The following is a 72,089-nucleotide window of genomic DNA, read 5'->3' as shown; positions in this document are numbered from 1 at the left end:
CTGGACCCATCCTTGTGGAGTCTGGCTCCTCGATACACAATAGCTGTGATAACAAAACAGTGTCAGGCAGACTGCAGTAGAAACTTTATTTAGAAATCGCAGCATTTAAAATCTACAGACAATATAAAAGAAATAGAAAAGCAATAAAAACACCAGCCGTCAGTGTGAGTTGTTAGCTCATGACGCCAAAACTTCTAAACATAGCTATATAACACAATCACAGACTGTAGAAGAATGACCATTTTGCTCATACTTAAAAATAACTATTTGTGCTCCTGAATAGACTACATGCACAACTTCTTTACTTCCTGAAATTAGTACAGCTTCTTTATTTCCTGTCCTACACTATTGGATGAACTGATTAATCAGGTGTGCCTGATCATTGTTGTGACTGCAGCACACCTGACATTAATCAGTTCATCCAATAGTGATGACAGGAAATAAAGAAGCTGTACTAATTTCAGGAAGTAGTGGAGTTGTGCATGTAGCCCATAGCTGTTGAATAAATTTAGCAGAATCAACACGCATGGCATGGCATGGCAAAACAGCTCAAGGGGCACAGAAGACCAAAAAGTTTAGGCCTACACAATATACAGCTCGCATCAGTTATTTAAGAAATTAATTTCTGGCCCTGGGTGGCGCGATAAGGGTCATCATCGCTTCTCGGATGCTTTGCGTGGCACCTGCCCGGGGGAGTGGTTGGAAGACATCTGCGTTGAGCTCTTGTTGGCGGTCTGGACCCTCGATGTCTGCCATGTTCCATTCGGCTAGAAAATTGTCTTTGCTAACCTCACATATATTGTGCAGAATGCAACAAGCCCCAACAATGTTTGGCATCGACGAAAGCAGCACATCATTGCGCTTGGCAAGGCACCTCCAACGGCCCTTTAAGCGTCCAAAGGCATTTTCAACCACCATTCGAGCAGAGCTTAAATGGAAGTTGAAGTTGTCCTGTTCAGGAGTCAGCCGATGGTGATGGGTGAAGCCTTTCATGAGCCACTTCTTCAGAGGGTACGCTGCGTCTCCAATTAGATGTACGGGCACCTCCACACCGTCCACATCTACGGATTTCTGTGCAGAAAAAATAGATAACAGATTAGGATTGTGGGTGGGACCCTTACATCATGTCACAGAAAGAAAAAGAAAAAATAATAATTGGGGAAAAAATGAAACGGAATTTAGAAATAAATCTACTTACTTCACGGGGGAACAAATAACCGTCGTTTCCTTCAGCCATCTGGAAGATAGGAGAGTTGAGAAGCACTCTTGCGTCGTGTGTTCGCCCAGGCCAGCCCACGTATATATCTGTGAAGCTGAAACAAACAACACACATCAGTTAGTAAAATGTTGCACATTCCACCTGTTCACAGAAATTGATGGGTTCTCCTCTCGCTCTCTCCCCTCTACACACACACACACACACACACACACACACACACACACACACACACACACACACACACAATTACACATATATATATATATATATATATATATATATATATATATATATATATATGTATATATATATATATATATGTATATATATATATATATATATATATATATATATATATATATATATATATATATATATATATGTGTGTGTGTGTGTGTGTGTGTGTGTGTGTGTGTGTGTGTGTGAGTGTGTGTGTATATATATATACCGGTATATATATATATATAGATATATAGAGAGAGAATCTAGCTGGCTGAATGATGATACATGTAATTGTGAACTTTAATGTCTAACTCCTGCAACAGAGTAGTACAGTAACCAATCAATACTTCAATCAATACTTATGAATAGAAGATCTTACCAGAAAGTGTGGTCAACAACCCCTTGCAGCACAATGGAATGCCAGCCTTTTCTGTTGAAGTAGGATGCTGGATCGTCCCTAGGTGCGATGATGGGAATGTGGCTTCCATCTATGGCACCTGCACACATGGGATAACCGCGTTCTGCGAATCCATCCAGGGTCTTCTGCAGCTTTTCCCCCTTCGGCAGGGAAATGAAGCGCTTGTAGAGGTTCTTCATTAGAGCGGATGTGACTTCGCGAACCAGGTTGCACACAGTAGACAGTCCAACACCAAATACACAGCTGATTGTTCGATATTCCCCTGGTGTTGCGTACCACCAAAGGACTATTGCCAGTCGCAAACGCGCTTCCAGTGGTTTTCGCCACCGGGTGATCTTGCGTGTTAGTGCGGGTCGGACCAGACTCAGCACGTAGTCGAACGTGCACCGGGACATGCGAAAATGACGCTTCCATTCCACGTCGTCAAAATTGTTCAGAGCATCTTCCCAAAATAAATTCCCTCCTGGTCTCTCTCGCTTCCAGACGGCTCTAGTCTCACGCAGCAGCACATTGGTACCTAACACTTTCATGATCTGTCCCCGGTTTAGTCTATCTTCGTATTCTGCACGATGTTGAGCAGAGAAGACTGCGAACATGAATCTGTTTCTGTTCGCACGTATATCCCTTTCCATTTTCGCCTTAATTTGTCTGCGTCCATGGCTGCGTCCATGGGTGGACTGGATACAGAGAGGCATGGTGTGAGATGGGTGGACTGGATACAGAGAGGCGTGGTGTGAGATGTAATACAGAGAGGCGTGGTGTGAGATGGGTGGACTGGATACAGAGAGGCGTGGTGTGAGATGGGTGGACTGGATACAGAGAGGCATGGTGTGAGATGGGTGGACTGGATACAGAGAGGCGTGGTGTGAGATGTAATACAGAGAGGCGTGGTGTGAGATGGGTGGACTGGATACAGAGAGGCGTGGTGTGAGATGTAATACAGAGAGGCGTGGTGTGAGATGTAATACAGAGAGGCGTGGTGTGAGATGTAATACAGAGAGGCGTGGTGTGAGATGTAATACAGAGAGGCGTGGTGTGAGATGTAATACAGAGAGGCGTGGTGTGAGATGGGTGGACTGGAGTTGTCTTACGTCTCTCCCGATTAGATCGTTCCTGTTCTCAATCACTCCCCAGGGAGCGATCCCGATAGTGCAGATCTTCTTGGATGATCTGGAGCAGTGCTCTTTCAGAGCGTCGCCCACGTGCTTCGCCACACCTTCAGGAAGGATGCAAGAGTCAATCACTAAACTGTGCTGCCCAACCAAATAAAATGCTGTCGTCAGAAAAAAACAGTGTGAGCTCTTATCACTCTTTAAAGTCCCTGGAAACCAAAAAACACAAAAACCTTCTAACTAGGGATGTCGAAAATCATAATTTTTCTTGACCGACAACCGACACTCATTAGCCGACAACTGTCGGTTAACCGAGAAGATTAAAATGCGCTATTTTACTGTCTGTGCCCCATTAAACCTTAGGCCTACCAAATGCTTGATTTTTTTTCAGTAGAAAGCGTTTATTTTTACATCTACAAGCAGAAAAAAACACATTAACAAAACAAGAAGACAAGTTAAATCCTCCAGCCATCTAAACAAAAACATTCCTCGGATAGGCTATGATAGGAGCTGCACGCTCCTAGGGAAAAAACCCATACTCACGCTCACAATTCTTAAATGAATTATCTTACTGCATGTGTCGTAAATAGTCTAATAAAACCAGCAGAAACTAATTTTAAAAGCTCAGAACGAAACGTGTCGCTAATTGAACGAATTTCCACTTTGAATAGCACATCAAGACACCGCCCCAAGCCTTCACGCTGCAGGGCGCACTGACGAAGCGCTTATTGCTCTCTCCTTCTGACATTCTCACTAATTCAACAGTGGTTTACCTGCTTTTGAGATCTGCAAAAAAATAGTTTGCTTCTCTCTCCACGCTTCTCCCTCTCTCTCTTTATCTGCGACGAGGGCTGTAGGTGGCTATTATGCTCTCTGTGTGTCCGGCTGCACGACATGACGACGAGTGCAGTAAGTCCGCACGCTGACAGCTGTCAGCATTGCGGGACTCGGGAGGATGAACAAATGAGGCAGGCTGTCCAAACTTTTTACCGATCTAATATGAGATGCAGAGAAATAATTATATATTAATAGCCGATGTGTTTAGAAGAGCATTCTCACTCTTGCTGTAATCGTTGTGGGATTATTACACCTGAGAGACAGACAGACCCGGAGAGAACTCAATTTACGGTAAAAGTGTGGATTCCTCAGTGAATCGATGTGGAAGACGCAGCTTGTTTTGAAACGCGTCATTGAAAGTAACCTCATGGTCTCATGACAGTGGCTGGAACACAGAAGGAGCATGACTGACTGGCTCGCTGTAGTCTGCACAGGGCAGGGCGTCTTCTCCCGTCTGGTCAAAGCAGAGGGGAGGCGGGGGTGTGGCGCATGTGTGGAGCTGAGTTTATCACAGAGCACATCTCGCACGCGGGGGGAGAGGCGGACAGTGCACACTGCTTTTCCATTTGGAAAAGCCTTTCTCTAAATGAATGTTGTTCTGGCAGTGGCAGGAGCTTTTAATTCCTATATAATGCTGCTACAGTAACTACTTAGGCTAGTTAACATTGTTGCTTACCGCGAAGGAGGGAAAAAAAACACCATATTGGCAACACGTTGTATGCCAATTTAATATGCAAATTAACCGTTTGACCGACATGCTTAACCGACCAATGACGTTGTCGGCGGTTAACCGGTTAACGGTTAACCGTCGACATCCCTACTTCTAACTATTAAATTTAGGGTCTTATGTGAGTAATTGTGTGCCTCAGAAATGAATTGACATTACTTTCAACCCTAACCCCAAAAATCGACACTTTTCTACAAGGTCTGGATTTCCATTTCCTCATTGAAGAGAGCGGTGCGCGCGGTGCTAAAATGCATGATCTTATCACGTCATAAGATTTAATCGGATCACACACACGGATGCACGCGCGCGCGCGCGCACACCAGGGATTCCGTTAGCCGGTAATAGCTGGCTTTTAGCCGGTATTTGTTGCCGTGGGCCAGCAAATTAAAAGGTCGCCGGCTCAAGTGGCCGGCTGAAAATACGCCAGATAAATAAATTCCTTATATAAAATAGCCTAATATTGTGTGGCCTATAACCTAAGTGATGTTGCCAATAAGCTACGACTTAAATAGAGATTTATTACATCATATGTTTTCCGCCCCCTGTATGTCAAGTGTTGGTGAAAAAGAAAAATATAGCAGACGCTTTCTTTACTGTAGAGCGCCGTTTAAAAGCCGCACAAGCAGCATCAGTCCCGCCGGCCAGCGCTGGACCCACTGTGAGGAAACACACAGGAGGAAACCGAAATGTCAAAACAGACACCCCTTGCTAGGCCAGTCCTTTTTTTTATCGAGATCATGCAACGACAAGTAGCCTACTTCAGCCTTGCTTACCACAAAGAAAGCCACATGGGAGCCGAGGACGAGTGCAGGAGAGCTGACGCAGGTGCCGCCAGGTGTGGAGTGGGAGAGATTAAGGTGCGTAGCCTATTGCTGGAGATTCAAGTTGTGCGCTGTCTGCACTCTGCACTGACACTGTTGCACTTATTACTTTTAGCTAACGCTACGTTGTTTTTTCATCAAGGCAATGTCCAGAAGATATGGGTTCATGAGTGTCTGCAAATGCAGATAGATAGGCTATATGAGCATGCATGCATCTTGTCTGTTTCAATAAACGAAAGCGTCCTTACCGAGAACGACATGCCGACCAATTCAATATACTTGCTGCGAAATTGGCCTCTTAATGACAACACTGGAATAAATATGATCGACTATAGAGGCTATAAAGAATAGACTATCCACCTTATTTTTGGCGGCCATTTTGCCTTACGTTAACGATGGGTTCTATTTCCGGTGTAACCAATTTAGATAACCCCCCAGCCCCCGACAAACAGCAGAGCCATTCTGCTCTACAGCCGTGTCGTTCGGGTGCTGAGATAACGTAATGCATTGTGGGTAGTCGGCTACTAACTGTGGTGGCTAATGTTAGCGGCTAGCTAGCTATGTTACATGGCAGTAAAACGCCACCAAATTGATTTAACTTTTAACCATTTCGAGTAACACACATTTCGAGTTTCCATACGGACCTCCAGCGTTGGTTAGTTGTTTATAACGTGACTATATTTATAACTTTTATAACGGACTCCAGCTTCCGGTTTATAATTCGGGTCTGCAGCCAGAGTATAACAAAGGAAATGGCAAGCGGCAACAATGAGTCACGTTAAACCGGACCTTGTACCCACGATTCTTTTTTTACAGTGGGGCATTAAAAATAAGGTGGATAGAGAAATAAATTGATTCATTTATTTAAGAAACAATTATTTTATAACATCCTTTTTTTAATAGTGGCCGGTAAATATTTGATACGGCCGGAAATTGGGAACGTTACCGGCTGCACTGGCCGTCTGGGAAAATGTCTAGCGGAATCCCTGGCGCACACACACTGACACACACACACACAGTAGCGCAGCGGCAGAGATCTCTTCCTCTCTGTAAACCCTCTCTGTCTGTGCTATGCGCCAAGCAACGCGCGAACACACACACACACACACAATCTCTCTTTCCTTCTCTCTCTCTCTCTCTGTTAACTCATTGAGTGCCATGGACGAGTATGTTCGTCATTTCGTTTAGTAACGTAGGACGAGTATGTTCGTCAATTGCGTTTTTTGACGGTGGGACGTGGATCAAAGGCTCAGGCATCTCCTGTACAAATATGGGAGCTATTGAAGGTGTATAACCTATTTTACGGACTCATTAGGTGGCGACAGTGCTCTCCAGATTACAGAAAGGTCCGGAAAACAGGAGGAAAAAGCCCCGTGATGAAAGTGAAACCGATGCATGCTGCAGCCAGAGCCATATAGATTGCTCTGTCTGCAGCTGACGTTGTCTGCGAACCGCAGTCAATCCACGCACACAACTGAGCTCCTCTGCCTCTGTCTGTCTGTCTGCATATAGTTTCTCCACACTATTACCCGCCAGAAAGGCAGCACCCGATGCCGAAGGGCCAAACCTTTCCCTGCAGTCCGGTTTGGCATTTCCTTGTCGCGCTGGGAGCCGCCCGGCGCACAAAAACGAAGCGCTCCGAAAATAGACTGGGTGCGTGTAGGCTGTGTGTTAGTGTGGGGAGGAGTTTGCAGCTGAGGGGGGGAGAGGGGGGTGGGGCACGCAGGCACCACACAACTACACCACGTCACTACATCAGAAAATATTAGCTAGAGTCAGTGAATGTGCTTGAAATGCTTCATTTCACAAAAGGCTGAATATCTCAGCTTATAATTTGAAACCTGTCTTTTTGCTCAAAACAGCCTATATTCTCCGGCTCATAACTAAAGAACGGAAAATGGTATCAATAAACTTTTTTTGCAGATGATAGAAGAGAGTCTCATCGTTCTTTGTGCGTGTTCGGTGTTTACATAGTAATATCACACAATATTCTGTGGGCCTCGAGAAATCACTGAAAACGCTCTGAAACTCTGGCACTGGGAGCGTCCGTTCTCCAAAAGTGGCTGGCACTCAATGAGTTAACAGAGAGAGAGGTGTCCTCCGAGCAGGTCTCCTCCAGCAGGTCTCCTCTGCTGCAGACGGGACACGCCCACACAGTCCGCGGGAGAAAATACACTCTAAAATCGAATTGATTCTCATGACTTTTGCCATGACTGTCAAACCTAAATGTATATACTTTGCGATGTTCATCATCGTTCAAATTTGGCTGGTGGCTTATGAACATAGGTTCCTGTGATGTGATTAACTCAAAATGCTAAATAATAAAAAAAATATTTCTGGTTTCCAGGGACTTTAACCCTCTGCCACTCCAATTGCCAATTGTGCCAATTGATCGCACAATGGTTAAATACATTTTCAGGCACATTTACCACTTATAAAGGCACAATTAATTAACTCTAGTTGCTATAAATCACATAAAACACACTTGTGAAAAACAAGCCCTCTCCTCATACATGAATGACAAAGACCAAAATGTGCCCGTTTGAAATGCTGCGCGTGGGAAAGGTCGGACTCAACTACATGGAGTCGTGCACCACAATCCCCAGCTAATGAATACCATGGATACCAAAGTCATCAGGGTGCCACGTGTCCATCCCAACTGGCCAGGGCCAAGAGAGGTATTAGGTGTAATCACTCCTCTGGGTAATTGACCCTGTGAGTAATGATTTAAACACTATGATCAAACCGCACAATCTTGACACGGCGCTGTGGAGGCAGACACACCTCAGCAGTGACACAGAGCCAAATGACATGCTTAGAGCCTGGCATTACAACTACTGCTACATCAGCACACAGAGCAGAGAAAGCTTAGTGGGAGGCAACCGCCCCGGTAGCTGTATGTGGTTTTGTAGGGGTGTGTGTTGTGTTCTCATTTCCGCCAAATCTACAATCAATATATGGAATGGATGGAACTTCAGGCCTCTTTGGCTGCAATATTATCGATACCATTATGTAAGTTCCTTTTGACTCAATTTAAATGCTTCTGGCTTGTGGAGACAATTTTACACTAACCGGTCCTGATGTAAAACCTCATGACATACATTACCACACAAGATCAATGACCTTCAGGCAGAGCTTCGGGGCAGCTGAGAGGAAATGGAGAAAATCACATCACCCTGAAGGATCTCTCTTCCTACCACCTTATCCACTCCAACTTCACCTCTGCCGTCTCAAAAGCAAAAACCTCCTTGTTCATCTCTGAAATCCAGTCCTCTGCATCCAACCCCAGTAAACTGTTCTCCACCTTCTCCACGCTCCTCAATCCTCCCTCCCCTCCCCCTCCCTCTCTCATCAAAATGGCTGATGATTTTGTAACCTTCTTTACTAAAAAGGTGGATGACATCAGCTCCTCCTTCCATCCTCCAGGTACCCTCAATAACACTCTCGACTCCAATCCTGCTTCTCTGCCCCCCGTCCCCGGTTTTACTTCTTTCTCTCCCGGTGAAGTGCTTAAACTCATCAGCTCTAACCGAGCAACTTGCTGTCCCCTTGATCGTATCCCTTCCTCTCTCCTTCAAACCATCTCACCTGACATATCTCCCTTCCTCACTACTCTCATCAACTCCTCTCTGTCCTCAGGTCTTGTTCAGGCTGCTCTAAAGACTGCTAGTCAAGCCTCTGCTTAACACATTGAGTGCCAAGGACGTCTCTGGACGTCCTAAAAAAATGTAACGAGGAGTGCCAAGGACGTCTGTGGACGTCCTAAAATCATAATTCATATTATTCCATAATTCTGCTGTTTAAGGTCGTACCTAGCCAGTGAGCATGAATCCCTTCAAGGGATCACACGGCGCCACCTTAAACATCGACACGGAAGCTGCGCCACCCACCTCAGATCCTTTACTTTGTGCATGAGACAGCAGGGAAAGACGTGATCAAAGAGGAAACCGATGCATGCTTCAGCCAGAGCCGTATATATTGCTCTGTCTGCAGCGGAGAGTGGGCTCGGCTGCATCCGCTCTCACAACTGAGCTCTTATGCTTCTATCTATCTCCACACGATTCCCTGCCAGAAAGCCAGCATCCGAAGCCGAACGGCCAAGCCTTTTCGTTCAGTCGCGTTTGGCATTTCCTTGATGCGCGCTGGGATCCGTCCGGGGCAAAAACGGAGTCGAGAAAACAAACTCTGTGCGTGTGGGGAGGAGCCCGCAGCTCAGAGGTGGAGAGGGGGGGGGGGGGGGGGGGAGGGGGTGTGGCACGCAGGCTGCACAGAAACCACACCACGCCACCACATCAGAAAACACCAGCCAGAGTCAGTGAATGTGCTCGAAATTAGAGTGCAAAAGGTATTCATAAAAGTGACTATATCTTGGAAAGTAAAAAAAAACGACAGAAAACCCTTGAAAGTGCACTTTTTTCAGAGGCTGTCATTTCATAATGGAACTGTCTAGAAACAAAATTTCTTCTTTGGAAGAAGCAGGAGTGTTCAATGTTTCATTAAAGTCCAGCCCCGTCAATATAGCCCTAATAGAAAAAATTCTATAGCTGTTTTCAACTGAATGGAAGTGAATCTGGCACAGGCTGCAGACAATTTTACTGAAGCGCTGTGGCACTCAATGTGTTAAAGGGGCCATATTATGCATTTCTTAATTTTGTATCATATATATGTTGTTACAATCTTGGATGGTCATATTAAACATGGGCTAAGCTTCAAATAAATATGTGAAAGTGTTTTAATGTTACCCCCATGAACCACCCCTCGCGCCTATGAACTCTCGTAGACGAGATGACATGGATTTATGGCGATTTTGTGCGAGAACCATAATTTTTGTGACGTCAGTAAGGACTTGTTACCCTGGCAACAAAGCGCTGCCGCCGGCCGGCGCGCAGCGCGCGCACGCTAGCTCCCACCCTTCCCCTCTCTTCCCTGTTCTGTGTTTCAGTAACCCGCGGCGGCGTCACCACTCACCAGGCTCTCTCTAGCCTGGCTGTCTGGGACTAACACAACAGTAGTAGTCTCATGGAATAACGGATTCCAGACCGCAAAAACAAGGAGACGACATGGAAGTGAGCCAGGATGTAGGACTGAAGTGGTAAGTTCTGAAAATATGTGTCTCATTCCAGCATCGGTCCAATGTGCTGCTAGGAAGCGCTAACGTTACTTACCGGCTGGTTAACGTTAGCACTTGATATTTAGCCTAGCAGCACAGCTGCCTTATAGACATGAACAACCGATGAATGACGAAAGGCACATATTTTCAGAACTTGTAACGTTAGTCCAACTTGCTAACTTCTCCAAGTCCTCATTTTGGTTTGGTCCGTGTAGCCTTTGCTAGGAGAGGCACACTAGTCACAAGCATTTGGGAAGTTAGCTAACTAGCTACATTAGCTAGTGTGAAGCTCCCGGTGTAACGTTATGGCAGGCCGTGGTAATAGAATCCCTGCTTGGCCAGCCACTGAAGGAAATGTCCGGGTGCAGCCCGGCCTAGCGGAGCTGTAGATAGCTAGGGGGATGTTGATAAATCAATTGATAGCTTGCTTTATGTCCAAGTCACGTTTTTCATCGATGGTCAAATTCGTTTTGACAATCAGTTGCTCGTTGATATAATTGTTTTACAACTACCAAATTTAGTAGCCATAGCAGAGATCGCCTGTCTGTTTCTGTTATGCATGACTATCTATCTATCTATCTATCTATCTATCTATCTATCTATCTATCTATCTATCTATCTTATCTAGATAGATAGATAGATAGATAGATAGATAGATAGATAGATAGATAGATAGATAGTCAGACAGACAGACAGACAGACAGACAGACAGTCTCGCTTCTACAGCGATAGCTCTCTGGGCAGAAGTTTGCAAACGCAAAAACTCCTCGCGCTGCCCACCTGGAGTATTTTCCGGAGGGTGGGGGTTCAGGGACAGGACCTAAAAACAGAGCGTTTCAGACAGAGGGTGAACTGAAGGGGGCAGTGAGAGCCAGTACAAGATAAACAATGAGTTTTTTAAACTATGACTGATGCAATAAGTTACTCTACTGGAGGCCAACAATAAAATAATAATACATTATATTAGCAAAATATGGGCCCTTTAAGAAACCCTCCCTTGACCCTACTGCTATTCACAACTACAGACCTGTCTCTCTTCTCTCATTCCTTTCCAAAACCCTCGAACGAGCAGCGTCCGAACAACTTTCTCTCCATCTCTCCCAGAATGACCTCCTGCACCCCCTGCAGTCCGGTTTCAAGGCTTCTCACTCCACTGAGACAACTCTTCTTGCTGTCACTGAGGCCCTTCACACTGCTAAGGCCTCATCCCTCTCTTCTGTTCTTGTCCACCTTGACCTGTCTGCTGCTTTCGATGCAGTCAACCACCAAATCCTTCTCTCCATCCTGTCTGACCTAGGCATCTCAGGATCTGCACACTCCTGGTTTGCTTCCTATCCCTCCAAACGCTCATACCGGGTCTTATGGAGAGGATCCCTCTCCAGATGCCCAGATCCTGCCCTCTTATCACCGGTGTCCCCCAGGGCTCAGTCCTGGGCCCCTTGCTTTTCCTTCTCTATATCAGATCTCTTGTCCATGTGATCTCATGGCTTTTCTTATCACTGCTATGCCAATGACACTCAGCTTTTCCTTTCCCCCCCCCCCCCTCAGACACCCAAATCGAGGCTCGCATCTCTGCATGCCTCAAAGACATGAAATTGATTGATTGAATATGAAATTGATTGATATTTGCTGACTTTCCCTAAACAATTTTTCGAATTCCATGACTTTCCCTCTCTGGAAAATGCATCGGTATTCCTATATGGCCAGTGGGAAGCCTGCACTAGCCAGGCTGCTGAGCTATGATAATCTGCTGACTGAGCGTACCTGTGTTGACCCCTCCAGTGAGGATCCAGGCCCCGGTGGTGACAGCAGCTTTGATCAGGCCCTTGCCCACCACCTGCTTGAGGTGTGGGTGCAGGTCGAAGTTTTGAATTCCTCCGTGGACCGAGATGACGATCTTGGGAAGCTCCATCTGCCATTCCTTCAGCATGAGCCGCAGGATGCTCTCCGGCCGCGAGTCGTGGGACAAACGCACATACTACACACACACACACACACACACACACACACACACACACACACACACACACACACACACACACACACACACACACACACACACACACACACACACACACACACACACAGGGGGTTAGAAGCTGGTCAACAAACCCCCTCAGGTAACCTTGCTAAGCAGCTGGATTTGCAGGAGATCACAATCACAAGACAAATCCATCTTGCCAAGCTACAATCTATTGGTTTTAGACAGATGGTTCATCCAATCACCTGCCAGGTATTTTTGAAAGTGCCCACCCCTTTTAAGCGGTTTCTCGAGTGAGTTCCCACATGGGTCTGTGAAATAAACCATCTGGTAGCGTCAGGTTACCCCTTACGAGTCAGTGTTGTAAATCTCATGACCTGAGCTAGCATCACATTTAAGCATGTTATTTCCTTTTATTATTCTATTGCTTAAACAGTTGTCTCTGTTGTGCAACACTGGGCATCAGTTTGAGGCTACACCATATGTAGGTTGCTTTCAGACTGGTGAAGTTTCTCCACACAGTATGACTTAATTACCCAGGTAACAAGAAATGAATTAAACATAATTCTATTCTTTTTTAATACTTTGTCAAATTAAACCTGAATGTTAAGGATGTCTTGCAGCCATACCAATTGAGCTTAACAGTTATTTATGAGTACCTCTCAAGTATTGTATGCCAAATGAATTACCCCAAGGAGCTCATTAAGTCAACAAAGTTTCATCATGGGACCAAAGCTAAAATACACAGTGTACAAAACACATTTGGCGCATTGTGTTACACCCATTTCCACAATCAAGGTTGCAGTTATCTCAAGACTTACAAGTCTGGTTTTTCACTTGGAAAAATGTGTCCCAGCAGAGAGAGCTTGCCCTACCTACCTTGGCTCTGTAGGAGTGGGAGCCTCCCTGGAAGTTGACGACACCATATGCGTCAGTGGGGCTCTCCTCTGTGTGTTTTTCCACCGACCACTCCTCCTGCTCCGGCAGGGACAGGTTGGGGTTTTCACCCAGCTTCACGTCCGAGTACTTCATCGCCAGGCTGGCTGTGAAGCCAACATGCTGCCGCACCAGTCGGCCGCAGCAGCACCTGCATGGGAACCACAATGAGTTTATTTGGCAAGAACAATTAATGTGCAGTTTGTTGAATCATCTGGCAAGACAGTCTACATTCTATGAAATAAAATGTTGAAGCTTCAGAGTTTTATTTGGTTTGCAACCATAAGGGAACCCAAGAAGGTTCCTAGAAGAACCCCTTAAAAAAAACCTTCATGACTCATGAAGGTACTTTCACAAACCTGCAGGACTAAACCCCAAAACAATATACCGGTATATGGCTTTTGGGGTGGTGTGTGAAGAATTCTGGTCAACATTTCCGCATTTGAGAACAAATGTATAATATTCTACAATCTTTATCATTTTCAACAGCATTAGTGCCCTCTATGGGTTCAAACCTGCTTTTTTTTGCCCTCCAAAACGGTACAACCTGATGTCATGGCGCACTCCCCCCTTCCCCAGTCCCCACTCATGTGAAAAATGTTTTTTTCATGTGATTATTACTGTAGTTCACGCCAGGAGAGTTGCAACATCTCCATTCACTCCAATGGACCCGTTTTTAGCGCGAGCCTTAAGAACGCAATGCATCATGGGTAATGGCCTACTGTGGCTAATGTTAGCAGCTAGTCACTTTTAACCATTGCTGTCTGAGGCACGCGCCAGTTACGTTATTTAGAGCAGTGCAGTAAATACAATATTCCTGGAATGCGAGTTTAACGAAACAGTTAAATGTCCTCTGCATTCTACATCAAATAAAGACATTACTCTTTGTTTTATTTTGTATGTTACATACTTATTGGCCAAGTTATGTTAGTTTATGGGCTAGGAATTCTGTCAGGGTACAAGGTAGTATAGGCGGCCATCTTGCCTGCAGAGTTTTCAAATCAAGTAGAATACCGTTTTGCCAGAAATCTGGGGGGTTCGGTCCTGCTTTAAGGAACCTTTATTCCTCCCCTTCTAGTGAGGGACCGTAAGGTTCTGGGCGGCTCTTTTTGGATCTCAGAAGATATCTTTTCAGAGTATACTGTAAGTCAGACCTGGGCCACATGCGGCCTGCGAGCGCCACCTGTGTGGCCCGTGCTGGAATTGCAAAAAAAAAAAAAAAAAAAAAAAAATTGTACAGTGCACCTGAACGCAACATGCAAGATACCCGCTGAATAAGTGTCCAAATGTTCATGTCATTCTGGCCAATACTCCACTTCTGTTCTCCACTCCAATTCTAATTGGCTGGTAACTTTAAAATCTAGCAGCCATATTTGAGTTATTCCTCTAAACCTGACTTCAAATGCCCCAAAAAAATTCACGCCGGCGCCGTTCGCCCCCCAACCCTCAGCAAAATCTGGCCCTTTGGTAGCGAGGACATTTTTTTGTGGTCCTCTCTACCATCAAAGTTCCTGGGTTACGGCAGGACAATATTTGCTCGGCCCCCGGCAACAATCTTGGTTTCTCATGTGGCCCCCCATGAAAAATAATTGCCCACCCCTGCTATAAGTGTAGATACATTTGTACCACACAGGCTCAGTATTTCACCATCAACATCGCAAACAAACAACATCCAAAGCCCAAACTTAAGCAATTAAAGTATAAGACTTTATTCTTGACAAACAATCGTGATGACATTGACAAGGTTCGACATATTTGTTACAGTGTAGGTTGACCATACTTTTTGAAGAGCATAATGTTTTTTTAAATTGCCATATAGTTATTATTCAAGTTATGACTACCGGTACATGGCAAATTTGGTCCAAAACCGGTTTCTCTCTGCTCTCTCAGCTCCCTTCAATGACTTTAGGTGAGAATGTGTCTCCTGACACACAAAGGCTGGAAGTTAATTGTTTCCTGGGGAGGGCCGCTGCTATACAGTGGCGTTACACTGTCAAGGAATTTCCCTGCAAGGTTTTGCTGATATAACCGGCTGGGAGGGACATTCTCAATCCTGCCAGGCAATAGAGAGTGAAATAGGATGACAACCAAACAAATACTTACCGCACCAGCTGTTGGCAGATCTGGCATCCTGGAAGGCATCTGCAAGAAAATCAACACCAGCATCATTCAACTGATAATCACTAATCAAACATACATAAAAACAACACAAAACAAAATTAAAAATAAAATACAGACCCACTATCCAATTAAGATAGCTATAATATATGACAAAATACATGCGCAACGTGAGGACTGATCTTTTCCAAAGCTAGAAACGGCAAGTTGTCAGAGGACATTTTGGAAGGTTATCTGTCAACTGGGCAGCCGGCCTGGTCAGATTGGCTTTTGACCAAGAAAGAGTTATGAAACCTGCCAAGTGGACTCTGGCTTTGATCACAGTCAGATGATCCAGGCCTGGTATTGCATGGGACTGAGTGGGTTCACTAACATTTCTGGATCATCTATCCACAGAAGCCCATAGTTAGCGGGGAAACGCCAGTGGCAAATAATTGATGCAAAAGAAAACACAGAGAAAAGAGTAACCAAGTATCAAGCCAGTTTACGAGAAGAAAGTAGAAGAATGCATCTTTTTGAAAATATAACTAAAAACAGAAATGGCAAACGCACACTGCTGAACATTCAATGACTGTGGGAAACTGTTTATATATATGAGTTGGACGCCGCCTGGGAATTTGACCCACCCAGTCTGCCCCACCCCCCCATATATATATTAGGGATGGGCATTTCTAGCAAAAACACTATTCGAAATTCGCTGGCCAAAGTCGACTTTTAATCGAAATTCGAAAATAAATAAAAAAATGTAAAAAAAAGAAAAATGTAAAAAAAATAAAAAAAAATAAAAAAAATATATATATATATATATTTTTTTTTGTGAGTTAAATGTTGCATTGTCTCCCCTGATTCTAAGTATAGTCGAATCGCTTGGTTTGAGCAAGTAAAACAATTTCTATAAGCATTTTAAGCAAAGTTTATGGAAAAATGAATGGCGGATGAAATCCCATGAAGAGGGAGAGGTTGCTTATAAAAATTGTTTTACTTGCTCAAACCAAGCGATTCGACTATACTTAGAATCAGGGGAGACAATGCAACATTTCACTCACACACACACACACAAAAAAAAAAAAAAAAAAAAAAAATTTTTTTCAATAAACGAATTTCGACTTTCAATAATAAAAGTCGACCTTGATAATAACAACGATTATTCGAAAATTCGAAATTCGATGCCCATCCCTAATATATATATATATATATATGTATATGTATGTGTGTGTGTATATATATATATATATATATATATACATACATACACACACACATAGATAGATAGATAGATAGATAGATAGATAGATAGATAGATATGTATAGATAGATGTAATTTGTGTGTACCTTTGAGGTTGATGTGGTACATTGTGAATGACTGGGCTGCTCGCCAAGTCAATAACAGCCATCCATACAATTCTAGCACTAATATGCCAAATTCCATTAAGTCTGCATAGAAATCCTGCTATACTTGAGAGGAGAACATTCACGTCAATTCTTTACATATTACACACAAAATGTTATTTTCATAGGACAGGGTTTAGTTAGGGTTTCAAGCTTTATTTAGCCAGAATTTGCAGTAGTTGTTTACAGTACCGTTTACAGTAAAATGCACCTGTGGGGTCAACTTTGGATCAAACAAAAATCTGTCATTTTTTGTGTAGGACAGTGTTACGATGCAGATGCTGAAGTTTGGTGTCTTTTGAAGAAAATATTTGGGAGGAGTACCGTAGTAGGGTTTAATTAGTTTTACAGTTTTTGCAGTCTTTGAACTTCATAATTGGCCATAGGTTGCATTGTACAAAAGTTTCTCCTCACTTGGGCACACATTTTCGTGAAAGTTGCAAAGCCTTAGCACGTATGCCTGATTTTTTATGAATTTTCAATGTTTGAAACTTTAGACGGTCACTGTAGCGCCACCATCAGGACTATTGGCGCCAAATTCGCATCAACGAAGTTTGGCATGGGACTGGAGGACCTTTGTGCAAAGTGTGGTTCATTTTCATGCATGCGAAGTCCAACTTCCTCGGAGGAAGAATAATAATAATGGCAAATACAAACAGTGGCCCTGCCACTTCGCTGGCCCCGGCCACTAAGTGGCCCTGCCACTTCGCTGGCCCCGGCCACTAATAAGATATAAGAAATCTCATCCCTAGTACTGGAAGAAAAAGTATGATGCAACTGCTCATCACTGGCCTTGAAACTGTAATTACAGTGAGAAACATAAACAGTAAGCTCATGTGGGAACAGCCCATTTACCCTTTGGAGAGTAGTGGTTAGGATCTGGCCTTACCTTGACACACACCATACAATTACACTGTTACCATGGCCATCATCAGCACAATGCAGAGCACGTGTAAGCTGGGGTCAGAGCACAAACACATACCTGTGGGGGTCTTTTGACACAGGAAGTATGTACACACATTCCCTCTTGGTGAAAGTGCTTTCTATCCAGGGTTTCTGGGACTGTGAAGAAAGAACAAAAAGGAGAACATTGATTGGAAACATTGATTGGTCGGCTGACAGCGTTGACGCTCTTCACCTTTGCATTTATTGCTGTATTATTATTGCTTTTGATGACTCCAAATTTGCCCCTGGAGGATATTCAAGAAATAATAATAATAATAATAATTCATTTATTTGATATAGCGCTTTTCAATGACACAAAGGATGCTGACAGTATGAGTACAACAGAAAACAGAAAATAGCCTGCTCTCAATAGTAATTGAGTGATATGTTCATGCAAACGGTGTTGACAATCATACCCATTACTGTGTCAGTCGCGAAACAAGTTCGTCAAGTTAAATGAATGTTGGGAAATATCAAAGAACCACAGAGCAGCACATTGCCTACCTTGGCTCTACAGAAGGTCAACGCTACTATGTTTGAACTCCAAACATCCTACAATTGCAAAAGGGAGCTAGTGATCTCTTAATCCATGATTTAGTCTATGAAAATCAAAGGGATTAGGAGGCATCTTAATAAAATAAAATATAAAATATAAAATAACTACAGTTTAGGAGCCATGTTAGATAGAGCCGCTTGCCAAAAATCTAAAGCTGCAATGAATAATAATCTCATAGTGTATCGTGGGTTTGTCAAAACAAGGATTTATGTCACAAGAATTTTCAATTAACGTCTCATGCCTTATTATTCTTTCAATAAAGCTCCGAGGGACCTACGACCGATTAGAGCCCTTAATCCTTCCCGGCACAAAGAGGGAAACCTGAAAAGCGCTCCACACTACCCCACCAGTACCCAAGAAGATTACCCAATACAGTAGCCTACTTTACACCAAAGCCTTCCAACTATTCATGTAGTTCAATAACAATGGTATTACAACAACCAGGGATTGAAATGTTAGGGACCAGCTAGACTGTAGTTAGCCGTTTTCTGCTCGGGCTAGAGGGAAAATAACCAGAGCCAAGGTTTGCATGGAAATGAATGGAATATAGTGTGGATGGAGACACAAGTGAAGAAGGGCAGTTTATAGTACAGCGATTTATGATGGTTGCGACCTACCATATTCATATTCCATCGTCGATGTTGATGTCCATTGGACATATTATAGCATTGATGTCCATTGGACAATAATAATTGACGGTCAGCGATGTTCGTCGGGCGATCATAAATCACTGTACTATAAACTGCTCTTTAATTAGGCTGGAGGAATAGTGGCCAATATTATTTCTCCATCACCCAAAGTTCCATCCGCACAGTGTCCAGAATTATATCTCTAGCATCCAGAATCCTATGTCCAGAATCCTATCTCTAGCATCCAGAATCCTAGCACCCAAAGTTCCATCACCAACCACAACAAGTGTGGGTTTGTACCTCGATGTCCTCCTCTTCATCTCCATGTTTAAGGGCTTTGTACAGGAACATGCCAAGGCGACTTCATGCATCTCCTGGACAAATCACTGTCACCGCAGCCTCTCTTGACCAGTGGATCATCAGCCACAAGTCTCTCTCTCTCTGACACACACAATACCAGTACTTCTCTTTCTCTCTCTCTCTCTGTAGATCTTCTTGCGATTTCCACACAGGTCTCAAAGTCTACAGCAGCGCTGGTACATTCAGAGACAGCCCCAGGTTAAAAGCTGAGTGATCAGTAGGAGGTTGCAGCCTCCAAACTCCATCCACTGTTAATCTGTAAGAAGCCACTCAGGGGGCTGATGAATGTGTCTGAGACAACCAAGAAATGATACTTAGGCCGGGGAGAGAGAAGAGGGAGGTGTGGGAGAGGATTAGCGGATGGGGAGAGGCCTCAATGATATATAACTAGTTATTGTCTACTGAAGACACACCACCAACTGTGATTCATACACACAAAAGCTCTCCCACCATGCACCCCCCTCCCTCTTCCCAGTAGGCCCCACATTTACGCTTCCAAAGGGCTCTATTATTTTGGAACCCTTTTTTTAAACAGGTAAGACAGAGCAAAGGCAGGACAAGAAACTAACCTTTGTCTCCACTGGGCACAGTCATGACACCACACACACACACACACACACACACACACACACACACACACACACACACACACACACACACACACACACACACACACACACACACACACACACACACACACACACACTAGGGGTGTCAAAAATAATCGATTATAGGATGCATCGCGATGCGGACGTGCACGATTCTGCATCGATTCACAAATGTCAAAAACCGATTATTAAAAAAAAAAAAATAATAATAATAATAATAATAATAATAATCAAATAAAATATAATGGAAGTACATGCAGTTGTTTATTTTAATTATCATCATAATACAATGCAATTCCAATTGCACTTTTATTTTAAAAGTAGTCACACAGTGAGAAAAAAGAAAGTGAGAAAAAATAAATCATGTATTGTGGAAAAAAGTGATGCATCGATTTAACACATTCACTGCCAGCCGTTTTTTTTTTACTGTAAGTAGCTTCTGCCAGAGGGTTTTTTTGAGGATTCTGGCTCATTTTACAAGAGCCGAGGATTATTTTCTGCTTGGACTTTGTGAACACAAAGTTCACAAAAGTACTAATAGAATGTGTGCTTTCTCTGTCTAAAAGAGTTAGTTTGTAGAGTTAGTAGTTATGTAGATATTAGCCGTTGAGTACAGCATGGTTTCAGCGTCTGAGACTGAAAGCTGAGATAATCGCAGTTTTGTGAAATTCAATCAAACAGGCAGAACAGTCACTTTAACCATTTATTTTTGGCATCAGTGAGAGATCAGACATCTAAACAATATAGTTCTGAACGCCCTCTCCTTCAAACTCCTCCCTCCGTGGGCGTGTCTGGTGGCTTTCAGCAGCGTTTGTCACAAGCGAGTTTCTACTGCATGTCTGAGCAGTGAGCAGCCTCCCTTCCTGGCGGCCCCCTCGTCGGCGAGTGTGGATGGGGCTCACTCGTTTCTTGGGTTTGAGAGCTTTGATGAAGCTTTGTGCGATTCTAGGCTTTATGCTGCGTGTTTCAAAGTGTGTTTTCCACCCAGTCTATTTTTGGAACCCCCCACCGTTGTGCGCCCGTGTGCACCAGCGTGAAAGCGTTTTCGCCTACAGTATGAGAATGAGGCTCGTTCATTTCTGGGTTTTCGGTTGAGCTCAGCTGGAATGAAGCTGCGTGCGATTCTGCGCTTTCTGCTGGTGTTTCAAAGTGTGTTTCACCCATAAGCTATTATGCAAATTTGCAATCCCCCACCGCCAGCTCCCAGCACGATAATGCGCGAAAGCGAAAGCGTTTTCGCCAATCCATTTTACAGTATGAGAGAATGGTTTCCTCGCGTGTTCCCCTGCAGTTTTGGCTCAGCTTTTTCTAGTCTGGAGAGCACTGTCGCCACTTAGTGGGTCGGTGGAATGGGTTGTACACGTTCGGTGGCTCCAATATTTCTATAGGAGACGTGGGGGGCGTTGATCCACGTCCCACCGTCAATTTTTTTTTTTTTTTTTTTGACGACTCAACTCGTCATTGGCAGTCAACCGTTGGATTTTTTTTGACGACTCAACTCGTCATTGGCAGTGAACGTGTTAATGCATCGAGATGCATCGATAATCGTACTCGAATCGAATCGTAGCCCTCTGAATCGTAATCGAATCGAATCGTGAGGCCAGTGAAGATTCACAGCCCTAACACACACACACACACTCTCTGTCACGACACAACCAGCCAAATAGCTTTTTAGAATATAAAGGGACTGATTGATTGATTGATTTTATTTGATGTAACAATTTAAACACGTGGAACAGAGGACATGCATCTCGGAAACACCATTTATAAAAACACAGTAAAGTCAGAGACTGGTTTCCATGGTAATAAAAACATCATTATCATCAGTATATAAATGGGAGCTAGGGTTCTGTCTGTACCGCTGATGACATCATCATTAATGTCATAAATCCCACTGATGATGACCCCCCCGCTCTCCCCAAAATGTCAATAAACCTTTATGGCATATTATTACAATACAACAATACTAGTGTTGACAGTGTTGACAGTAATAGAAGATGCCAAATGATTCAAAACAATACGCATTTTGCTTTCAGGAGCATCGTGCCAGCGTCTGGCACTGTTCCAAAACGTGTCATCATCCCATAATACAACTGTTCGCATCGCATCCCATAATAGTATGATGATACTTGGGATGCCATTGCGAACATAGATGCGAACAGGTTAGCTCAAAGTTTAGCGTCGCTCAGCGAGGGCCCCCACCGTTGCGGTCGGCGGACGTTTCGAAATCCCTCCAGGCCTGACAAATTTTCTGGGGGAAACATTGGATGTTATCCATATTATAACTTCTAAGGCTTTTGCTTTTAACAGAATTATGGCAGTTTACAGGGGACCTCCTGACTTTCCTTGTACAGTATGTTAATAAATGGTCAATGATTCCATACACGATGACACCACTTTTAGAATTTTTAGATTAATTCGACACCATAATGAGGTCTATATAGCGGTTTGACTATGCTCACTGATTCTTGTGGCTTCACTTATTACTTACTGTGTAAGACCAAGCATCTTCAGAAAGTTAGATAGAGCTTTATAGAGCAGACAGCTCTTTATAGAGCGGAGCTCGGTACCCGTCAAGCTGGCTGAGAGAGAAAACCAATTGCTACACACTTGTTCTGATTTGGTAGCAGCTGGCTGGTGCCAGTTTCCCCACCTTACTAAAAAACATTTTCATGTGTCCAACATTTTTGCCTGGATGTTGTAATTTCACAACACAAATAAATGAATCGGCAATATATGATACAAGGGAATTAGTGATCAGTGGAAGATCCAATAGGAGACCACATTATGCAATGTGGTTATGCTAGTTCGTATAACAATAAGCCCAGAATAAAAGGTTAGCCCTGCGGATGCCAGTATACATCCAAAGGGCTCTATGGTCGCAAAGGCGGTCATTTTGCGTTAGCGCCCGTTTTGTGCCCGAATAGCGCCGCGTGAAGCCTAGGGGTGGGAATCACCAGATGCCCACGATACGATACTAAAACGATACTTGAGTCTCGATACGATAGTATTGCGATATTCTAGTATTGCGATATTCTAGTATTGCGATATTCTATTATTGCGATATATTGAATATTGCGATATTTCGATATATTGTCTAACTCCTTTTCCTTGACCTCACCGGAAGTAAAACATGCAGTAAAACATTTGTTTTGTTTTTGCCCCACACGTAGGCTACATTATTAAGCTTCTCTGGACTCAATACGCCACTGCAGGCGCGGACTGCAACATCAGGCACTTCGGGCAGATGCCCGGTGGCCTGGCATGGCATGGCCTGCAATTTTTTTTTTTTTTTTTTTTTATATCGATACCTGGCGTCCAAATATCGATACAATATCGTCAGGCAAAGTATCGCGATACTATGGTGTATCGATTTTCCCCCCCCCACCCCTAGTAAAGCCCTAATAGGTGGGGAATGTCGGCCCGCTATGCTTCGCGTCATCTCGGTGCAAACCTCCATATAGGCGTGTTTATACGCAAAGTGTTCACATGTGTGATCATGTCTAAGCCACAGCATCACGTCTGTGATGGAGACGCAGCTTCCAAAACGCTGAGTGCAGGGTGCTTTTACTGAGACATAGGGCAAGGGGAATTAGAGATAAGAAAGGCAGACTTGATACATGACCAGCAGACCAATAGTTTCCTAAAGCACAATGCTATGACAGTAATCCATCTGGGGTAAGTCAATTCTGGGCAAGTGGACAAAATAAACAAGGCTGAACTAGTTTTGATTCAATAATAGTAGATAATAGTAGATAAACGATATTCTATTTGAAACACATCAAAGGGCTGCCGCGCACGTACGCAGTGGATATCCCCATGGTGTTATTATGTCCCAAAGCGTGCGCTTACTGTAATTAGACGTTTCGTTTATATAGGCTACATACACATGTACAAATTTGTTTCTTTAATAGGGTAGGGATGTGTGAGAATTTAATTCTAGCCAATTTCAATAGCCTGTATCAGAATTGTCCACTCTGGTTAAGCTATTGACTGCGGTCACGCCATCCGCACTGTGGAGAAGCTAGTCTTGCATGCGTGCAATTGCAGGGAAAGAGGTTACTGTACTGTACTGGCCAGCACAACTTTCTCAAAAGTAATCTACTGTTATACACCTAAAACCACAGGCATGTATGGTCGGGAATTATGTAGCCTAATAAAAACCATGATGAACGGATTCACATTTTTTAATCAAGGTGTGTGTTTTTTCTGCAATGTAGTTGAAAATCAACGTGACATTCTGAAGAGGGAAGAGTGTGTGCGTGTTGGAGAGAGAGGGACATCCATGCTGTGCGTAATGTATCCAAGCGAAGATTTCCCGCACTGCACGGAGAATACTGTGTGCGCTCAGGCACAGTGGGCTAAGACCTGCTATTAGGTGGCGTTAAATTGAGAGCACCCAAGGACATTTTTCCTAACACATTGCGACGGAATGCCTGGTTTGGCATGGGCGACGCCAAAACTTGTGTTAACGCTCGGAACTAGGGCTGTTCGATAAATCAATTTTGAATCGTAATCGAATTAATTAGGACGATGTTAAAAAAATGAAAATCGTAAAATCCATATGGTGGGGCGGCTCTCAGCACGCGTACATGACACTAGTCTTTTCTCCCCGCTGTAAAGTCTCTCTGGCAGGCTGTGACCACTGCTGGCTACTAAAGACAGCAGCAATTAACTTATTTCAACCCCTCCAAAAAGCACAGTGTGTGAGCACTGAGCAGCGTGTTGCACTGCGGGGCGGGCTGTGCAAGATAACGATTACCACAACACACACACGCGCGCGCACGAACAAAGACGTTATCACTGGACGCTGAAATGTTGCCATTAGTTCACATAACAACACGTGAGGCCACCGAGTAACGTTAGGACTCACCTCCAAAAGCGCAAATCCACCAGTGTCAAGTGACTGCAGTTAGCAAGCCAGGAAGATGTGCATAGCAAGTTAAGCTAAAACAGGAAGTTGGGTTGTTCTGCCTTCAGAGTAAAAGCGTAATTTGTCACTTATGAAAATTAGAGGAAAAAAAGAGCTCTGCAAGGCAACAAATGTTTAAAGTATAATAGTATAAAAAAAATCAAAATCAAAATCGAAAATCGAGTTTTGGGAGAATAAATCGTCAATTTAATTTTTAGGCAAAATCGAACAGCCCTACTCGGAACCTGGCGCTGGTATCTTGGCCAGAGTGCAAAATGGCACTTGCGGGAGGCAGACGATAGCATTTGAGGCGCGCAAAGGCCAGTATTAAGCACCCACACGCCTGGGCCACGCCTACACCTGTGTCTGCGCTTAGATTCCAACGCAAAACTGGATGGTGGAGGCAGACGATAGCTTAAAGTCGAGCTGAAGCCAAAAATGACTTTTCTTTTCTTTTAGTTCAAATACCTGGGTATTCAGTGCACCTATTTAATAATGTATGCAAAACAAAATCCACAAAAATCTAATTTCTTTAGTTTTTCACACTTTTTCATATCAAAAGTTCATTTTTCAAGATTTCATTGATAACAGTAATTAGGGGTGGGGGAAAAAATCGATACACCACAGTATCGCGATATTTTGCCTGACGATATTGTATCGATATTTGGACGCCAAGTATCGATATTGCAAAAAACAAAAAAAACAATTTTTTTTTTTGCAGGCCATGCCAGGCCACCGGGCTACTACCGTATAAACTTTGGTTCCAAGGCCAGCAGTAAACAAACGGTAGCATATTTTCATTTTGTTTTAACAGTAACAGTTTTGTCATAACAGTAATTTACAAATTCCCCAGTTACTGAATGGGCTGCACAAGATGTTTTGTGTAAGTGAAGTGAAGTTGCAAAAACTACATAAGTACAGTAGTCCACACACACATCCAGTTAAGGTGGACTGTAAGTAGACTGTAACAAACAGTTCAGTTTGTCAGGTGCATGCAACTATGACATGACTTTATGAAAGTTGTTGGTATGTCTACTTGACAATGTTGCTGCAATAAAATGGTTGAAGTCAGATATACAGACTGAAAAATTGTTCTTATATAAATCAGATGATGACAAAGTTTTCCTTTGGGGACATCATTTGCAGTTGAAAATGTAAGAAATCACAATATATCGAAATATCGCAATATTCAATATATCGCAATATCGATATATCGCAATATCGAAAATATCGCAGTATCGCAATACTATCGTATCGTGACTCAAGTATCGTTTCAGTATCGTATCGTGGGCATCTGGTGATTCCCACCCCTAACAGTAATGTACAGTTTGCTGACGTCACCTAGTACTATCAAATTTCTACCCCATTTCAAAAAATCATATCACGACATGCAGCTGTCAATAAAATTTTCATTTCAGGATAATTTTCTCTTCCAAATGAAGTAGAAAATGGCGCCTAGTGCCTGTCATCTGGCAGAATTCCTATCCCATAAACTAACTACTAACATGGCCAATTGTTAGAAACATGAACAAAAAACAAAAACTATAATCTCTAAGAATGCAAAGAAATGTAACTGGCTCGTTAAAACGCGCATTCCAGAAATATCGTACTTACAGAAATAGCGTAAATGGCGCGCGCTTGAGAGCGTGGTTGTCAGGGGTCGCCCCGTGGAGATTCCAGGCGGGCGGGCAGCACCCATGCATCGGATTGTCCGCTCGCACGAAGCAGGGGGCTGCCTGGTACTCCGCGGATCCCACTCACATAGCACGACAACACGCTGAATCCCACTCGATTTGGGGGTGGAACACGCCACGATTGACCAATGCCAAAGCCAGTCGACAGAATTGTCAAATCAAATCATCGACACGTATATGGTCCGCCTCTCAATTTGTTTTCAGTCTCCGACGCTCATGCTAGGGCATTCCGTTCCGGTTCACCTCGACTTTAAGATGCAGGGAAGATAGCAAAGAGGTGCGCAAACGGCTGCGCAAACGATAGCGCCCAAAGTGTTTTAAATAGGTTCAAAATGTACGTACAAATCTACAAACAATATTTAACAAATCAGAGTGAAATTGCCATATCTGTCAAAACAATAACAATGTGATATTTTGTCTGGATGGAGTATGCTTTCAATAGAGAAACTAATTTACAATCGGCTAAAAATGATGCATGGCAAAGGTCGTTGTGTGCCACAAGCAAACATCCAGAAGCTAATTTCTGGATGAAATTGCCTTGTCCACTCCTGGCCACACACTTTGAGGCCTACATACAGTAGCTTGCTAGGCTATGGATGAAGCTAATTTCTGGATGAAATTGCCTTGTCCACTCCTGGCCACACACTTTGAGGCCTACATACAGTAGCTTGCTAGGCTATGGATGAACGCCTTTGCTAACTAGCTTCTCTCATTTAGATCAAGCAGAATGTAACAAAGTGTTAAGGAGCATATTATAACAGGACTGTGCTCTGCTAACCTGTAACCATGGTACCTGAGAATGTCAGCTAACAAAAGACTACCGGTACTAGCTCTTTAGAGCCCCTGCCAAAAACACACTCTCTCTCACTTCCTCCCTCCCTCCCTCCCTCCCTCTTCCTCTCTGGTTTCTCTCTCTGAACTCAATGCAATTTTATGGCCGTTCTGTTCCTGTAGGATATAATACATTCCACCTTTCCATCTCTCTTGGATCAACAATCAATGATGCTAGGCAGGTTGTTTACCGGCAACCACAGGGTGTGACACACGTGTGTGAGCACAAGTAAGAGTAAGATGTATGAGTGAATGTGTTTACATGAGCAGACAATCTTTGTACCGTAGTTGCCTTAGCCTCAACTCTCGACACACACACACACACACACACACACACACACACACACACACACACACACACACACACACAAGGACTTGCCCTTCCACTGAGCTCTTCCTTTCCTTATTCCCAACATATAACAAGGCTGGCTGGTCAACCTGTCATCCCCCCCCCCCTGTCATCTGTCAGTCAAATCGGATTTGGCTGTTCAATATGAATATTTGACTATTCATTTTATTAATTTCATTTTCTATAAGACTATGTGGCAATCAGAAAATCCATTGGCATGAGCATTGATTTGTTTGTTTAATTGGGACTTGGTTTTATGGTATTAACAGTGATACTTATATCAAAATAGGCTATATCACGATCTATTGGGAGAAACCAACCAATTCTATGTAAAATCAGACATTGAGCAACCCCATATAGCTGGAATGGAATGACCCTTGTTTCAAAACCACATTTCGACTGCGAGATTGGCAGTCGAATCAGGCCGCTATTTGGGGTCACCCCTACAAAGGGTACTAGTAGTTTTGTTATGTTGTCAAAGCCTCTCTCCAATTCCAAGCAATGTAATGTCAAATATGTTTAATTAACACACATTGACCACACATTTCACTAGATTAGGCCTTGCTCTATATTCTACAAAAAAGTAAGGTTTGACTTCTGAGAAAATTTGCTTTGAAATGTGGGTTTCAATAGATGTAATGTAACATTCTAGTTGTGTGCCTTTCTGATACAGGCTTGTTTCTTGAACACATCAAATCAGCCAATGGCATCAGGATGAATTATGAGCAGGTGAGCACGAATAAAGACGTAGGGCATAGAGACAGTCCGCATGTCTGGGAATGCCCACAAAATGTTAAACGGCTGGTGCGCGAGTGGGGTAAAACCGCCCATATATCTCATGGGCTGACTCACCAAAAGACGGTGCTGCGGCTCTAAACTACAGGTTTGGGGGTTCTAGAGCAGAACACAAGACGTCTGCTCAGATGTGCGTTTACTGCGGTGGTTAAATCCCAGATAGTGTCTGCCTGGGCTGGGCTATCAGCTAAATTCTAACTTTGCTGAATGGATAGAACGGGGGTTTTTACCCCACCCTGACCACGCCCCCAGCCAGGCTGAGCCAGCTAAACCAGCATCTATGACGAGACGTGGCCTCAACCTATGGGGGCATCCTCCATGGTACTAGGAGTGGGCTATAAATGGGTCATTTTTTGTTTTGCTTAGGTCTCAGTTTTTTTGTATTCCATTTGCCCTATCTCAACAGGAAATGACAAAGTTTTTGGCTTCAGGTCCAAGAAAAAAGTGTGCAGGGCACAAATCCAAGATGACCACCCTTTTCCCTGAAAAATCGCATTGTTAGCCATAACTTTGTCATTTCTGGGTCTTTTTACTTGGTTGTGGTGTCTAACCCTATGTTTTGGGGGTCAAGCAATATATTTATGCATCTAGAAGTAGTCACAAACCATCATATGTTGAGTTAATACATACTTTTGACCAAATTTACCCTTCTTTACCTCAATTTTGAACCATGCCCGTAGACCTAATATTTATTGGTAAATTATAGAAAAAACAGACAACAGGTTAAATTTGACATACCATAATAATATTAATAGCAACCCTACACTGCTAATTATTACCAACATTTCACAACATTTAACTTATTTCACTACAAAATACTGTATGGTGAATTTGATTGTGAAATAGGCCATCCGCTGTCATAAGTCAACATTACTGTAATCACATGAGGGAGATGGGTAGACAACAGCACAACCCTAGCACAACAGTTTGACGTGATTCTAGAGGAAGTAGCCTCTACAAAGAGAGATGCTTTACTAGACTTGGATACGAGGCAGGTGCAGTCTATGATTGCATTCCCTACATCAAACAGCTACTTGAGACACTGCTAAATAATCTTCTTGTTCGAGCATGCAACATTTACCTTGAGAATAACTTCATAATAGCAGGATTCAAAGCACTTGCTAATTCTACGTACAGGGTGACAATGCCCTTCCTCAACTGCGTTGAGATAGCAAGCCAGGATTTGCCTGGTTGACATGCTTCCCAAGCTCTGCAGTGACCTTGCTGACAGCTGAGAGCCTTAGTTATCATGTAGAGTGGACACATGTAAAAATGGAAGACAATGCTCCACAAAATGATCTCGATCACCTTCTTCTTGGAGAGATGTGTGTCCAGGCCGCGAAAGGAGTAGAATTGGATTGCAAACATGAGTATTAGGATGTTGATCCTGATGCTGCATGAGCAACTCCTCTCTATACACTGACTGCAGACCAACGGAAACACCTGCCCACAAACAACCTGAATGCAGAGAGATACGTACTTGGCCAAGTGTGGATATCTTGCTGCCCAGTCAGCCCAACACTCAAATAGGATGTTCAAGGCAAAGGGGATCAAAGATCTTCACTGCCATGTCTATCTGTTATGCTAACAGATAGACATGGCAGTGAAGTTGAGCAGTCAACCACAGCTGTCCTTAAACACCTAGATGCAATGGAGGTGACATGGAGTAACAAACAGAAAGAGAAGAAGAAACAGGTTGAGAGAGAACCTGCACAAGAAAGTGAGGGCCAATGATTTTGTTGAAAACTTCTTGTGAAGTGCAAAGAACATGGAGGGCCTATTTAATAGATGTAATAGGCCCTATTACATCTGTCACTACTCAATGAAGTGAAGGCACTTGTCCTTATGAAGTCACCTGAGCTGAAGGCTTACTTGAGGCAAGAGATCCAATACCAGAGAGTTATCAGAGAAAGAGATGATTGAGAACCTAATTGTGCTCCTCGGGGATGATTACCAAGCTGAGGTGGTATTTCCTTGTGAGGAGGAGGAGCCAGAAAGGCAGAGGGGATCTCTCAGGAAGAACCTATGCTCCAGCCCAACCAATCACTTGCTGTCATTTGGGATGAGGGTATATTGGGTTTTACCTGGATGATAATGGGGACGGAACCTTCCGTGTAGTTCACCTGATGTGCGTTGGTACCGGAGATTAAATTTGGCAGGGACCACATGGCACTGATGACATCCAGGACACTATCGGGCAGCAGATTGTGCCTGTGGCAGTTTCAAGAGCCTGGGACTTTATAGGAGAAAACTGTTATGTTTTAAGCAATGCCCCTGAAATTGAACATATGTTTAGTGAAATATGCTAATTAAGGTGAAAAGATAGGTAGATTTGGTCAAAAAAGGTATTAACTCAATATCTGATGGTTTGTAACTATTTCTAGATCCATAAATAGATTGCTTGACCCGTAAAACAAGTAAAAAGACCCAAAAATGACAAAGTTATGGCTAAAAATGTGATTTTTCAGGGAAAACGGTGGTCATCTAGGATTTGTGCCCTGCACACTTTTTGCTTGGACCCCAGGCCAAAAATTTTGTCATTTCATGTTGAGATAGGTCAAATGGAAAAAAACAACAACTGAGACCTAATAAAAATGACCAAAAAAGTGTTTTTGACCTCTGTATAGCCCACTCCTAATGGTACAGTATAGGTCAGAGTCCTACTCTAGTCCTGTTCCATGCCATAACCTTCTCTCCCTTGTGTATCTCTACAATCAAATACATCAGTGGGAAACTGTAGGTGTACAGTGCAGCTCCTAACCCTAACCCTAACCCAGTGCAGCTCCAGTCCTAACCCTAACCCTGTACAGTGCAGCTCCCAGGCGTGGATGTGTGTCATGTGATGCAAGGTTGTGCTGGAACAGCAGGTGAAAAGATTGCATTGGAAAAGGACTGGAGTGCTGCTGCTGAACATCCCATAGGCCCTAAAGGAAATTAAGGAACATCAGTTCAGTAAGGTACTTGCAGCCAGGTCCCATAAAGAAACTACAGAGTCTGGAATACAACTAATCTACACGGTTTACAAATGACAGACAACAAGAGTGCTATAAAATTCCAGTAGATGTGTCAGCACTGTTCTTTAATGTATCATAAAAGCAGTCCCAAAAATAAGTTGACGTAGTACAACGTCAATGTCCAACACTTGGATCTAAAGAAGCGCGCTAAAAATAACGTTGTCAAAGAAGGCCTTTACATGGTTTCCTTCGCAGAGAATAATTCACACACTAGCGAGAGCTATTTTGTGGGGCTGACCCCAAAAAATCGACACTTCGAAGCTTCAATCATTGCCATGGTAACCGACGTTCAAATCAGCAGTCGATGCTTCATTGGCTGTAGTCAGGGGCGGATCTACAGGGGTGGCATGGGGTGGCAGCTGCCACCCCTAAAAGAGGCCTTGCCACCCCTGTTGCCACCCCAGTTGTGGACAATCAAATTCCAACGCAAAAGTACTTGCTCGTCGGACATTACAACAGCAGAGCTCTGATTTCCCACAGCAAGTGAATGCAGCACGAGCTACGTAGTACCTCCCACTGGTACCTCCCCTCAGCAGCTGACTGTCTGCGTGTGTTCATTTGCGACTGGTGTGTTTTGCGGCTAGAGAAGTAATCAGTCTTCTTCACAGTGAAAGAATGAGGTAATACCTACTGCTAATCTATGAAGAAAGAAAAGTGCACACTACAGTCCATGGTTTGCGGTGTTTGTATACTAGTGTTTCAGCGAGTCTTCAGCCACACGTGTGGTGCAGCGCGTTGTGTTTGTTTACATCATCGACGATGGTGGTATCCCCACTACTAGCTAACGTTACTTAGCATAGCAAACAAACACTGCATGCAGAAGGCAGCGGCTTGCTACTAGTATTGATTAAAGGTGTTTAGAACACGGCTCTCTTGAATACTCGATTCTGATTGGTCAATCAACAAGATTCACCGGTCATTATTTCTCGACAACCGACCGCTGCTCTGCCACACCTGGATTAATCAGTTGATAAGAGCATTTTGTCTGCAGACACTACTAATTAGGCCAACCAGTTGCAGCTGTGGTGTCTTATGTGTGCCAATTACGAATGAAACTGCTTTGTCGTTGAAAACGCTATTAACACATTGAGTGCCAGCCGTTTTTTCAATGCTGTAGGTAAGTTGTGCCAGGTTTTTTTTTGAGGATTCTGGCTCATTTTACAAGAGCCGAGGATTATTTTCTGTTAAGACTTCGTGAACACCAATCATCTAAAAAGAACTAATAGAATGTGTGCTTTCTCTGTCTAAAAGAGTTTGTTTGTAGAGTTAGTAGTTATGTAGATATTAGCCGTTGAGTACAGCATGGTTTCAGAGATTTTCAGACAGTTTTGAGATAAATGGATTTTTAGAACCACCTCACGTGCCTGTGATTATGGGTGCCCTTGGGCAAGTCTGTATACTGTTTTGTGTGTGTGTGTGTGTGTGTGTGTGTGTGTGTGTGTGTGTGTGTGTGTGTGTGTGTGTGTCTCCAAACTCCTCCCTCCGTAGGTGTGGCTTTGCAGTGTTTTGTCACAGGCGAGTTTGATCCCAAAAAAAGAGAAGGGAATCGCAGGAGCGGGGAAGAGGAGAGGAGAGGCGAGGGGGGGGGGGGGTTAGACACGGGAGAGAAATTCCTTCGCGATCCCCTTCTTCCAATCTTGAGGCAGCCTACTCCGCTCTGCTGCTGCTGCTGCTGCTGGCGGCTCTCGGGCAGTCTGGCTTACTGAACGGGCTCGTTCGTTTCTTGAGGTGTCGGCTGAGAGCTTTGAAGAAGCTTTTGCGATTCTGGTCTTATTTATGCGCAAAGGTACTCGAGTGTGTGTGTGTGTGTGTGTGTGTGTGTGTGTGTGTGTGTGTGTGTGTGTGTGTGTGTGTGAAATCGAAAGAGTTTTCGCCCAGCTATTTCCTTGAAAATTAGAATGGCTTTCTCCAGCGGACCCGTGGCTGTGGCTTTCTCTCTGTCTGGAGAGAACTGTCGCCACTTAGTGGTCGGTAAAATAGATTATACACATTCTCTTCCTCCAATAGTGGTATAGAAGACGTAAAAGGGGTTGATTGATGTCCCACCGTCAAAAAAAAAATGTTTATGTAAGACGAGATATCTCGTCTTTGGCACTCAACGGTTGGATTATGTAAGACGAGATATCTCGTCCTTGGCACTCAACGTGTTAAAAAATCTATTTGAATAATTATTTTTGTCAGATTACTGAAATAATTTAGTTGTAGGCCGTGTTCTAAGCGGGATAATGTATAGTGAGCCGGTGATTACTGTAAATAATGACCTTCAGGTGAATGATTAAGCCCTCCGCTGCGCGTCGGGCTCAATCATTCACCTGTCGGTCATTATTTCGCCAGTAATCACCGGCTCACAATACATTATCCCTTACGTCATGCATGCTCAAATATGCAGTCAAAGAGCGAGTCTACCTATTAAGGCTCAACAAAATGATTAAACCGTTAAAGAAAGCTTGTCTTGATAATTAGATAATCACTGACTGATCCTCACTTTGAATCTTATTTCATAAACTTGTTTGGAACATATTGGGGGCAGGAGGTTGAAACAGACAGTAAGTGAAAACACAACACACAACAGTCAGTGTTAAGTTGAACACCCAATGATAATAATGATGATTACTATTGAAGGAAAAATGTAGTAAATTCACTTTGACTCTTGTAGGAGAGACGTGTAAAAATTAAGAAGAGACCGCTGATAGGGGTACAATCAGCTGACAAATACAACCTATAGTAAGAGCTCAACATTCATGTGACTTTTCTTGCCCCAGAAGTGAATTCCCCATTTATTTTCTCCATAGACATTTAGAAGAATCCTTATATAACAGGTTTTAAGGCTTGAACCAAGCCAACCAGTCTTCCAGAGCATCGTGAGTGACCATAAAACATTTCACTTTCAGCAAAAACAAAAAATAACTGCAGGGGGGGAAAAAAAATCGATCTCCCTCCCTCACCCCCCCACACACACACATTTATTTTTTGTTTTTTGCTGAAAGTAAAATGTTTGGTCACTCACGATTCTCTGGAAGACTGGTTGGCTTGATTCAGCCTGAAAACTCGTTGTATAAGGATTTTTCTAAATGTCTATGGAGAGAATGGGGAATTCGCTTCTGGGACAAGAAAAGTCACATGACTCTTGAGCTCTATTGCAACAGTCATTGCATAGCTTTGGTCGCCCCTGCTGGTCTAAAAGTGAAAAATGTTGTGGTAAGGCCAGTCAGCTTTTTTTATACAGTGGATTTTATACACAGATGATTAAGTTACAATTCATTCAATTATTTCTAATGCCACCTTAGAAATGTCTATTCGTGCCAAAGCAATACAATGTTTTTGAGTTAAAATATCTTCAGTTTGGGGCTTTTCCAAGCAAATATTGATATATGTGATTAAATCAGCAATTTATATTTCTGACACCCCTTTAAATCTTCATGCCACCCCATGAATATTTCTCTAAATCCGCCCCTGGCTGTAGTGTGTTGCCTGCTGTGTGCCAGTCACAGCGCTGCTGTTGTCTGATATCCGAGCCACTACACAGCGTTCATCTCAACGCCAGACCCATGAGAGTTCTTACGCTGCTACACTACGTTACTGCATGCTGCAGATCTCTCCCTGGGTCTCTGGGAAACTTTCCCTCAGCCGGCTGGGGTCGGAAGTGAACCGTTCACTTGACCAGTGATTGGCAAGTGGTGGATTCAGTCTTCCTTAATCAGTAACAACTTTAACAACAAATATGGTATTTGGGACAGCGACAGCCCTATTTTGACACAGACAGGCCTAATAGATTTGCAATCCTTGCTACATCTTACAATTTACACAAACTAGACTTAGGTTATACTGTATGAATGTTTTCACTTCATTAAATAAAGGAAAACCTTTTCACTATAGCCTTTAAGTAGGGCTGGATGCCTGCAAGCCGACACATGGGAGATCAACTCAGTTCATGTTGTCATGAGACCACAGTGTGATCGCTCTCCAGTTGTGCCTCTGGACATGGCTCTGCTCTGGCAGCATGGACCAATACAATGCGAGCATTCCACCCTGAATTCTTCCTCCTGGAAGCTGTACAGCTGCAGTAGTACAGCTGTATAGCTAGCTACAGTAGTACAGCTGTATAGCTAGCTACAGTAGTACAGCTACAGTAGTACAGCTGTATAGCTAGCTACAGTAGTACAGCTGTATAGCTAGCTACAGTAGTACAGCTACAGTAGTACAGCTGTATAGCTAGCTACAGTAGTACAGCTGTATAGCTAGCTACAGTAGTACAGCTGTATAGCTAGCTATAGCTACAGTAGTATAGCTGTATAGCTAGCTACAGTAGTATAGCTGTATAGCTAGCTACAGTAGTATAGCTGTATAGCTACAGTAGTACAGCTACAGTAGTATAGCTGTATAGCTAGCTACAGTAGTATAGCTGTATAGCTAGCTACAGTAGTATAGCTGTATAGCTACAGTAGTCCAGCTACAGTAGTATAGCTGTATAGCTAGCTACAGTAGTATAGCTGTATAGCTAGCTACAGTAGTATAGCTGTATAGCTAGCTACAGTAGTACAGCTACAGTAGTATAGCTGTATAGCTACAGTAGTACAGCTACAGTAGTATAGCTGTATAGCTAGCTACAGTAGTACAGCTGTATAGCTAGCTACAGTAGTACAGTACAGGACACCTTCTCCCCCCTAACATCTGGTGCTCATAGTTATGTGAGCCTAAGTAAACACAGGGTAAACCAGTTATGGGATAGGAGATAGCAGCAGGGACGGACCCACATTAGTGCTTCTAAACCTCTCTGCTTGAATCATATTGAGAGGGACGACTATAGAAGTCTAAACATGCAAAGGTCTCTCAAAAAGGCTGAGATTACATAATAATAGCAGAATTAGATATCTTAAGTCACTATTCCCTCCAGTGCTCTTTGGGTAATCCGGCCGGCACGCACATCATTCAGCCATGTGACTGAGCTCCACACAAACCAGGAGCCACAGCTCTAGGTGGTGCGGAGGAGTGGTGGAGTCAGCTGGATGAAAATGATGGGGGGAGGGGGGGGCACTCCATTGATAAAGTCAACAAACCGACACGACAGATTTTTTTGACCCAGTCCAGAGCCATTGGAAAAGCTTAATCAGTCATCTTCGACTGGGCCCATGTGTGTGGTGAGAGTAGATGAGTGCGTGAGATAGAGAGCTCATGGCAGAGTCGCTCTACACACACTTAAACACAGAGAAGGGCCACACACACACTTCATGCAAGAGTCTATGCTGGAGTGCGACACATTGATGCCAAGACAATTTGCTAGTGGCATAAGCCCTCCCTTGCTCTACAGCTGCTCCGGAGCGACTGTTTCAGACGCTGCCGGATGTCCACTCCCGGCTTATTACAAGCTCTGTCATTGGCTCCAACCATGTCAATCAGAGCGGCTTCCGCTCCCTCCTCCCTGTGTGTCGCTGTAAATAGTGCCCTGTCGCCTCGGTGAAAACAAAGAAGCTAACTAGCTAGCAAGCTAACGGCAGAAACCATGCTGAAAATGGCAAGTTGGATTGTTGGAAACCATTTTCCAAGGGCACTGCTGCCAAGCGCCGCCCATCGCAATCCCACTATGGAGACCTGCAGGGCCAGACTCATCTCACGGTAGGGAGGGGAGGCTGGCCAGCGAGACTAACCACAGAGTGACCACCAGTTCATCCATCTGCCATGAAACTGTGGTTTACAATTATAACCTATTAGTGTGGGCTGGTACAATTACCCAACAACAATGATGACTCAAATCATACCCAGCTGTCAGTGCGACTGCTTCTGAAGAAGACGAGAGTTGACTCGTCGAAACTGTCAAGGTAAATAAATAACATCTATAAACCTATGTCTGAACACAAGAAAACACAAATGTCGATGACTCAAATCAGTTGACTAATCTAACGATTCTTAGTAAAAGAGCAACAGTTCACAATCACATACATTTCCTCACATTCCTGCTCTCTCTGTCCAGTCCCGGGGCAGCAGCACCCCTCACCTCAGCCCCTGATCAGGGGTAAGCTGCCACATGTGATCGACTCAGGCTACTCAGTACTCACTGCTGTGGGGGGGGAATCAGACCGTTTTGCATGCAGACCAAAGACCAGTGTGTTTTGGTGGGTCAGCAGATGACCCACCTGCATGCAACAGGTTTGAATCTGGCACACAGCCTTTGCTACATGCCATCATGTCTCTCCATTCACTCACAGCTATGTGCCATCCAATACATCTGGGAAAATAAAGAGGGGCCCATGCTTGTCACAAAGAAGAAGAGGGTGAATGACTAAGGTTACCTTTAAACTTAGTTTAACATGTGCAGCGATATGTAGGCCTGACACAGTTTGCACAGCAAATAGCCACTAATGGGCGTATATAGTAGTCTATGCCACCACGGAAAAGTGTGGGGGAAAAGACACTAGCAGAATAAAAAGGCTGTCACATTCAGTTAATGGACTTGGCAGCCATCCATCGTGGCATTGACTTGTTAGGGGCAAAGACAGCGTGTGGCTTGTCCGACATCTAGACAGCTGGCATAAATGTGTCCTAAACAAGTGTCAGTTGGCGTGAACTGCACTTCACTTCCTATTCAATATGGCAGTATATCTGGAAGACAGTGGCTTCGTTTTGGGCTAAAATGTTGGTAAAATAGCTGCCACCATAACCAGATAGCCAGCTACTAGCTAACGTTATCCTAGCTAGTTAGCCAGGGTCAAGTGCCTATAGCATTTAGCGTTAGCAAGCTAGCTATTTAGCCTGCTGCTAACGTTACACCAATGTGTGATTTGTTTGGTTTTGTTGCTGCTAGACAGTGTCACCTTGGGCACGTTAATGTTACTAATAACTACACATGTGTAGCAGTATCTTAGCTGGACAGACAGTCACCCACACAGATCGGTTGGGTGTCTGACAGCCAGCCAGGCAGGTAGGCAGAAAGCATGCATGGGGGTACCTGCCACTCAAAACCCCCGATCGGTCACGACGATCCCAAGCAGTGCAATTTGACAAGAATACGAAAGCACAGGAAGGCATCCTGGACGACCACATACCACTCTCTTCACCGTTGAGACTCAGGAAGAGCTGTGTCGTGGCTTCTAGCCATCTATCGGCGGTGTTCTCGGTGAGCCTTGGAAGGAAAGCCCGGTTGACGTTGGAGAGATCTGCCTCGGCTGCAGCTCCAGCGGAAGGTTGCTTTTTCATAATTGTGCGACTCCACGGTACGTGCACATCTACAATGGCAAATTCGCTTTTCCGCTGTGTCGCAGCGTTTTGTGGGCGTGCAAACCAGCTTCCAGCTTGGAGCTGTAGCCTGTAGAAACGTTGTACACAGGAGGGTGCGGGGAGGAAATGTGTAGGAAGAGCTGTCATTGGGTAGCTTCAACGAAAGGTCCCGCCCTAGTCCCGCCCCGCGAGCGTGAAGCCGCTCGGAGACAAGCCGCCTCTAGTCTGCGACAGGGAAACGCTGTGGGCGGTTCCAGCGGCAGGGGGCGCGAGGCAAATGGACCAATCGGAAATAGAGCAAGACAGCCTATCAAGATGCAGCGTCAAAGCGGCTTTTTCAGCAGGCAAGCCGCTGAGCGCTTCATGATGTGCACGTGACAGTCAGCCAGCACACGGTCACATGACCGAGGCGGAGCTATGGTAGCCTAGGTAAACCCAGCCACCACGTGACCTGCTCTCTCAGTTCCCAGTCACTAGTTTCACACCAACCCTCTCCAGGCGTAGAAATACCCCCTTCTCGAGTGGTTTGCAGCTGCCCAACTTGCCTTTAGAACGAAGGTTTTTCTTACACAACCTGCAAAAATCGTTCACATTGGTGGTAGCCATCGCACTGCTATTGTCGTCGCTAGCAGTAGCCTAGTGAATGAAAATGTAGTTAGCTCGCTTGCTAACAACAAAGGTCGCAGAGCGATGACGCCATCTGCTGCACTGCGCATGTGCTCTGTGCACAAAGCTGGTTGGATGACGGTTGCGTAATGGAGCGGTCTATCGGGGGGGGGGCAACAACCGCAGGAAACAATGGTTTAACAATGGTGGGAATCCAGACCATAGTTACTGAGAACAGGTCTGAGAGCAGGTCACGTGGGGGATGGGTTTACCCAGGCTAGAGCTATGGACCACATGTGCGTTTTGTAATGCATACAAACAACTACTAAAATTACTTTTTTGATCTCTCTCTCGTGTGATATACCAAGAGAACTGTGCTTTACAGTGATAGCAACGTAGGCTACTTGTTGACAGTATGATGCTGTTACCAGAGATGGGCGAAAATACATCAAAAAGTATGTTGATACAAATTACAAATACTTGGTAAAAAAATGTATCACAACACAAATATTGTACAAAATAGAAGTGAATGAAGTCAGATTTATGACATCACCGATGACGTCATCAGTGGGATTTATGACATCACTGATGATGTCACAGTGGGATCAGGGATTTATGACATCACTGATGATGTCACAGTGGGATTTATGACATCCCAGATGATGTCAGAGTGGGAATTATGACATCACTGATGATGTCACAGTGGGATTTATGACATCACTGATGATGTCACAGTGGGACAGAGCCCAAGCTCCCATTTATGTTGGGGATATACTGATGATGATACGAGGCTTCATTATTAGTTTAGAATTTATGTGAATTCTGACTCAAGACCCACCCTACTCTGCCTCTGATTTGTGGTTGATGTTGTTCTGAGGGTAAGCCAATCAGAGGTGGAGTAGAAGTGACATGTCACGTTTGTTTTTCCACTTTGTTTTCAACTTGATAATAAAATGACAAAAAAGTATTTTATGTATTTAAAATACACAAAATACAAGGTCTGAAAGTATTTTGATACAAATGACATCTTATTTTTCTCAGTCCAGCCAAATACAAATGACAAAATACACAAATGTATTTTAAATACATGTATTTAAAATACTGCCCATTCTGTCTGTTACACCTTACGTCTGTCTTTAATAACTGCAGTCATGTCATGTGATTTCATAGGACTGAATGAGTGAGTGATAAAATGTAGGCTACAAGTCATTCCAAAAGGGGCGAGTGGTGTCTTTCCTGGGTCCAGACCTTCAAGTTTTGGCTACTTTCTGTAACACAAGTGTAACTGAGTTGACAGTCTGATATTAGGCTAGTCTGGAATGAAAGAAAATAGATTCAATCAATCAATATTATCCAATCCATCCAGTCTGCTGCTTTCTTCCACGTCTGTAACAAAAGAGCAGTAGTCCAATAATAGATTTAGAAGGATACAGCAAACTTCACAACAAAAACTATTAGTCCCCATATTGTTGGAATAATACAGGACTATAATAGCGATGCATTATGAGATGAAAAGCCAAACTACTATGGTCACTCCACTGATAACCTACCACTCCCCAGGAAGAGAGGAGACTAATTCCACTCCATATTTCACTTGGCATTTTAAAAGGTTAGTGAGAGGGAGCAAGGAGAATTTGTATGGTAGGAAATACACTTAACCTCTTAAAAATCCACCTATTCCCAAACTAAAATGCTTACTATGGCCACAGGGAAATAAATGTCTGTCAAGGTCACCTCTGCTCTGTATCTAAGGCACCTATAGGGGGGGAAGAGTAACAATTTAGAATAGTTATAATATTCCAATACTTAAGATCTTAGGCCTTTTAATGAAGGGACAATTCCCTCCCTGACTCTTAAGCAAATACTGGCTTAATCACAAGCCCATTTAGTATACACCCCACCCATAACCTTAAGCACTCATCTTGAAACTTTAACTCTTTGTACCCTTGAGTCAAATTCTCTGCCCTTTCTCCAAAAAGTGTGATGACTAGGCTTTTATTCAGAGATGGATGTCATCTCAGCCCCATTTTATTTTTTAAATTAAAGCTTGGATCAACCTGGCCTTTAACTACTTCATAATGCCCCATTACTCATTTTTAAAACCTCACTGACAGTTTTTACAATAGCTTTATGGAATGGTTTTGCACACAAAACAAATCACCAGTTCTCTACAATTGTGTGCTGTTGTTATCTACAGCTAGATTCAAGACAGTCAGACAATATTCAATAGTGTCTGACTGTGGCGATAACCAGTGGCGGACTGCATAATCGGGCACGTCGGGCAAATGCCCGGTGGCCTGGCCTGGCCTGGCCAGGCCAGGCCACTCAGTGAACAGCAGGTCAGGCGCCGCCTACTGGTTTACTAGTGGTTTTATTACTTTATTCAGGTTTAAAGTGGGTGCATCTCATTGTAAAATTGGACTTGGCCCAAATTGGGCTTCAAATGGCCCAAATCGGGCTTCAAACGGCCCAAATCGGGCTTCAAACAGCCCAAATCTGGCTTTAAACGACCCAAATCTGGCTTCAAACGGCCCAAATTGGGCTTCAAACGCCCCAAATTGAGCTTCAAACGCCCCAAATTTTCCGCCGGCGCCCTTCGGACGCCGGCACACGCGTCGGCCCGTATCAGCCTGGCCTGCTTGGTATCTAATGCCCGGCCTGAATTATGATCCCAGTCCGCCCCTGGCGATAACGGAGCTTCAATAGATGCACATTGATGCACATAAAATGCAAAAACCTCACAATAAAAACAGAAATAAGTTGTTCATTTAATATAAGGCAATGAAAGAAATCACGATTCGATTATACAAATAGGTTACACAGAAACCCCAAAACAGTATCAAAAAGTTATCATAATCTGGCTACAAGTCATTAATAACTCGACCCCCACCCCACCCATAAAATAACCGCCAAGCTAATATATTATAAAGTGCGTCCTCATATAGTTGTATGCAATCATCACCAAGGCATCGTGTATAGGCAAAATCAGTACAGCTTTCGGAACCTGAACCTAACCAAATTGAACACGCTGTATTTTCAGCCACAAGCAAGCCTTTCTAACTATTAAAGCATCTTCTCTGTCCATTCTACACAGTATTTATGACGGCTGCCTGTCAGTCACAATGAACCAAATGAGAGCATACTGTTCTAAAAAAAAACACTGTGGATCAAAAAAGTATTTCCCCTTGCCTCACAAATGTTCACAATCAATTGTAAAAAAAAGTCAAATCAAAAAGAATCCAGCAGGTGGTTCCTTGCTCGTCAGTGTAAGTCAGCACCTTTCTCCTCCTATGGAGCCATCAGCTCTTCCCTCTAAGGAAAAATAAAAGACAAGTAGATAAGCAAACAAAAACATAGAAAGATTCATGTTCATTCAATACTAATAAAGAGACATATACACTGTCACTTAAATGGAATTCACACTTATGTAGTATTATGTGGATGAGCAGGACAATCGACAGATCATTTAGCCAAAAACAGCAGAAGTAACGCAACCCAAATCCATTCCACAGCTCTCCCAGGTTAGCTCCAAGCAACGGCATGCAGAGAGCTCTAACATCATGAAGGATGGAGTCATAAGAGTATTAATTCTGGTTGGTGGGAAAAGATGAATGAGTGGAGAAAGCAGAGAACGACAACACAGACAGAAAATAAAACAAAACTGCAGAAATAAAGAGATAATGTTAATGGTGAACAGAGCTGGTATTCCAGGGCCCTGGCTTTAACGGTTAAGTCCACTTTGTGGCTGAAAAGTTCAAGACAGATGGGATGCAGGGCAAGTGAATTATTATTTTCAATGGTCTGGCGACACCTAGTGGTCAATTAATGCTACAATATTAACCTATGCAAGTGGTTTTTGTTTGCACACACTTGACAGTACAACTCAGTTGTCCTGAGTTCTTTTCACTGTATCTTTGAATATGGTATTGACCCTGGAAATCAGGAGTGTCAACAGAAAAAGACAAGGGGATTCAAAAAAGGAGGTGAGAAGAAGGGCGGCAGTGCATTAAGCAACACTGTAGGACTGCAGGAGAGACACAGGTGGAAGTGGGGGGTGGAGGGAAGCACACCTGGCAGCAAAGGCTCCCTGGATGAGTCCAAGACCTGGTGAAGATGAAGCCAGGTCAGAATATCATATCTCATTCCTGCTCTCTCTCACACACGGACACACACCCACAGAACTATGCCTGAAGAACTTTCTATGGTTCGGAGATGTCTTGAAATCAGAGGTTTGCCAGCAACAGACAGGTTATCTTACACAAATAAGCTAACTCTTTCAGTGGGGTGAGGTTTCCTGACCCGTACTCACTGCCAGGATGGGTCTAGTATCCAACTAAAAATCGGCAAAGTTGCAGTGGGCAGACATCTATATACCTAGTGGAAAAGCCCAGCGGCACAAGATTCCAGGCATCTCTCCAGTTTTGGTTTCACTTGTTGATTGATTGATTTGCGCGAAAAAGAATAGCTCGGAGCAGCTTCTTAAAAAAAGAGGACAAAATAAACTGTTATCTTTGGGACTGAATGTATTATTTTGTACCTTTTTATTGATAGAGGGGGAGTCTCACTGAGAGCAATGCTCTCTTTTTCAGGAGCACCCTGTTCACATTCACACACACACATTCACACCTGGAAGCTGACCAGTACAACCACAGTCAGATTTTCTGCAACTGAGCAGCTCCACTGAAGCAGTTGTGGTTAAGGGCCTTGCTCAGTGGTGGTAATGAGGGAGGGGCAAGCGCTGCCTTTTCACTTTCCCCTTCCAGATTCATCCTGCCGTTTACTTAAAAATTAAAACTGTGAACTAGGGCTGCATGATTAATCGTATTTTCATCATTTTTTTACAGTGCACCTGAACGCAACATGCAAGATACCCGCTGAATAAGTGTCCAAATATTCATGTCATTCTGGCCAATACTCCACTTCTGTTATAGCATTTCAGTCTGGAATATGGAATATCTTTCAATAATCGTTATGACTAAAAGGCTAAAAGTAATCTCATGTGTAAGAAATGACTACATTGAAGTAAAAATGTAAATAATTAACTTGTTGGTTTTGGATTTTTTTTAGCTTCAAGAGTGCATTTTTGTTCGTATGACCCTCAACACAGGCTTTGAGAATCCCGTGCCACTTACTGATACGTATGCTTAAATTAACACACTCATATTGCAAAATGAATTTAGGCCCTCACTGTAATACTTGAGAAGTTGAATTTGAAGTTCAGCATTAATACATTTGTCATTTTTTGTCTTAGATATACCTTTGTGTGTTATTGCAATATAAAACTACATAATTGAGAATCGATTCTAGATTCTGGAATCGAGAATCGATTCTGGAATCGGATCGTGACCCCAGGAATCGGAATTGGATCGGATCGTGGCTTAGCCGGATCGGAGCACCCCTACCCATTAATATTTTTGTTTATAGCATTTTTTATTTATCGCAGGTCATATCGTCATCGCAATATTGAACAGTGTTATCGCACCATGCAGCTTTTCCTCATATCGTGCAGCCCTACTGTGAACTGAACTTTGCGCTAGCTCTTATGTGAACTTGCACAACAGAGTGGCAGAAGTCTGGATCCAGCTTAACTAGGCTTGCCTTTTTTCTTTCCTTTTTTGCGATTATCGATTTTGGGATAAAAGATCGGGGGGAAAAACTGCAAATAACAAAATTGCAGTACTTAAGTGAATCGATCCCCCAGCACAACTACTAGAAGTATAATCACACACATTCCGCCTATATAGGTTCCCTAGTCTTGTTATAAATTGTATTGTAGTGTACATTGTGTAAAGTACGGATGGAATTTATTCTGTATTGTAGTTCTCATATATGGTACTTGATAGGTAAAATTTTAATCACGTTAGCCCTTATTTGGACAATCACTAGTTAATGTATTCATATACATTTTCATTTAAGTTACACATTGTTATTGTACACGCATAGACAGACGCTATATTCAGATAACCGTAGCTTACATTTGCAGCTCCTCTCTATCTCACACTGTGCCCTGTCGCTGTGTCATTGTGCCCTCTACAGAGCCAGCATACCAGATAGGTTGAGTCTGCAGAGTAGCCTTCAAATGTGCATCAAGACAGATGTAATCTGATGTGTGTCCTATAAGTATCTTTGACTTTCTGTTCATTGCATTGTAAGCCTGTGTATCCATTCGTGAATATACAAGAGTGCATCTCTTGGCCAAGATCTACCGTAAATTCCGGACTATAAGCCGCGGCTTTTTTCCCGTTTTTTGGGCTTTTTTGGCCCCTGCGGCTTATCTATGGATTTTTTCAAAAAAAAAATAATAATAAAAAAAAAAATCTCTCTTTTTTAGCACTCTTTCTAACTATAAATCCACTTCTGTTTTAATTTCCTCTCTTGCCCTCTTTTCACCACACTGTATGACACTGTGTGCACTGTAAAAAAGAAACACAGGTGGTGTTGTGTTATGTTGTTTTGTTGAAATGTTAATAAATGGGAGCTTCCTCAAACAGCCATCTCTTTCCCGACAATCCCCTCTGTGCATGAACCCTTACATATGGTAATTAAACATTAAAACACACAAAAAAAAAAAAAACACAATAAAAAAAAAAAAAAAAAAACATTAAAACACCCGCGGCTTATAGTCCCGTGCGGCTTATATATGTAAAAAACAGTCAACTTTGCAGGTGCGGCTTATACACCGGTGCGGCTTATAGTCCGGAATTTACGGTATGTTAATACATCATTTAAGACGACTTCTGACTCCTGGCTCCATCTTTGATCTCAAGTGGTTTTCTCCAAGTGGTTCACTGTTTACCTTTTGGCTGTCAATTTCCATTCTACAACAGTACGGTATTGAGTAAAAACAATTACAGTGAGTACATTTCGAGATATAAGTTTTAAGCCCAATTCTGAGGAGAGTAGGCAACAGAACTATATGGTCAATCTGTCCTTTCATAGACTCATACAAAAATGCTTATACAATTTCACTCATATTTCATGTACACTTGGCAATCTCAACCATATCACTGGTGGGGGACAACACCTGCGTTCATATCATTTCCACACATGACTGAACGCAACAAAGCGATGAACTCTGCCTGGATTCCCGGGTAACCCGCTTCCTGGTCCTCTCACCTCATAGGGGGTCCCTGCCCAGAACTGCTTCATCTCTCCCCTGCACGCAGCCACCAGGGCGGAGGTTATCAGGGTGAAGGGCACCAGGTAGAGCAGGGCAGGCTGGCCCATCCCGGACAACAGCATCACAGCAAATGTCACTATCATTCCCAACAGGTAGGCTACAGGGAGAGGTGCACAGGACACACACGCACGCACACGCACACGGAGACGGGACAAGTTAAACCATGCAACACATAGTGGTAGACTCATTGAACTTGAATCCAGTGAAGATGTGCGAGTAAATTACTGGAGTGAGGGACACCTTGTGGTCAACAAAGGGAATGTCTGCATTTCCAATTATATTCTTTCCTATCTGGAGGAAACCCAAGGGGAGTAGGGGGGGATTCCCCCTGCTTGTTGCTGATGTGCATGTAAATGAACTTGGTAGCAGTGTAGACTCAGCCCTCAGTCTTAATCCGTTTCACTCCTGTAAGACTGAGAATATTACCGTAAATTCCGGACTATAAGGCGCACCGGTCTATAAGCCGCACCTTCAAAGGTGACTATTTTTTTCTTATATAAGCCGCACCGGTCTATAAGCCGCGGGTGTTTTGATGTTTAATTACCATATGTAAGGCTTCGTGCACAGAGGGGATTGTCGGGAAAGAGATGGCTGTTTGGGGAAGCTCCCATTTATTAACATTTCAACAAAACAAAAGTCAGGTCACTAATCCCCAGACCGCGGGTGTTTTAATGGTATTTTTTGTTTTTTTTACAGTGCACACAGTGTCCGCGGTGTGGTGAAAAGAGGGCAAGAGAGGAAATTAAAACAGAAGTGGATTTATAGTTAGAAAGAGTGCTAAAGAAGAGAGAATTCCGTTTTTTATTTTTTTATTTTAGTTACTCACAGTACTATTGACCAGTCCAACTCAAAAGATATTCGGCAGTTTCACTTTGAGCTCTTGTTCCGCCGCTGTCCATCAATGGTTATGACGAGTCTCGCTGGGTACAGTACGCCAAAGCGATATCCATTGACTTTAACCTTTTCGATGATGCTGTTGTATGTTGCGCGTTTCTGTTGCACCAACGCGGAGAGGTCCTGCCGGACGAAAAAGCGCGTACCCTCCCAGGTGAGGGGCTTCTTCCCCGCAGCCTGGAGGATGAGTTGACGGTCGGGCCAGCGGAGTAGGCAGATGAAGATGGCCCTAGGTGGCAGGCCGGGGTCTGGACATGGCCGAGGCGCCCGGTGTGCCCTGTCCACCTCTGGTGGTTTCTCGCCTTCCTTCAGGTCCAGGATGTAACACAGGATTTTGCCACTAAAGCGTCCATGTCACCAATCTCAGCTCCCTCTTTTACATTGATCAGGCGAATGTTATTTCTTTTACTCCTGCTGATTAAGTCATCAACCTGCGTGTGCAGGGTTTCGATTTTGCATTTTATCCATTTTCGGACTCACTGTGTTGTTTTTGTCCTCCAGTGCGCGGATGCGCTTTTCCGCATTATAAACTCACTCATGTTCACGGTTGCCTTAGTTTCTTTAGTGAGTGAGTGGATGGACTTCTGCACGTTTTCAAACTTGTTTTCAAGCTGCTCAAAACCTCTGAGCGATGTCGGACTTAATCGATAGTGTTTCACGGAGTAAAAGTTTAGCCCAAGCCGTGTATCTCCAGCCTCCAGCAGGTGAGTCATTTCCTCATTCATGGCGTGATTGCTTCGTCTTTTTCTTTCTGCTTACCTGTGTTGTGTTATGTTATGTTATGTTATGTTGTTAAAAGAGGGCAAGAGAGGAAATTAAAACAGAAGTGGATTTATAGTTAGAAAGAGTGCTAAAAAAGAGAGATTTTTTTTTTTTTTGGAAAAAATCCATAGATAAGCCGCACCGTTATATAAGCCGCAGGGGCCAAAAAAGGCCAAAAAACGGGAAAAAAGCCGTGGCTTATAGTCCGGAATTTACGGTACTATTTAAATATTTGCATAACGTTAGGTGGCGCTGTTGGAAGCCTTGCATCGGAGAACCAATCATGAGTGTTGTGGGCGGGCCTGCTTTCTGGGGGCAGTTATCATGCAGAACCGGTGTCTCGCAAAACATCGTCGCATTTGCGGAGAAACATATTAATCACGTAGAAACAAACATAACCTGTTAATAGGACGTGTTTCATCCGGCCCCGGCGGCTAGAGGTCTTTCCCCCAGCGATAAACCCGACTTCCCAGGCTAATGTTACAGAGCCTGCTGATGACTCACAGTAGCAAGCGGACCACTTCCGGGTAGGAAAAATGATTGTAAAATAAACCACAGCTATAAATTTTGTTTGGAGCATATCAGCTTCATGCTCTGTGTTAGGACTATGATAAATGGCATTTCCGCTACCAAATAAAATTCTAATAATAAATGTAGGCGTGTCTGCTGCCGGCGGTTCTCGCCGGGCTCGGACAGACAGTTTCTGACAGTGAAATTCCCAGACGTTTGGTGGCACAGCTCACCAAACGTCTGGGAGCCGAGACTAGTAGCAGTGTAGTTGTGCTGTGAGCTACCTATGCAGGAGCTGACGAAGTAGACCTTCTTGGTGCTGTTGATCCACACATCAAACTTGCTGCAGTAGGCCACTAGCAGACCTGTTGGACCAATGAGGAGGCAGAGGATGAAGTTTCCCATCACGTTAAAATTTACATTTTTTGAGAGGAGCGCGGAGCTCCGTGCAGTTCCTCCGCAGAGCCTGTGCGGAGCGCCGTGCTCGCTGCACAGAGCCTCCGCTCCGCGAACACCAGACACTCCGCAGTTAGTATAAATTAGCTTTAAGTCCGTGGAAAACCATGGGCAAAATGACAGGAACTGAGTTGAAGTTGGGTCGTCTTGCATGAGATCCCATCATCTTTGAACACAGCCACACCCACAAGTTTGATAAACACATAAGGCTTCACTGGTGAAGGCTACATATGGGCACACTACATTTCTATGAGAGTGTATTCATTCTGCATCTAGTTCTTTAGTAAACAATCTGAAAACTTGTCTATGCAGTTGAGGAACTGAGGAGGAGCAGGGTTCAACTGTATAGTTTCATGTGTTCTCTTCCTTGTTGTGAGGACTTGGACAACAGTTGCCACCGTTGCTTGTGTTCAAAATATACAAAATATTTACCAACCAATTAGTCATAACGAACCAATGGAAATAAATCAAACACTGACCTTGCTGTCAATGTGGTCTTGCTTACTATCCTAGTCTGCCTGTGTATTTTGAACTGTGGAAGTTAGCATTGATGGTGTGTGGTATTCAGCTCACCTGGAACAATGATGTCTCCGTAGCCCAGAATGGAGAACTGCATCCCACACAGGTTCTGAGCCCAGGCTGAGAACCGTGGGACACGCATCACCACCGGCAGCTGAGGAGGAACGTCACCAAGAGTCAACCCATCAGATCCATTTCTTAACTATTATTTAAACAGGCAGGTGAGGTGAACCATGACATCCGTAGTGACATTTTGAATCTCAGTCTGTCCCGTTTCACAACCTGTAACATCAACATGTATCCTTCAGCCAGTGGTTCCTCAATATGGAGCATTTGTATGACCTGCTGAGCTGAATCTCTTGGGCTGCTGATGGGACATGGTTTGCTATTAAGCAAATGGACCATTAGTTCACAGAAGTTTGTTTGAGATGTGCATATTTAAGCCACATTCATTTGTGGGCCCAATTAAACGATATACTGTATCCACCTTAGAATCAGTAGAAAATGGTTCCTTTGAAAGCTACTGATGATATCAGCACATGGAACTGAATGACAGCTGGGTTTATGCTGCCTGACTTTTAATTGACTTGCACTTTGAATGACAAATCCTGCTGATAAAATGAAACATTTTCACTTGGTTAAAATGACATCAAACGATGATATCTGAGCGTATTGTGCTTTGTGTTAAATTCACTCAATCAGGGAGAATCTGACAGCAGAGACAGCGAAAACTGCAGTGCTGTTCAGTCTACATAAGATAGCACCACTGCAACTGTGGTAGAGTTCAATCTCTATACTTCATATGAAAGACTCTCAAAAGAGACGTAGCAAACAATGTTTGGTGGATACAGATTTGGATATATTGAGTAGATTCTTGGAATCTCTTGCCATGTTTGTTACTTTTCTTTGGTTCTTATTTCAGCTGCATGTTGAACTGTCTTGATGGGAACTTGTATGAGACTAAATCAGCTGAGGCAAAGTTAATAAGAAGTTAATCAGAAACAGCCTGCTGGAGATGATCAACGAATGAGAGAGGTAGGGCTATGCTCTCTAATCGCCTGGCTACGTTACTGTCACTGATCTAAAGTTCTGATTTCTTCTTTAGATTTGATTTGATTGGTTTCATAGGGTACAGGGAGTGATTATTATTTGTTTATTTCAAATTCAAAGACAGGCCTGAAGACAGAAAAGACAAACAGTTACCAAGTTGCCAAAGTAAGAAATGGTACCAAATAAAAAAAGAATCACAATCCAAGACACTACATCCCACAAGCTCTCAAACACATGGAAGAAAGATGAGAAAGGATATGAGCTGAGCTCCCTCCTGATAATCATGTGAGAATCTAAGGACTGTCTTGGGTCGTTTCTTTCCCTTGCTTCAGTGCCTGTGTTCACATTGCTATCAGGGGAGGTCGATACCCATATCAGAGAAAAACACAACTGTCCCCTACTCATAGATTTTTTTATTTCTCATTCAAAGTACAAATTTTGTAATTGACAGTTCTAATCTAAACTCCTATTTGGCATTTGTATTAGTCTCAACTGTATTTCGTGTTAATTTTTTTAAGTTTTATTATGTCTGCTGTCAACGAATTATAACATGTTCAGAAAGAACCAAATATTAAGATAAACTGCCAGCGCGTTACGTGTCTACATCTGTGTGTATCTATAGCCTATAAGGTAGAATATAAAAGACAAAAGAAAAGTACATCACAAATCTTTCCCTCATCCTTTTTCAAGTTGGAGATGGTTCCCACCCACCCAGGGATGTACAAAATGGAGTGGATGGGTAACAAGGTAGGCCTTACTTTCTCAGAGGGAGCCTGGGGTTCAGCGGGGACCTCCACCATGTTACCTTGCGTCTATGACAGAGCCCACCCAACCCCAACGCACAGTTAGTCAATCTGTCTGTCAGTCAGCTCAGGGAATCAACAGCAAATACTACACAGCAGTTCACATCAGCCAGGTTGTTAATAAAGCCAGTGCAAACATGACAGGGAATTACACCAAAGTTGGCTTTTAGGTTGTTAATCTGCAAAATAGTCAATTTTCCAGTACTTTCCAAGAAACCAAGGTTGTTTCTTGATAACTACAATGTTACAATTTCACTTAGCAGACGCTTTTATACATCTGCGTTAGGGCTGGGTTCAAAAAATCGATTCTCCGATTTTTGATCGATTTTTATTTTAATCCTCGATTATCGATTTATATGTCCAGAGATCGATTTTTATTTTTATTTAAAAAAAATAATAATTAATTAATAAACGTGTTTGTGTGTGTGGTAGTTGAAACATTGTTTCAAGTTGACGTTTATTTATGTTTGTAGTTGAAACAAAAACATAAATACGGTACTGTAGGCTACATGAATGGAAATGTTTGATCATTAATATCTACTTTTAGAAATTATATAGGCTAAAATCAAATCACTGTGCATAATTGTGAAAGTGTCTTTATTGACAGATGAAAAGGCTGTTATTTACCCTTTGTCACCACCTGGTGAGTAAATATATGTGTAACTAAAACCATTAAAATTGACAACAGGTCTGCAACTTTTTTCCCCGTGTATCTACTTGGCTGGTTGGGAACCCCTGTGTTACATAACTGGACATGTAATTCAGGGTACAGATCAAAAAACATTTTGAAACATATTGAAATCGATCGAATCGGAATCGAATCGAATCGAAATTAATCGATTCGCAACCTTGTGAATCGGAATCGAATCGATTCTTGAAATTTGAACCAATACCCAGCTCTAATCTGCGTACATCTGAGCTTTATACAACACAAGCAATGATCTAGTCAGAAGACAACAACATGAGTAGGTGCCATGAGGCCAAGCTTGAGTCTGAATAGACCCAGGTGCCACCAGGCAGCACAGAGTGCAGAGGATTTTTTTCCTTCATCATTCATGCCCCTCATTCATCAGTTCTGTATTGTGTGTCGCTGTCTCTTTGCCTGTTGATGTGTTTCGTTACTTTTTCTTTTTATAATGCGTCTGGTGTTCTTAACTCATTGAGTGCCAATGACGACTATAGTCGTCAATTCAAATAGTAACGTAGAGTGCCAATGACGACTAAAGTCGTCAATTGCGTTTTTTGACAGTGGGACGTGGATCAAAGCCTGATGCATCTCCTGTGAAAGTATGGGGGATGTTGAATGTGTAAAAGCTATTTTACGGACCCATTAGGTGGCGACAGTGCTCTCCAGATTAGAGAAAGGTGAGGAAAAAAACAGAAGAAGCCGTGGGGACACGGAAACCGCATCGGTATGCATCGATATGCATGAAGCATAACGTTAGCTGTGCCTGCAGCAGCCAATCTGCTGCCACAATTGAGCCCCTCCGTCTCCGCTGCGATAGCTCCTCCACATGATTAGTTGTGGAGTTGTTATTATTCTCAGTTGGAAGCGCTGGGAGCGGGCGACAAAAACGGCGGAACGCTGTGAAAAAGCTGGGTTTTCAGTGCAGAGCAAACGCAGCAGAGAGCCACCAGAGCCACCAGAGACACACCCACGGAGGAGGAGTTTGCAGTTGAGAGGGGTGGGGCACGCAGGGCAGCATACAACACTGACCCAGACAGCAGGCTCGATGGACAGATTGGTTGGCAAACACAAGCTAGAATATCTGATGCCCACCAGCAGTAAATCAAGACCAGCAAGAAGGTGTAGGGTCTGCGCAGCAGGGGCCGGCGCTGCTGGTTGCAGCTAAAAAATATTATTTTGCCAAACAAAATTCCTTTGTTTTCGCTGTTTTATTGAAGGAAATTATTTTTGAGGTGTCACTACATCAGAAAATATTAGCTTCAGAGTCAGTGATGTGCTTGAAATGCTTCATTTCACAAAAGGCTGATTATCTCAGCTTCTAGTTTGAAACGTCTGTTTTTGCTGAAAACAACCTATCTTCTCCGGCTGATAACTAAAGAACGGAAAATGATATCAATAAACTTTTTTTTGCTGATGATACAATAGACTCTCATCGTTATTTGGGCGTGTTCGGTGTTTACATAGTAATATCACACAATATTCTGTGGGCCTCGAGAAATCACTGAAAACGCTCTGAAAGGGCTGGCACTGGGAGCATCTGTTTTCCAAAAGTGGCTGGCACTCAATGAGTTAATGTATGAGGACCACAATGGAAATAAGCCTTTGGGCTTTATCGTGTTTTCATCCTCGGTGATTCTTTTATTTTAAATTTCTCTTGTATTGTGTGTTGGCAAGATGTGCCCTTTTTAATCACCAAATAAAACCTAACCTAAGCTGAGGGTGGCATTCTTACATCCAGGCAGAGATATCTGCAAGGCATGATGAGATCCGCGCTGAGACCGTGTGATCTTCAGGTGGGAATGATAGGAAGAGCTGGGTATCGTCAGCACAACAGTGATATGAGAAACCATGGGAGTGGATGATTGCACCAAGTAAGGTGGTGTAGATTGAGAAGAGAAGGGGACCAAGCACTGACCCTTGAGGCACCCCTGTGGATAAGTCATGCAGCTTGGACACTTCCCCCCTCTAAGACACTCTGAAAGATCTCCCTGAGAGGTAGGACCTGAACCAGCAGAGGGCAGGTCCTGAGATACCAAGCTCAGTGAGTGTGGAGTGGAGGATTTGGTGGTTAACTGTGTCAAAGGCAGCTGACAGATCTTAGTAGCGATAGAGCCGAGGACTGACAAGCAGCTCTAGCCAAACGCACAGACTCCATTACTGACAGGAGTGCAGTCTCCGTAGAGTGACCAAGCTTAAAGCCAGACTGATTTGGGTCATGCAGATTGTTCTCAGAAAGGAATTCAGAGACTGTATGCTCAAGCATTTTTGATAGGAAGGGTAAGAGTGAAACTGGTCTGTAGTTTTCAACCTGGGCAGGGTTGAGTGTAGTTTTTTTGAGCAGCGGAGTGACCCACGCTTGCTTGAGTGCAGTGGGTTCTGATAGTAAGTGGTCTTAGCTGTTCTGGAGGAGAATGATGCAAGGAGAAACTGATCATCACTGAGGTCAGTGGGGTCTCTAGATTTTCACCATTTTCTCTCTGCTGCTCTGAGCCCTGCGCTTTGCTCTCGGATGACTTCAGTGAGCCATGGACTGGGGGGGGTCGGTCATTGCGAGAAGGTTTGGATTAGGGATGTCAATTTTCGGTTAATTTCACTTTCGATTAACCGACGCTAATAATCGATTAACCTATCGGTTAATTCATAATTTTTTAATATTAAAAAAAAATGTCTATTTACTCAATGAGCTCATGCCCAAACAAGGCGTGTCTATTTAGATGCTGAAATGTTAATGCTTTTTGTGTTAGAATTATGCCTTTATTTTTTGTTGGCTTTGCTGAAATTTATAAGTTTATTGCCACATTTTGATCAGGTAATCATTCCAAAATCATTCTGGCTCTTATATGGATGACAAGGAAATATATTTTTGAGAGCTTTATTTCCTGTTTATGTAAACATTACAACAACAATCTGTTATTTCTTTTGATTTTTTCACATTAGGCCTACTGTCTTTTGCAGCATAAAAACTTACCAAAATATAGCCTATTTCGATTTGCTGCAAACAATTGAACAAAATTAGTTTTTCACAGCAGTTTAAAAAAAAAAATATATATATATATATATATATATATATATATTTTTTTTTAACACATTCACTGCCAGACGTTTTTTTTTTTTTACTGTAGTTAGCTTCTGCCAGAGGGGTTTTTTGAGGATTCTGGCTCATCTTTCAAGACCCGAGGATTCTTTTCTGCTAAGATTTTGTGAACACACAATATCTCAAAAGAACTAATAGAATGTGTGCTTTCTCTATCTAAAAGAGTTAGTTTGTAGAGTTAGTAGTTATGTAAGCATTAGCAGTTGAATACAGCATGGTTTCAGCGTCAGAAAAAATATTCAGAGATAAACGGCTTTTTGTGAAATTCGATAGAACAGTCACTTTAACCATTCATTTTTGGCTCTCTCTCTCTCTCTCCCTCCCCCTCTCGCTCTCTCTCTCTCTCTCTCCCTCCCTCTCGCTCTCCCTCCCTCTCTCTCTCTCTCTCTCTCTCTCCCTCTCGCTCTCCCTCCCTCTCTCTCTCTCTCCCTCCCTCTGGGGAGGGAGACGCACTAGGTTTAATCCTAGTGAGAGGGGGAGAGGGAGAGAGAGAGAGAGAGAGAGAGAGAGGGAGGGAGGGAGGGAGAGAGAGCGAGAGAGAGAGAGAGAGAGAGGGAGAGAGCGAGAGGGAGAGTTGCTTCCAACTCCTCCCTCCGTGTGTGTCCTCTTGGCCGCAGCGGCCGTGTCACAAGCTCGTTGCTGCTGCTGTAACCTCGTGTCACCAGTCTCATTGCTTTGCTGCTGCTGTGCCTGTCTGCGCGGCCGCTGTTTGAGGAAGTCTGGATGGACTCGCTCGCTTCTTGGAGTTTTGGTTGAGAGAAGCTTTTGCGATTCTGGTCATATTTATGCTGCGTGTTTCAAAGTGTGTTCCATCCGTGATCTATTATGCAAATTTGCAATCCCGCACTGCCAGCAATCAGCGCGAAAACGAAAGCGTTTTCGCCAATCCATTTTCATGAGAATGGCTTCGTCACACTGCTTTTTGCTTGCCTTCCTCCTTCCTTGTCGCCACTTAGTGGGTCGGTGGAATGGGTTGTACACGTTGTACATGTACAATACTTATATAAGAGATGTAAAAGGGTTAGATGCACATCCCACCGTCAAAAAAAAAAAAAATCGATTTTTTTGACGTATTAATACGTCAATGGCAGTGAACCGCTGGATTTTTTTTGACGTATTAATACGTCAGTGGCAGTGAACGTGTTAATATTAACTGATAGACCGACAGCAATAACCGTACAACGACGTTAGCGACGGTTAATCGATTAACGGTTAACCGTTGACATCCCTAGTTTGGATGTTAGAGGGCAGAGATTGTTGAGAGAGGAGGCTAGTGAGGAGCACAGCCTGTCTGTAGCCTCATTGACAGGGAGTGAGCAGAATTCATTATGAGGAGGCATGGTGGCCATGACCTCATTGGAAATCTGGGTCGTGTGAGGGACCGGATGTTAGGTCGGAAGGACACCAGTTGTGGGGGAACGTGAGGATGTTTCACTAAAGATAAAACTAAAGATTACAAATCAAATTACAAGACCTGTGGTGGTTCAAAGATAACTTCATATTACCCAATAAATATTATAATAATAATAATAATAATAATATAATAATATAATGCGTCTAGTTTCACTTCTTCATAATTCTGAATGTTAAATGTAAGTACATACAACTGAAAAGCCATGGAGGCAGTAAAAAAAAAATGGGGGGGGGGGGGACACCCACTTTTACAGAATCAATATAAGACACACCCACTTTTACAGAATCAATATAAGACACACCCACTTTTACAGAATCAATAAGACAATGTTGGTGGAGTTCCCTTTCAAAACAGGAAGCAATGCAGGGGGAGTGACGACTTACCTTCTCTCCAGATGCATCAGGGCCCAAAGCAACCTGCACCATGATGCTCACTCCATTCTGAGAGACAGACACAGAGAGCATGCAGCTTCTTCTTTTTTTTGATACGAGGAGTTTCTTTCCAACAGCACAATGTAGGTTTTAATCTGTAGCTGTTACACTGCCATTTGTATATCATCATTTTTGCACAAATGGTTTTATTATTATGTACAAGTAATACAAAATCATTACATCACAATCACATGCTCTTTTTAAATCTCTAGTCTGTCCGTCACCTGGCTGCAAGATGACTTTAAAATTTGGGATAACAAATATTGTTGGGAAAAGGCAGGAAAACAGTCATCTTTTTACATTGAGAGTTGAGTGTGTGACATCCCCAACCTGCTGCCCCTGTAAGCTTAGTGTGTGACATCCCCAACCTGCTGCCCCTGTAAGCTTAGTGTGACATCCCCAACCTGCTGCCCCTGTAAGCTTAGTGTGACATCCCCAACCTGCTGCCCCTGTAAGCTTAGTGTGACATCCCCAACCTGCTGCCCTTGTAAGCTTAGTGTGACATCCCCAACCTGCTGCCCCTGTAAGCTTAGTGTGTGACATCCCCAACCTGCTGCCCCTGTAAGCTTAGTGTGTGACATCCCCAACCTGCTGCCCCTGTAAGCTTAGTGTGTGACATCCCCAACCTGCTGCCCCTGTAAGCTTAGTGGGTAAAGACAATACAGAATATGGCTGATTTTGTTATGGATTCATCATTGGAGCATTTCATACCTTGGTGAAGAAAGGAGTGATGAAAACAAACAAAGAAAACGTCGTACACAAGCAGGAGGCTCAGCAGAATCACACAAATCTGTGAGGCAATGATGAAAGACACAGGTTATACGAGTGAGTTATATCAGCACTACCAATTACAGACCTAAGAAAAAAACAACATGGCTTCAAATATTTTTATATTCTCCCAGTCCATATACTCTGCCCTCCCCCCTGACTCTGCCCCCTCCTCTCCTGACGACCATGCCATCTTGCTCAACTCTATTCTCTCCGACTCCCTTGACAAACTGGCCCCCTTGAAAACCTCTACAGTCTCATTCACCACTTCCTCCCCCCTGGTACACTCCTGAACTCTGCACCATGAAACAGACCGGCCGTCAACTGGAAAGAAAAAAATCACCGTCCACACTGAATCCTACAAACAACACATCTCCTCCTACCGTGATGCACTCCAAGCTGCCAAATCCACCCACTTCTCCACCCTCATCAACAGCACCAACCGAAACGCCCGCACTCTCTTCTCTACTGTCAAGAAATTACACCAACCCCCGGACAAAACACACTTTCCTCCCCTGATCTCTGCAACTCCGTTCTCCACTCTTTCAATAATAAAATCTCCCAAATCAACAGTTCATTGACTGCCTCCATCACCAACTCCTCTTCTCTCACTGCTTTCTCCCCCGCCGACTCCTCCCTCATCACTGCCTCCAAGACAACCACCTGCTCCCTGGACCCCCTCCCCACCACTCTGACGAAGGCCTGCCTCCCTGTCATCATCCCCCACCTCACCGCCCTCTTCAATCAGCCACTATCCCAAGATCACGTTCCCTCTATCTACAAACTTGCCGCTGTCAGCCCCATTCTCAAAAAGCCCACTCTCAACCCACCCAACCTCTCCAACCTACCTTTCCTCTCCAAAACCCTAGAACGCATTGTCGCCACCCAACTCCACTCCCATCTCCAGTCCAATAACCTCTACAAACCGTTTAAGTCCGGCTTCCGTCCATTTCACAGCACCGAAACTGCCCTGGTCAAAGTCATCAACGATCTTGTCATCTCTGCAGACTCAGGTGCCCTCAACATCCTGACACTCCTAGATCTCAGCGCAGCCTTTGATACATTGTCATTCCATCCTCCTCCAAAGGCTGCGCCAACTGGGTGTTGAGGGCACCGTACTGGACTGGCTCACCTCCTACCTCACTGATAGACAACAGTTCATCTCCCTCTCCGGTCACACCTCCACCTTCTCCTCTGTCACGCAGGGGGTCCCCCAAGGCTCAGTCGTCAGCCCCCTGCTCTTCATCTGTTACATACTCCCCCTCGGTCACATCATCCACAAATTCAACCTGGACTTCCACTGCTACGCCGATGAGACCCAGATCTACATCAGCACAAAATCCAGTCAGAAAACCCAGCCCTCACCCACATCGAAACCTGCATTCCCACAATAAAAACCTGGCTGACGCACAACTTCCTCAAACTCAACAGTGACAAGACAGAACTTCTTCTCATCAGCACCAAATGTACACTCAGCAAAACCGGACCCATCTCACTCACCATTGACAACACAACCATCACCCACCCCCCCCGGCTCGCAACCATGGCTTCATCCTGGACCCCACCCTCTCATTTGATCCCCATGTCAGCTCCATCATTAAAGGGACAGCTCACTCTAAAATCCAATACATATTTTCTCATCTGTAGTGCTATTTATCCATCTACGGTATATCGTTTTGGGATAGTTGCCTGAGTTTTGGAGATATCGGCAGTAGAGATACCTGCCTTCTCTTGAATACAATGGAACTGGATGGCACTCGGCTTGTAGTGCTCGAAGCACACAAAAAAATAAATTTGAAAAACTCAAGATAATGCACAGACTTTGTTGTGACTAGCTAGCAGCTAGCGGGTGTAGTTTGGCCAAAAGAAAATAGTTGTATCTGTTGCCTGTTGTTATCTTGTTTTCTATGTACGGTACTCATACTGTGTCAGTGTCTTTGGGCATTATAATAATAATGCCCAAAATAAATAATAATTTATTTTATAAAGCGCTTTTCAATGGAAAAGCGCTTTATAAAATAAATGAATAATAATAATAATAATAATAATAATAATAATAATTATTATTATTATTAATTGACAAGGGTTTTATCAGAATCGCATGACAGTAAATGTACAGGGATTTGTCTCTGTGATGCAAGGAACTCCGGACTAGTGTATTATAGTGGGGTTTTGACATTTTGCATTTTAGACATTAAGATGACACTTTTATCCAGAGCCATTTAGAATTGAGATTCTACAACAGTAAAATAAGCTCTAATCCCTATTTTAGCAACATTGTAACTAGGGTCAGAGCCAATGTACCCTGACAATAGATGGAACAAAATATTCCTGTGATCCAGTGAATGACAATGGATTCTGTGATAGGAAATAGGATATTTTTCTTTCACTTCAGCGATAAAGCATGTTGGAGCAAGAGGGAGAAGATGGGTTGAAGACATGGGAGGAGAGGGGGAGGAGTGAAGCATCAGGTGTCAGTTTAAACGTACCTTGAAATTGGACAGTGAGATGGTCTTCATGAAGTTGAGGCAGAAGGCAACGCCGAGGAGGTCCTGCAAGATCCAGATCCATCTACAATTACAAAACAAAAACAATCTCAGTATATCAGGACCACAATAAATAAACACACACACACACACACACACACACACACACACACACAAACAAACAAGCAAACCTCATTGTGTAGGCTCAATAATGTTTAGATCAGTATGTGAGATTATTATGATTTTTAACTTTTTAGCATTTTTTTTTTAAGCATCATCTGATCTGCTCATCATAAATTATAAATTCAAGCTAGTGTGACATTTCGCTACTCTCCCTCTCAGATAGGACGCTATGATTGTTTATGTATTATCATTAAGAGAAAGGGGTTGGCTCATGAAATGATGGGCGGGCTGGTATTTAATGAACCCGGAAGCGGTGATTGCTCTCTCTTGAAAATCTCAGCAGAAGAGGAGCCAGGAGTCCCCGTTTTGTCTTTCTTTCTTTCCCTCCTCACTCAGAATTCTGACTTTACTCTCAGGATTCTGACTTTATTTTCTGAATTCTGACTTCATTCTCAGAATCCTGATTTAAAGTTAAAATCTCAAACATTTTCATCTAAAAAAAAAAGAATAATAATTAAGGTCACTATCTTATCTGATAGTGAGCCCATTGACACTGTTTGGATGTCATCTGCAATTACCACTCATCGCCATAGGTAGAGAACAAAACTGAAACCTTAGAGAGATTATCACTTTCACTAATCAGAACTAAAATAATAATAATCGCAAGTGACCCTAATCATCTTCCCTAGTTTTAAATTGTGTGGTGTAAAAAAAAAAAAAAAAAAAAAAAATCAGCTATTTGAATTCCAGGCGACCCCACTTAGGGTCGCGACCCTAAGGTTGGGAACCACTGATATATATATATAAATACATATATATACACACACACACACACATACACAGTATATACATGTACTGTATAAAGTTTTCTGTCGTATGTTGGCTTGATAAATGACGGCTATAGAGACACTGCATGAAATAGGCCACGCCTATCACGGGGGAAAGGCTCCGTCCATTTCCACACACCAGCGTCATTTTCCTTGAATTAAACATAGCTAAAAGCTGTTGTGTGGTGGGCTGCGCAGACAACAAATGTAAAAAATCGCCAAGTGAAGTTTTTTTGTACTCCTGAGCAAAACAAGGAAGCCATTGAGAATTGGCGAGAAGAAAAATGTGGATCTAGCTGTCAAGGAAGTAAGTTGGAGTGTTCATCTTCCGTATATACGATCTTTTTCTGCAACACGCAACCATGCACGTGACATAGGAGAACGCCAGGATTGGAGGGGGGCTTTCTGTTTTCCCCCGTCTTGGGAGTGGTTTCTGAATGATGACGCGTTACGCAGTGTCTCTATTGTGTCCATCAGGACATAATGTCCTAAATATAACATGTACCATAGTAGTAGGACACAAACATATCACACAAATACTTTTCTTAGTAAGATGGGTTTTCAGCTGGCTGCCTAAATGTTTTCATTTTCACAAACAGACACCCAAACAGTCAGTTGGCAGCGCTGAACTGGGTGTTGCAACAGCAAAAGCACCGCTGTGGTCTGGGTGTTTAAAACACCCCAGACAGTATTCACCAAGCAACACTTCCTGTTCTGCTATGCACGCCGCGTGTGTGTGTGTGTGTGCGCGTGCGTGTGTGTGCCCAGAAAGTACCTATCTTCATTCCTGTAGACTCCCCAGACCACAGCTACGGCAACGCACACTGCAGCCAGTATGAGAGATCTCACAGAGAAGGTTGAATTTCGGATAGAGAAACTAGACAAGACACAGACAAAAATAGTTTAGGTTTGCCGACCACAGTGTGATTCAGAGACAGACATGGTAAATTGGGAGTTAGAAGACAGCGGTTCATAAACTTGAGTCACATCTTCCACAATTCTCAATGTAACCATAATGGCCGTCTCGTTTGGCTGGGGAACGCAAGCTATTTACAGAGCTACTTCTGGTCAGGGAGAGAAGACAATAAAAGTTTTTCCATTTCCATTTTCAAAGTAACCAAGCAGCACACAGTGGAAAGGATTCAGAATAAAATTTGTTACATAAAGACGTTTACTAATGCAGCTATTCTTCATCAGGTGGCACTGACAGAGATCTATTAAAGTTGTAATGTTAACATTAATTAATGCTCAAATAGTTTTTTGTAGAATGATAATACTGTGTGTGGGTCTAATATACCATCTGCAATTTTATATGGGACCGGCACTTGTGACAAAGCTATGTGTGGGTATAACTATGTTTTTAAAGAGTTGTGCTCACACCTCACAGTGCCACACCCCATCTTGTCCATCACTGCGTCCAGACAGCTAAACAGCGCTGTGGCGGAGGCCAGGCAGAAGATGGCGATAATGATGTACACTAGGGGGAAAAGGGAAACAAAGACATTAAGAAAACACCGGAAATGATTACTTCTTTAGAATTTCTGAGAGCGGTTTTTGGTCCCACTCACCAAGTACATTGTAGAAGAAGTACCTACATGAGGACTAGCATCCCACACATCAGGGCTACAAAGATAACCACTTTGAGAGGAGAGTAAAGTGAAATGTCTCCGCTGTCTGCTTTGACTTCACCCTTTCCTCCGCTTGCCGCACCACTGCTCAACTGGTCTCTGTCAGAAAGAGAAAAAACATTACATCTATTCACTTTTTTAATGCGTTTCATGCCCAGTGTTTGCAAAACTGATGAAAAGCCAACACTCATCCACTATGCTGACATACAGTAAGTCTAGTGCAGGGGTGTCAAACATATGGCCCGGGGGCCAGAATCAGCCCGTCACACGGTCCAATCCGGCCCACAGGATGACTTTGCAAAGTGTAACAATTGCACTGAGAAGTCCTTCAATCCAATGTGATACACCTGTGAAGGCTAAGAGGTACCCGATTTCAGGAGCAAGTTAAATATTAAGTAGCCTATATTTCCTGTATTCATCAATAAATGGTCAACTGTTTTCATTACCCTTGACTATAGAGAATTGCACAGTTGCTGTCAATGGTCATGTACAGTTACAGACAGTAGATTTGATCATTTTATGGTAGCTGAGATAACCCTACGTGAAAATGTGTTCTTAAAATGTATCTGTAATTCCTTATACTAAAAGAAATTGTCATTTATAGGTTATTGATTTTCTTTGTCTGGCTCACTTTAAATCAAATTGGGTCGCATGTGGCCGGTGAATTAAAAATAGTTTGAGACACCTGGTCCAACGTATCCACACATATTATTGGGATTATTTGTGGGTGATACAAGAAGCAGTGTTGTTACTTGTTATAGTGTTAGGTTGGAGAACTCAATGTAAACAGGGAGGTAAACTCAGTCCTCTTAACACATTCACTGCCAACAACGTATGAACACGTTTTCAGAATCCAGCTGTTCCCTGCCAACAACGTGTTTACACGTTTTTGGCATCGATTTTTTTTTTTTGACGGTGGGTTGTGCATCTAACCCTTTTACATCTCTTATATAATTATTGGAGCCACCGAACGTTTACAACCCATTCCACCGACCCACTAAGTGGCAACAGTGCTCTCCTGGCTAGAGGAAGGAAAGCATTTTTTTAACTTGTCATGCCATTCTCACCCCAGCCATCCTCATGAAAAATGGATGGGGGAAAACGCTTTCCTTTTCGCGCTGATTGCTGGCGATGCGGGATTGCAAATTTACATAATAGATTACAGGTGGAGGAACACACTTTGAAACACGCAGCATAAATATGACCAGAATCGCAAAAGCTTCTCTCAACCAAAACTCCAAACGAGCGAGTCCATCCCGACTTCCTCAAACAGCGGCCGTGCAGACAGGCCAGACAGGCACAGGAGAGCAGCAAAGCACTGACTGGTGACAAGCTTGTCCGCCCACGGAGGGAGGAGTTGAAGCAACTCGAGAGGGAGGGAGAGAGAGAGAGAGAGAGAGAGAGAGAGAGAGAGAGAGAGAGAGAGGGAGGGAGAGCGAGAGGGAGGGAGAGAGAGAGAGAGAGCGAGAGGGGGAGGGAGAGAGAGAGAGAGAGAGCCAAAAATGAATGGTTAAAGTGACAGTTCTATCCAATTTCACAAAAAGCCGTTTATCTCTGAATATTCTTTCTGACGCTAAAACCATGCTGTATTCAACTGCTAATGCTTACATAACTACTAACTCTACAAACTAACTCTTTTAGACAGAGAAAGTACACATTCTATTAGTACTTTTGAGATATTGTATGTTCACAAAGTCCAAGCTGAAACGAATCCTCGGCTCTTATAAAATGAGCCATAATCCTCAAAAAACGGCTTGGCAGAAGCTACCTACAGCAAAAAAAAACGGCTGGCAGTCAATGTGTTAACAACTGTAGGTTAGACGTACTCGTTGTGTTCTTTCTTCTTAAGCTTCTGGCATACTCTTTGCGCCCAGCCAAGCGCATAGAGCGCGCGACGATTATGACGTCATCGCACGGGGCGTGTCGGGGGGCGAGACCTGAGCGCAGCGCGGCGCGTCCACGGAGATTTTTCTATCAGCGCGTCGGGTTTTGCTGCCTGTGCCTGTGAGATCTCCGTGGTAGGCTATCAGCGGATATCTGCTGTGATTGAGTCCTCACCGTCGTACAGTCGCCTTCAAAAGCATAATGTTCGATTATAACGAACTAGTTGTGTGGCTTAGCCTTCCCAAATGTTGAGGGTCGTTTTTTAGAATTTAATATATAGAATTGGGAACGTTACATTCAATTTCATTCAGACTGCCTTTCACTGATCGCCGCCATTTCTGGAGCACTCACTATGTTCTGTTTTGGCCTGCGCAGTGTGCGCGCGCCCTCCGTGGAGCCCCGCCTCCAGCGCGTGCGCGAAGAGTATGCCAGAAGCTTTATTCTGCTTATTTTACTATCGCATTACTACTGTGTATTTTATTTTATGCTATGTGTGTTATGTGAACGAGCAACTGTAACTTGTCCCAATTTCCCCCCCGGGGATCATTAAAGTCTTTCTGATTCTGATTCTGATTCTGATGTCCAGCTGCAATATTTCACCTCTCACACGCCCCGCTCCAGTAGCCTCCCAGGGCAACCGTGCAAATGGAGATCAGTAGCATGACTACGATGCTTGGATCAATGTTGGAGTGAGGCGGAGCATACAGCTTCTCTTGCATTCCATCACCAAACACCTGCAGACACATAGATGCAACGTGTACATTTAGAAGCCACTCTTCAAACATATCTGCCATCTGGTGGATGTATTTATCCACAGCAGTGCAGTGAGTCATGAGTCATGATGACCATGCTCATCTGCACAAAGGGAGGTAAAGAAATAGCTGACTGACCTGCTGTGCATGCAGGAAGTCCCTGTACCTCATGAGAGCCAGGGGAATGTGGACTTTGGCATACTCAGACTCATTGGCTGTTGGAGTGATCTGATTAACAAGGTGAAGAAAACCTAGGTTAGAACTGGGCGAAAAAACGACATATTTAGCCTGTAGTGTACTGTAGCTGCTGTCATTTACTGTACATGTATGGTACTTTCCATGGGCACCATTTGGGTACTTCTATTGGGCCAGCTAACTTGCTTGCCATGCTACCAGTTTCTCTGTAAAATGGTAAGAATTTATGACTTTGTTAATCTAACAGGTATTATTAACCTGTTAGATTAACAAAGTCATACATTCTTACCATTTTACAGCCCATGGGCAGCAAAGGCAAACAAAGAAGTCAAAGCTGACACTCAGTGGCTCAGTGGTTTAGCACTGTAACCTCACAGCAAGAAAGCTGTGTGTTTCCAATCTCCACCGCGGTTCTTTGTGTGTGTGTGGAGTTGGCATGTTCAACCCGTGTTTGCGTGGGTTTACTCTGGCTGCTCCGGTTTCCTCCCCACAGTCCAAATGCTGTGTTTGTGTCATACTGCAATGTCATCTAGTAAAAAGGTCTAGTATATGATATGATGTATGTAACCAATGTTGTGTGTAGATTAGGCATGGGTCGATTTCCGGTTTTACCGGTTCGGTATACGAGCCCAAACCGGTTTGATCACGTGCGAACCGAAAAAACCTAAAAAAAAAAAAAAAAAAAAAAAACTTTTTGTTTTAGTTTTTTTTTGCCAGTCCATTCTGATTGCACTATTGTTCGTATTAGCCTCTTCTCAAGTTGCACTAGTAGGCAAAAGTCTTATTTTGTTTATTATGTTGATGTTTGAAGAAAAGTTAAGCTGAATAGTTATGAGAAATAAAAACAGTGTGTTGTTACAGTTAAAAGGTTCTGCTTATTTGTATTCAGTGTTCGTGCTGGTTGGCAGCATACCAGCTTAGAGGTGCATTATCGCCACCAACTGCAGCCGCTTTTATACGTTTTTTTGGGGAATATCGAACCGGTTTCAAAATGTTCAAACCGACCCATGCCTAGGCCCTATATTGTGTGAATTTGTGAGTTTTGAAGTTTATAAGGCAGCTCAGCTGTAAGCCAATCCATTCTGATTGCACTGCTTGTGTTTTTATTAGCCTTTTCTCAAGTTGCACTATAGGCAGAAGTCTTATTTCATTTATTATTTTGATGTTTAGAAGAAAAGTTGAGCTGAATAGTTATGAGAAATAAATACAGGGTGTGTTTGTTACACAGGTGTCCTGCTTCTTTTTATTCAGTATCATTGCTGGTTGACAATACCAGCTTAGAGGTGTATTATCGCTATCAGGTGGACTGAAGTTGCACTACAGACAGTTATGGGCCACACTCGGGAGCCCTGCTTAAAAAAAAAAAAAAAAAAAAATTAATTACAAAAAAAATCGGTATACCGGTTCGATCCGGTTTAGACGGCAATATCGAACCGGTTTTAAAATGTTCAAACCGACCCAGCCCTAGTGTAGATATATGTAGTATGACTGTGATGATGCTACTTACATACAGTACAGTAGCAGCTCCTGTATGTAAAGCCCTTTGAGACATGCTTGTGATAAGGGGCTATAAACATAACTGAACTGAAACAGATCATTACCTCCACCAACAGAGTTGGACGGGGGTCAAGTTTTTGCCCTGTTCCATCTGTACAATTTTTCCCAAAACTTGGTTCATTGGTAGAAGAGAGACCCCCAACGCCACTGAACAGCTATAGAGCTGATTGACCATGTGGTGTTGTGATAGTCAGTGATGTCACTGCGTGTGGCAGTGGCGCAGTGCTCGCACTACTGCCTCACAGCAAGAAGGTGCTGGATCCAGTGCTCGCACTACTGCCTCACAGCAAGAAGGTGCTGGATTCAGTGCTCGCACTACTGCCTCACAGCAAGAAGGTGCTGGATCCAGTGCTCGCACTACTGCCTCACAGCAAGAAGGTGCTGGATTCAGTGCTCGCACTACTGCCTCACAGCAAGAAGGTGCTGGATCCAGTGCTCGCATTACTGCCTCACAGCAAGAAGGTGCTGGATTCAGTGCTCGCACTACTGCCTCACAGCAAGAAGGTGCTGGATTCAGTGCTCGCACTACTGCCTCACAGCAAGAAGGTGCTGGATTCAGTGCTCGCACTACTGCCTCACAGCAAGAAGGTGCTGGATTCAGTGCTCGCACTACTGCCTCACAGCAAGAAGGTGCTGGATTCAGTGCTCGCACTACTGCCTCACAGCAAGAAGATCCTGGATTCGTCATAAATAACTGATGCCCACTGCTCCCTGGTGGAAGGTCAACCTGTATAGCATTGGCGGAGGTATGCGCTCTACTGAGTGACATGTAGTTAGATTTGGTTTACTGATACAGTCAAATCTATATTTGGAGGGGAATTTTTAAGTCTACTCAGCTGGCATGGCATTTCCTCCACCCCACCCCCCTCAGTTCTCTCTGTAGCTCTATCATGTTAGATCAGTGCATATTGATACTCTATAAAACGAGTTGTGATCAGGGCAACACAAAAAGCAGGACATAATGGCTATAGGAAAGTGATCAACTGTAATGAATCCAAGTTGTGTATAAAAAAAAACTGAGATGCTAAAGGGGGGGAAGGAAAATCACATTCCTGCATGCTGCATCGCTAAACATAGGAAAGATAAATGTAGATGCAATACCAAATTTGTGTTGCTGGCAATGAGCAAAGCTGTAGCCCCAAGGTCCTGAGCAACCAGTGCTTTCTGGCTGAAATCACAGCCCCCTCGCATCACCACCAGCGCTTTGCCCCTGACCGCCTCTGGGCTCACCCCAGACCTGTCACACAGCACAGTGGATGTCAGATTCACCAGCGGATACTGCACCTGAAAAGTATAGACACAAAAGTGGGCAATTAAAAAAAAAATACAATTAGCGGTTTTCCTTAATTTTCTTTCTTAGTGTCACTTCATTTACCACTAGTAATGTTAGTAGGCCCCACAATAGTGCTTGTTTATGTTACAAGAATAGGTGCTTTCGATTTCAATCACCTGCCCCCCCCCACCTTCCCTGTGGCCTCCATGCGAGATACGGTCTATGGACTTATGCTGTTATGACATACCAAGGGCTGATGGGAAGTGACTGAGGGGAAGTGGAACTACTTAATGAAACACAGCATTATGTAGTATGGTGACTGTGAAGGCTTCCAAAGGCTTATGGAACAACTTACAGCAGTGTCCAGAGTCTCGTTCAGGGGGGTCCAGGAGCGATTGTGAACAATGCAGTACTCCATACTTGTACTTCCATTTGAAATGTGCAAGATTGCCTCTTGGCAGTTTATCTGTTGGATGACAAATATAATTTTGTAAAAGTCAACATGAAATTGAGTGTTTACACTTCAACGTAAGCCAACCTACTGAGATAAAAAAAAAAGTGGAAGTATCTGACTATATGGGTGCTAAGTGTGTGAACAAGAGCTGATGCTGGGAAGCTGATATGGCAGATAAGAAATTACTTCACACATATTTCAAATCACTGAAGCCACAAAGATGACATCATTGAAGTTTCCAGTAGACGTTTGTTGTCCCCGATTAGCTGTTTTTCCTTAGATACATGTACTAAGTGAATAATGTATTCGATTTCATGTCATGTTTCCTTGTAGCCTTGTGAAAGCCTTGTAAGCCTTGTAAAATTGTATGTGATAAAAATTTATCATTTGTTTCACCTGAAAGTAATAAACTTGTATCACTCCTACGACTGGTAGTCGAATGTTGAGGCTACATATAAACCATGTTAGTTTAATTTGAAATAGTCAGAACAGTTGAATGCGAATGTGAATGGTGTTTTCAGTTTGGCATGTAATGTAAAACTACTTTAAGGGTTGCCACACATTTTCATGGATAACATTTCTACTTTTCCATGACTTTTCCAGGAGCCATAATCGAATTTCCATGTAATGTGAGGTGGCTCTGAATAAATAGAAATTAAAATTATTACTACACTGGACAAATAGGACACACCACTTTATTTTCTTTCAGTGTGAGGGCTCTTACTACAGTGAAGTTTTGAGATGAACATGGAAAGAGCCTGAGGGCTACCTCTTTATATTGGATTTTAGTGCTTAGAGTCACTGCCTCACCTGGACGCTATTCAAACAAAACGTGAATTTTTCCATTAAAAAAATAGCATAAAATACAAGAAGCACTCATGTGCAGTCGCAACAAAATCCCATTACTTTCCCTACGGGTTCAAGGATTTGACTAATTCCATGACTTTTAAAGTGCCTGGAAAACAAAGATTTTGAAATGCCATGATTTTTTTCAGGTTTCCAGGAAACCCTAACGTTTCACTAACCGTACTCAAAAAACCATGCATACAACATAAACAAAAATGACAACAGGCAGAACATTTGGATTTAAAGTCTAGTTAACCAGCTAACAGTAGCTAGCTATTAGTACTCTCAGGCGTTAGGCCTGTCGACCGAGTTTGACTTGACGTTATTCCTCTTTCAACTTACCTTCGATGACAAGAAAATGACTGATAAAATGATGATCATGACAGCTTTTGCCATAATGGTAACATTCGTTTTTTTACCGATTCGCGCAGCATCAACAATAATCCACGTTTATGACACGCAAAATCGTTTAATTCACCTCGTTGATTAACTTAATGTTACTCATCATAATCATTATTGTTATGACTAGTAGCGGTAGCGGGCTAGCAGCTGCTCGGCTACTTCCTGTATTGGCACAGGACGTCATGGTCACATGCTGCTGCCTTCCATTCAAAGTCGGGAGTCGGAATATCCATGTTCCGCTCTGCGTTCCAACTGCGTGGATGCCTACAAACATGGACGCTAGAAGGCTACCGCTGTGCATGCTTCGATCAAGCACAAATCAACTATATGGGAATCGAAATGGCAACTAAGTTGTTTCATAACACAAAGTGAAACATTTGTGAAAAAGTAACTGCTTACTTATCACCGTGTGTGTCTCTTTGTGCGCCGCCATGTTGATTGTGACGTCAGAGTGTTGCTGCCCAAGTTTCCCACTCGGAATTCCGTCTTGAATTGCACTTCTCCCTGTCGTAGGTCTTGTTTCAAAATTCCAAGTGCAAAGGAATGCACGGTTACCCACTGCTTTCTGTTTCACGTAGCCTGGATGGAAAAACCTTGCTCCGACTCCGAGTTTTCCGGCTATGGGCGGAAGACCGTGCTGTGCTCCAGGAAAAATATTCCGCTCAATTTTGTGTTCCGTTTAGAAAACATGGGCGACGCGAGTAAGATGCCAAACCACAATTATATCGTCTGGTGACGTCGCGGTCAAGACGATGTTTGCTGGGTAACGTTAGCTAAAAAAAAAAAACTTCGTTTGGTATGGCCATGCTTCTTATTTTTTCTCTAAATCGTAGCGACTGCCTACTGTTGCATTTCTGTGGGGGAACGAAAACACTGCAGCACAGGCCACCGGAAGACGGGGGCGGGTCTTCTTCTGACTTCCTGCCTCAGTAACGCATCTCCCCCATGGGCTCCGCATGGGCTCTCCTCTGTCAAAGGAGAGATCAGGTACGCTGACGCTCCCGTACGCTACGCAGGACAGAGCGGCCATGCCTCGAACTGGTTTCCGCCATATCTATGGTTTCCGCAACTGCTTCCGCATGACCTAAAGTGTGTCACATGGAAATATCAACCAATGAGCTGTTAGAATTTTGTTACAACGCAGAGGGGAGTAGCTAGTTACAAAACAAGCCGTGTGGGCGCTTGGCGCGAGGTTTCTTGTTGTGGGAGTGCACTGCTAGTGTTTGCTTGGCGTGGACAGGCTGCAGGCGTTGGCAACTTTTTACTTTATTTATGTATTTTCGTTGGTAACTTAGCATTGTCCTGAAATGGCGACAGAAGTTATTGTAACGGACTGAGTTATGGGATAACTGCTATGGTTAAGTCTGACACGTTAATGCAATGTTCTGTGCATGCACTTTATTACGAGTTTTGGAGGGACTTGAACGTTACGGGGATTAACGGTAAACTAGAGGCTGAGAGGCCTGTCAGTCATGTTAGCACCTATGAGAGCGGGTCGCGGGAAGAAGCCCGCCGGGGATTGGCTAAGAGAGAGAGGGAGGGATTGTTTTGGTGTGCTGAATGAGGAAGCGGGAGAGTGCCAGTGAGAGTTGAAGGAGACGGGTGTGTGTTCTTGGAGAGAGACTATTATTGCTCGGGTTTGTTTTGGCGTGGGCTACGGCCAACAGTAGTTCCCCTCTGTGTTTTACGGAA

At 43.5% G+C, this 72,089-nt stretch overlaps 1 pseudogene across 1 annotated transcript; it reads right to left on the bottom strand.

The window, feature by feature from the left end:
* Positions 1–42,160: 42,160 nt before the first annotated feature.
* Positions 42,161–70,540, bottom strand: LOC310778360 (signal peptide peptidase-like 2A; annotated as a pseudogene). Its single transcript, XR_014554050.1, has 17 exons — positions 70,338–70,540; positions 69,051–69,161; positions 68,524–68,706; positions 65,809–65,898; positions 65,519–65,652; positions 62,975–63,133; positions 62,787–62,883; positions 62,182–62,283; positions 60,460–60,541; positions 57,914–57,992; positions 57,155–57,211; positions 51,531–51,584; positions 49,777–49,876; positions 49,032–49,112; positions 46,518–46,678; positions 43,472–43,505; positions 42,161–42,713 (listed from the first exon to the last, which is right to left on the bottom strand). The product of XR_014554050.1 is annotated as a signal peptide peptidase-like 2A (transcript).
* Between the last annotated feature and the right edge of the window lie 1,549 nt (positions 70,541–72,089).

Source organism: Poromitra crassiceps, assembly GCF_964638095.1.
Source record: "Poromitra crassiceps genome assembly, chromosome: 6".
Classification (NCBI taxonomy): domain Eukaryota; kingdom Metazoa; phylum Chordata; class Actinopteri; order Beryciformes; family Melamphaidae; genus Poromitra; species Poromitra crassiceps.
The sequence above is the reverse complement of the archived record's forward strand: the minus strand, read 5'-3'. Positions and strand labels throughout refer to the sequence as shown.